General features: G+C 44.2%; 2 protein-coding genes across 6 annotated transcripts in view; one reads left to right on the forward strand and one right to left on the reverse strand.

Moving 5' to 3' along the window:
- Positions 1 to 23,543: 23,543 nt before the first annotated feature.
- Positions 23,544 to 49,985, forward strand: NAA35 (N-alpha-acetyltransferase 35, NatC auxiliary subunit). Of its 4 annotated transcripts, none has more exons than XM_075598994.1 (24): positions 23,544 to 23,655; positions 24,649 to 24,783; positions 26,857 to 26,890; positions 27,336 to 27,450; positions 28,226 to 28,300; positions 28,679 to 28,846; positions 30,120 to 30,186; positions 30,273 to 30,316; positions 30,698 to 30,748; positions 31,084 to 31,179; positions 31,657 to 31,740; positions 31,857 to 31,971; positions 33,649 to 33,827; positions 35,866 to 35,925; positions 37,311 to 37,417; positions 37,525 to 37,591; positions 37,699 to 37,797; positions 37,942 to 38,120; positions 39,446 to 39,582; positions 43,211 to 43,278; positions 44,172 to 44,312; positions 45,920 to 46,042; positions 47,007 to 47,087; positions 49,671 to 49,985. In XM_075598994.1, the coding sequence occupies exons 2-24, from the start codon at positions 24,660 to 24,662 to the stop codon at positions 49,728 to 49,730; spliced, it is 2,274 nt and encodes a 757-aa protein (XP_075455109.1). In that variant the 5' UTR covers positions 23,544 to 23,655; positions 24,649 to 24,659; the 3' UTR covers positions 49,731 to 49,985. The 4 variants fall into 4 exon arrangements, 3 of the variants coding, with proteins under 3 accessions (XP_075455109.1, XP_075455118.1, XP_075455115.1); XM_075599000.1 differs by lacking the exon at positions 23,544 to 23,655 and adding an exon at positions 24,427 to 24,558; XM_075599003.1 differs by lacking the exon at positions 31,084 to 31,179.
- A 21,111-nt stretch (positions 49,986 to 71,096) lies between these two features.
- GOLM1 (golgi membrane protein 1) overlaps positions 71,097 to 72,089 on the reverse strand; it is a 112,551-nt gene continuing 111,558 nt past the window's right edge. For both annotated transcript variants that reach the window (XM_075599012.1, XM_075599019.1), the window contains one exon: positions 71,097 to 72,089. This exon is cut by the window's right edge and continues 2,431 nt beyond it. The gene's annotated coding sequence lies outside the window, so the exon portion shown is untranslated.

The following is a 72,089-nucleotide window of genomic DNA, read 5'->3' on the forward strand; positions in this document are numbered from 1 at the left end:
CTGTAGATCCAATGCCATGGATAGGACATCCCTGCTTCGGCATGGTCTCGCGTCCTTCATTCTTCCCTCTTGGATTTAAACCCAGGCAGCCCCAGCAGGTTCCGCGACCAGCGAGCCTAGGGGACTGTATCATCCAGCTTCCCTTGCTGGGAGAATTTTCTCTTCCCCCCCCCCCCCCCTTCTCTGAGGAAAAACAGTCTCTCTCAATGGCAGCTCTCAGTCTGTCTTTTAAAACACTTCTGTTCACTCAGGAGTCGAGCCTGATTAGCTGTAGCTGAACTAGCTTCTCTAGGGGAAATTAACTCCCTGTAGGCTGGAAAGCATAATATCAGCAACACTCCAGCCTATACAGGGACAGTGATTGTATCACAATATATACAGCCATGTGAAAAAGAAAGTACACCCTCTTTGAATTCCATGGTTTTACATAGAACATAATAACACTGATCTGTTCTTTAGCAGGTCTAAAAATTAGGTAAATACAACCTCAGATGAACAACAACACATGCCATATTACACTGTGGCACGGTGACGACGTCACTGCGCGAGTGAAGCCTGGATGCGGGACCAGTGGGAATGGCATTTAGTGCCGAGTGTGGTCCACGCGCCCCTAGAAGGAACGCTGGCATTCGCCGGTCCGCGAGATGCGCTGCAGGAGGCAGAAGTGGCAGGAATCCCGATCGCAGGTCTAGGCAGGTAGGGAATGCGCCGGGGAGGTCGCGAATGACGGATCATTACAGGTGGGAATTGTTCTGCGGACACCGGGGTTCTAGGTGCCCGGGGCACTCTCAGTACTTTGGCTGAACACACGGGTGTTGTGGTACTGTGTTATTTGCCATACTGTGGGACCACAGTAAAGACGAGTTATATAATATCTGGTGTGATATTGCTTATTGTTGAGTATATTGTTTCATATGAGGAGTAATCCTGCCTATGCAGGGATCCTCATAGGTGGAGGAGGCTCTGCACCGCGAAATATAGCACCCCAGGCTCCCCAGAAGTGGTGGCTTTGGCCTCCTGTGAGTCTCACAGGTAATAGTACCACGCGTAATCGCCCTCTGTTTTCCTTAGGCATAGGGAAAGGGGGTTACATTTTGAGGCGAAGCTGAGATTCAGACCTGGGGTACCAGAGAAAATAGAGCCAAATTATAGGAAACCATGTTTGTACTGTCAACACAGGAGGTCCGTCAGTGGGCCGTAGAGCTCCAAGAGTCTCCCCGCCACGTGGTCGCCGTTGGGAACGTACCGGCTACAATTCCCCCACACCAAGTCTGTCCCTCCCTGGGTTAGCCACGGCCCAATCCCTAGGCCGAAAATTGGATCCTGCATACAGATGGAGCGTAGTTCTAGTTACTGCTGGCAACGAATTAAGTGAATATGATGACCCTCGGGCTCTGCATTTTCCTGTAACCCCGCCTGAGGGTGTTGGTCGCTTGTCCCATCCCCGAAAACTTCTGGCTCGCTAAACTCGAAGACCTACAGTATACACAAAAGGGTTCCCTGACCTCAAACAAACACACTAGGGTCTGGGATTCTAGAGTGGTCACCCCTTATTCGAGTTTGGTTGTACTGTAATTGAACATCTTGGGTGATTTCTGCAGTGGTATATCTTCCAGATCAATATTGTCTTTGTTGTACATTACCATTGTGGGTATAACCTCAGATCCAGCCTTCTTACAGAGACCCTTACAGCACGGGATAACACAGAAGACCACTACTGCCAGAACCAAAAGTATAACCAGGAGAAATATTGCCAGTTGTGTCAACCATTGTCGCCAGCCAGACAGCCACGAGAAATACTTGTCCCATGGGTCTGTTATACCAGAATTTCTTTTAAGTTCATCAGACAAATCTTTCAGTTTATTAATAGCTGTGGTAACCTTACCGTCCGGGCCTGTGTTCCCGGGAATATATGTACAGCACGCATCTCCAATCATATGGCAAACCCCCCCTTTTTCTGCTAATATCATATCTAAAGCCATTCTATTTTGGAACGTCATAGTGGAAGTGGGTCCAAGTTGGTCAGCTAGGCCTTGTAGCGCATCACGGGTGTAATTCACAAACCTTTGTTGATTATAATAGATATAGTTAATCCAATCTACATTTTTATTAACCGTGACTAGGGGCATAAAAAATGACTCAAACCCAGCTTTTACCTGATCTCTGGCCTTAAACTCATCAGGAACCCCTCTCGGTACCCCGATGGCATCTATATATACATGTGGGTATAAACTTCCTGCAGGGGCTTCTCGCTTACTGACTTTAATTGGTGATGATAATACCTTAGATTTTTCTGTACCAACAGGGATTATATGCATTGGCATTAGAATTTTGGTCAGTGCACACTGACCTGTCCAGTTACCTTCAAGTCTGGTTCTTAATTTTAGATCCCCACATATCCAGTATATATCTCCTAACGATTGGACCTGATTCTGTAACTTAATACTGGAAATATTAGAGAAAGTGTCACAATATCCTTGGGAGAAATTACCTAAAAACCTGTTGCCCTGTAGAGACTCATAGCAGGTATAGTTTCCCTTGTATACAGTGATTCCTTCCCCTGGTTTTGGGGTTTTTGTTGTGAGTGGATATTTTTGTTTCCAATCTTCACACTGGGAGTGATTGGTACTTGTATTGGTATATAGACTAATGAAACATTCTTCTGCATTGATGGGTATATTTAAAGGCACTGTGCCGAGATGGGGCCTAGCTGCAGCACAAACATAGCAGTTACTTTTGTTATATTTTTGAGTAGTGTATTTTATCCATTCCAACCAAAGGTTGGTGTCTGAAAAACCTGTTCCTATGGCCATTGTGTCTTGGAAAGAGGGATCTGCTGTGGCTATCATACCTTGAAATGTCTGAATCCGGGGGGCCACGGGGTTTTTCTCTATCTTGGGGTTTTTTTTGGGACATCTGCCAATCTTTAGAGTTATACATATCCTGAATTCTGAACTTCCCGTAAGCTCCTCTTATACCCCCTTTCATCCAATTTCCTAGAACATATACACCAGCGTCCCCGGGGCTAGGGTTTTCTATGGTTAATGTGAGTTTCATTATTTTACCCGTCTTACCACTGACTAGACATGTACCAGTTTTCCGCAAGATCATTCGACTGATTAGAGACTTGCCATTTCTGTCTTTTCGTGCTAGGCCATTTTGTGGTCGGTATCCCCAATCTATTCCCGTGTTCCATCCTACTGCTCCCCAGTAATCACATTCCTGTCCCCAATAACTGTCTGTAACACATATATATATGGCTCTAGAGTTCGGAGTGTCTCGGTACATATTACACTGCCAATTGGTTGAGGAACAGCTGACAATATTACAGTAATCGAAGGAGAAGGTAGCTACATGAGTATTGGATGAATTATACCTAAACGTGACAGCCCCTTCATGTTGGGTGATAGCAATCTCTTGTGCCTCCCCCAAACCTAACAAACAAAGGATATATAGAATCATTTTTTCTCCGAAAGAGGTGTCGCTGTTCTCTTGCAATGAGATGCGTGGATCCAGGTAATTTTTCCTTGAATCTTGACTGAGGTGGGTGTGACTAGAGTTACCAGATGAGGGCCTGTGTATCTGGGATCCAGTGCGTGTTTCCTCACGTGCTTCTTTACATATACCCAATCACCTGGCTTTATTTCATGGGTTGTGTCATTCGTGCTGGAATCTGGAAGAGAAAGTGACACTGCAGAATGGAGATTAGATAACTCTTCACTTAATTTGATAACATAATATACCTGCCTATCATGCATTTCAGTGAGATTTACATTCCCTTTATTATCCTTAATTCTGACTGCACTTCCAAATAATACTTCGAAGGGAGACAACCCAGATCTAACCTGTGGGGTGGTCCTAACATGGAACAAAACTATAGGTAGAAGGTCGGGCCAGGGGAGTTGACTCTCTTGGGTCATTTTTAGTAGAGCTGTTTTAAGGGTCTGATTCATCCGTTCAACCTTCCCGCTACTTTGGGGGTGATATGGGGTATGGAGGGCTTGTTTCATGCCCAGGGCCTCCAATATTTCCTTGAAAATATTGGCGGTGAAGGCTGGTCCTTGGTCGCTCTCTATTACTTCAGGGAATCCAAATCTGCAACAAAGTTCAGTGATTAGCTTCTTAGCAGTGATTTTCGCTGTCATATTGGGTACTGGGTAGACTTCGGGCCATCCTGAGAACATATCCACTACCACAAGTGCATACTCATATCGTCCTGACTTCGGCATCTGGATATGATCAATTTGTATTCTCTGAAAGGGAAAGTCTGGCTTCACAAGATGTTTTGGAGGTGTAGGTTCAGTTTTTCCTGGATTGCAGGTTTGACAGATGACACAAGCTTTATTCAGTTCCACCAAAATCCTTCTTATACCAGGTGCAAAGTACAACTTGTTTATTACTGCTAATGCTTGGTTATGTCCTCTGTGAGTAGGTCCATGTGCCCAGGTGGCGATTGCATGGTACATGTGTCGGGGCACACAAATCTGGTCTTTAATTTTCCATAGTCCAGTTTGTTTTTCTTGTGCTGCCCCTGTCTTCTCCCAGCTCTCTTTTTCTTCTTTGGGTACTGTTCCTTGTTCCTTCTTCATCTGTTCTTGGTAAGGATCTATATCATCCATGGGAGAATTCTTCTTGGCACTTCTTGTAATTACTGGTGCAACAACTGTGGCTTCCTGCAACGCTGATGACGGTGGATTTTTTCGAGTCTTATCTTCTTGAAGGGCAGCTTGCTTGGCTGCTTGGTCCGCAAAGAAATTTCCCTGTGTCTCAGGTGTATTCACCTTTCCATGTGCTTTGATTTTTACTACCGCCACTTCCTTGGGTAGTTGTAGAGAGTCCAATAGTCTTCTTATGGCATCTGCGTGCTTGACCGGCGTTCCATTTGCTGTGATAAATCCACGATTAGCCCAGATGGTTTCAAAATCATGAGTGACTCCAAAAGCATAGGCACTGTCTGTGTAAATGTTGACCTTTTGACCATCTGCGAGGTTACAGGCTCTTTCGACAGCAATTATCTCCGCTTCTTGTGCCGATATATGGCTGGGGAGAGCTTCTGCTTGGATCACTTGGTCGACTGTGGTGACGGCGTATCCGGTATGGAAACGTCCATATTCATCAGCAAATCTGGAACCATCAGTAAAGAAGGATAGATCAGGGTTTTCGAAAGGCGTCTGTTGAGCCCGGGATGGGGTACCTTGCCGCTGTAGTTCTATTATACAGTCATGGTCTTCAGACTCATGGATACCCCCTTCCACCGTAATCAGAGTTGCAGGGTTGAGTACTGTACATTTCTTCAGAGTGACATTGTCCGGTATTAGCAGTGCAGACTGTAGCCTCAGTAAACGTTGTATGGTTAGGTATTTCGGCCTAGACAGGTTCAGGATAGCATGGATGTCATGCGGTGCTTGGATAACAAGAGGGTGACCCAGAACAATGTCCGCTGCCCTGTTGAAAATTTCAAATGTTGCTTGTACTGCTCTGAAGCAGGATGGGTGCCCTTGTGATACTGAGTCCAATTTAGCAGAGTAGTAAGCCAGAGGTCTCATTCGGTTACCGTGTGGTTGTGCGAGGACACCGGCGGCGAATCCATCATTTTCATCCACGAAAAGAGTGAAAGACTGGTCATAGTCTGGGATGCCCAATGCAGGGGCGCGCGTAACTAGGTCTTTTAGCGTTTGAAAGGAGTCTTGTAATTCTGTTCTGTGGGCTGCATCGTGGAGTAGCTCTGTATTTTTCACAGCTTCATACAGAGGTTGCATATATTGTGATGCATTAGGAATCCATTGGCGGCAAAAGGTGATGAGTCCCAAGACCTGTTGTAGACCGCGCACAGTTGTGGGCATTTTTAATCCAGCGACTGTCTCGATACGGTCGGGAGTGAGATGTTTTTCGCCTTTAGATACACAGTGACCAAGAAAAACAACTTTCGGGCTACACCACTGTACTTTGGCTTCCGAGACCTTTGAGTTGATAGATGCGAGATGGACCAGTAGGGACACTGAGGCCTGTTCACACACTGGAACAGAAGGGGCACATATAAGAAGATCATCCACATATTGAAGTAACGTGATTTCCGGATGGGCTTGTACCCAGGGTTCAAGGCAGAACTTCATGGCCTGTGTGAACTGGTTAGGGCTATTCTGGGCACCTTGTGGCATGACAGTCCAGGTACGTTGAGTTCCTCTGAAGGTGAAGGCGAAAAGATACTGAGAGTCTGGGTGAAGAGGCACGGAGAAAAAGGCATTTGCCAAATCCAGGACCGTATAGGCCTCACAGTTAGGCGGGATTTGGCTAAGAAGAGTATGTGGGTTAGGCACAACTGGAGTTTCCAGAATGGTGGCGGCATTGATTGCCCTGAGATCTTGAACCAGTCTGAACTTCGCTGGTTCTCCTTTTGCTGTTTTCTTTTGGACTGGAAACAGAGGCGTGTTACATGGTGAAGAACATCTTATCAGGGCTCCTTTTTCTTCAAGCATCGCAATTTGCTGTTGAAGACTCTGTTCTGTTATAGACTTCAGTGGGTATTGTGGTACTCTTGGAGGTATAACGTTAGGCTTAAGTTCCACCCTTACAGGAGGGACTGGCAGACGACCAATATCATCCGGGCCTTGGGACCACACACTGGTAGATACCTTGTCTTTCACCCACTGTGGGACAGGAGATGGAGGGTTCATGGTTAATATCTGCTGGAGAAGTATTGGGAGAGCGTGGAGACAACATGATGCTTCTTGTTCTTCCGGGTAGTTGGGATCATGCAATTGTACCCGTAATCCTGAGTCGTCATATTGCAGGGTGGCTCTCATATGGGATAGTAAATCTGCTCCCAATAAATTAACAGGACAGGATCCAGAGACTAAAAATCGGGACATAACTTCTGGGAAAGGTCCTACATGGACTGGTACAGTGAGAGGAGTTTCGACTGATTGTCCTGTGATTCCAATACGTCATAAAGTCAGGGGAGAGGTCTATTCCTCTGGGTAGATCTTTGGCTGATATGACGGACCTGGCCGCTCCCGTGTCCACCATAAAGGATACTGGTTCACCAGCAACTTGTAGAGTGACAGCTGAACCATTAGGGTAGGTGTGTTTGGATATAGCAGCCATGGTGGAGATGGGTTGGCCCTGGCTTCATTGCGGGGGTGGATCTTGCGGAGGAGGGTAAGTATCATGAGGATATGGTCTTGGAGACGGCAGTCTTTGTTGGATCTGTGCTTGCTGGGGCTGTAACGGCTGTTGGGGCTGTGGCCAGTTGGAAGGTGGCTGACTACGCCAGGAAGGTGGCTGCTGGGCCTGTAATGGTTGTACGGGTGGGATTCCTCTCACATAATCTCTACAGTCCCTCTTGATATGTCCGATACGGCCACAGTGGTAGCATGGTCCTCTAGGCCTTTGTTGATTTACTGCACGACCATTCTGATATCCCTGGTTTCCCTGGTACGGAGGTGTTGCTGTATAATTATCCTGGTACTCCTGGTACCCTTGGTTCCCTTGATACTCCTGGTACTGAGGGGCTGGTGGGTATAATTGGCGTGGTGGCCGCATTGGTACTTGAGGTGAGGCGGTATACAAAACACCAATTCGATCATCCTCCTTTTCTTCTGGGATAGCTACCGCCGTCTTCTTCACGGAGGACTGTTTCTTCTGAAAAGCTTTGGCTATTGTGAGGGCTTCTGTGTACCCTAATGAGGTCATCCAGGGACACCCTTCTTGGACCGCAGCCCGTAGCTTGGGAGTAAGTCCATCCATAAATGCTGCTGCTAGCAGATTGGCTTGTAATTTATTGCTGGTGGAGAACCCCATATCTCTAAACATTTGGAGTAGTCTAGTATGATATTTCTCGACTGATTCAGTAGCTTCTTGGGTGACATCCTTTAGTGATTGAGTCTGCTCTGTGAGTCTATCCTTGGCCCATAGTTTTATTTGTTCTAGGAAGTCTTCTCCAGATTTATAGTCTGTGACGTCAACTATCCTAGCATCATTGAGGGATTTCTCAACAAGGGGCCAAAATGAGTCTCCCGCTTTTAACATGGTGAGAGATTTTAAATCAGCCCATGTTGCGGAGTAGTTCTGCTGAATCTGACGTAACATTCTATAAAAGGGCATGGGCTTGTCTTCCGGATCGGGGAGTTGCTGTAGGAGGGTGGAGCTTTGTTGGGGCGTGAATTTGATGTACCTAACTGCTCCTTCCGGAACGTCTTCACTCCACGGTTGGGAGACGGGAGGAGCATTTCCGTGTTCTGCTTTTACAATAGGAAAAGAGCGGACCGTGTCTGAGGTAGCACAGGCGGCTTGAAAAAGCAGTGGCCTGACAGAGTCATTGGCAACAAGCAGAATACTTTCAAGATTGAGGGGTGATTCTCTGATCGTACTGAGTACTGCTTGGACTATATGTTTGATACATTCTTTTATGGGATACCCGAAAAGACCACCAGAAATGGGAGGGAACGCTATAGTGCGTCTGGGCATGGCCGCACTATTGAGGCTGGAAGCATAGATTAGGGATGTATGGACAACGGCTTGGAGGAGTTGTTTGGCTCTTTCTGGAGCATAGTCCCTATACACTGGCCCTGCTGCATGGATGATTAAATTACAGGGTAAATCTCCGGGCCTGGTGGCAGCTATACCCCCGACTGATACCTCTCCATGTTTCTGAATATAAATATTAGAGTCACGCTGTATGGCCTCACCCCCTTTCTCACAAATTAATTTAGCAAGGCCCCCATTATGTTGGAGCCTCCCATTTGCTGGATTAACTATTGCGCCAACCGACAAGCTAGTAATGTCTGCCTGCATCACTTTTACAATAATTTGACGGGTTGGGCCGCTAAATATACGTTCAAACAGTGATTCGGGTTCATCATAGGTAACAAAAGAGTCAGAATATGGTAGTGCCTGATAAGCTGGGGTCCCGGCGGAGGTTGCATCTTCCTCAGCAGGAGCCCCATTATCCATCTGAACCAGACAATCTTGCGGTATACTGGGATACATTTTAACAGGGCCGGCTGGTTTGGCTTTGGGATTAAAATACTGGCCAGTGGGCGTGACTAAGGGGCACACAAGAGCCTCACCAGTTTTAATATCGGGGGACATGGACGGTCGGGCGGCCCCACAATAATAACAATTCTCCCGTGTTTTGGGATTTTGACACTGGCAAACAGAACATACCCAATAAGGGGCCGGTACAGGGGCTGAGGGAGAGGGTCTACCGGTCGTCTGCGGGTATGGGGGTGGATTTCCCTGTAACATTTGGTCTTTTTCTGCCACTACCGAACCAGGGGTCACATTTTCTGGTTTCACATAACAATAACATTTCTTATTTCTCTCTCCACACTCTACTTCTTCATAACCTTCTTTCTGAAGATCTATGGCAACACTCAGAAATTTCTCTGCATTTTCCCACAGGCCTTCATCTTTCAGTTTCCCCTTACACATTTGCATATTCGTTCTTAACAACTTCGGTTGCAATCTTCCCGTAGGGGGTAAATCTAACAGTTTGAACAACAATTTACATTTCTTGGTATACTTCTTTCCCTCCCGTTCTGTCACAAGAGTTACGGAATCCCACGCACCAGAAGGCAAATCCTTCTTTAAAAACTGCGAGAACATTGTCTATTTTAAAAACAACCTCGGACACGTGCGCCAATTACCGGCGGTACCTGGACTCTTGAGCTTCAGCGATAAATTGACCTAGACGGGGAGGCGCGCAGGCAGTCCCCGGACCGTCACCTGTATGGACGATCCTCCTATTATCTAACAATAGATATCCTTACACACTCGTCCCCTAAATAACCTCGAGAACATTGTCTATCTTCCAAAACAACCTCGTATGAACCTGCGCCACTAACGGCGGTACCGGGATTCTTGAGTCTCAGTGATAAATTGACCTAGACGGGGAGGCGCGCAGGCAGTCCCCGGACCGTCACCTGTATGGACGATCCTCCGATTATCTAACAATAGATATCACTAGACTCTTCCCCTTGTTTCTATTTTCTACATTTGATTCCGTAACCCCTATGACTACAAGCATACATATAAATCACACATCTGGCAGTCACAAGACCTTACTAACTATATAAATCCTTGGCGGGAACCACCGGACTCTATGGTCTTGTATAGATTAACAATACTGTTACCGTCAACCAAGAGATCGCCAACCTGAACAGACTGACAGGAGTTCGGTAAAAATATATTCTGAATATATCTTACCTTGTCCTTAGAGGTTGATCAGGCCTCAATCAGTCCGGTCAGGGGACGGTCGTCCGTGGATAGAGACGGGTCCAGGATTGTTCCGGTGTCCCTTCACAAGGATCCTGCCGACTACGCCAAATGTTGAGGTTCCCTTCTCATGTCAGGGTCTCTGCTCAGATGTGGATTGCCAAATTAGTATAACACAAGCCTGGGTGCACCCCGGATCCCAATAAATGACACAGAGTCATGTATCAGTTCCCTCAGGCTCCGTAGTTCAGACTGACGTGCCGAGTATATGTATTACAGAATATATATAGGCAGACAATAAGTTTCAGTTTCGATTCTCTGTAAACCATAAGTTTCAGTTTCGATTCTCTGTAAACCATAAGCTTCAGTTTCGATTCTCTGTAGACCAGCTGAATTCACAGGAAACCGAGAGTTAGCAGAAAAAGGCTCCTGGTTGAGTTTCGATTCACCTCAAAAAGAGAGAGAGAGAGAAAGAGAGAGACTTATTAGCTTATATAAAAACCTACTGCGTTATTTCCAAGCCTTGCAATTAAAGCAGATTCAATATGGCGGAATGCATACAAAATGGACGAATAGTTTCTTATAATACTTTATTACCTTCACAATACTAGGGACCAATGCGGATGTGGTGTGATCCTTGATCCGGGCTTACCTTAAAGAAGCCGGGGAATTACGTTTGTCATCCTTGTGGATTCATCCTGCCTTCAAAGAAAAGTGTTACCGAATCTCTGCCCAAGAAGGGTTCGGACAGTTCTTCATTCTTGAGAAGGGGTTGACAGAGTTTCCACCAGGGGGAGTGAGACACATGGCAGCTGTACCTAACTACCCTGCCCGTGATGAACAGGACTGGTATTTCTCACTGGAAACCGCACCTGAAGAGGACATGAAGTGAGGGTTCAGGGTGGTACTAGAGATGATGGAGTGGAAATCCTCGCTTCCTCATCGGTTCACAGTGTCCATTCAAAATATCTCACCTCACCCTATTCGGTTTGATGTCAGTCAAGTACTGGGCCGAATATACCCAGTTGCTCAAGTAAAACCCCTGGTTCATGTGAAAGCTGCTGCCGTGCAGAAAGCTCCTCCCGGATTGCAATTCGACTTTGGGGAATCGTCCTTGCCACCAGAGTGGAAGAAGCGACTTATTGACAAGCTGGCTGAGCGCAAAGAGGTGTTCTCCACCAGTGAAATGGATGTAGGTTGTAGCAAAAGTGCTCAACATACGATCCGATTGAACAATGCCACCCCGTTCCGAGAGCGCTGCAGACGCATAGCTCTCAGAGATGTGCAAGATGTGCAAGATGGGACGTCCTGAAAGAGATGGAGGCTGGTGGCAAAGTGACTGAGTCCCGCAGCCCCTATTGTGGTGGTATGGAAGAAGAATGGCTCCATGCGCCTATGTGTGGACTATCGCACTATGAATCGCCGTATGGTTCTGGATCAATACACTTTACCTCGGATTGAAGAAATCTTCAGCACCTTATCCGGCAGTCAGTGGTTCAGCGTGCTGGATCTGCGGTCTGGGTACTACCAGGTCCACATGAGCCCTGAAGACCAAGTGAAGACAGCGTTTTTCTGCCCCCTTGGGTTTTATCAGTTCACCCAGATGCCCCAAGGCATCTGTGGGGCACCAGCCACTTTGCAGAGACTGATGGTCTTTTCCATCGGAGACATGAATCCCTGAGAGTGTCTGGTCTATCTAGACGATATCATCTTTGGAAGGAAGCTAGAGCATGAAGAATGCCTCCTGAAGGTCTTGGATAGACTACGGACGGAAAGTTTGAAGTTGTCCCTTGACAAATGCCGCACCTCGGTCACCTATGTGGGCCATATCGTATCCGTGGAACGAGTGGCCACTGACCCAGCCAAAGTGGAAGCGGTAGTGAACTGGCCTAGACCAGAGAACGTGATGGAGCTCCTATCCTTCCTGGAATTCTGCGGATACTACTGGAGATTCATGGAGGGATATTCAAGTAAGACCAACGTTCTCAATAATCTGTTGAGAATCTATCCGGAAAACCCTCGGCAAAAAGCAGTGACCCCCCGAACACCATTCAGTGACAAGTGGACTTCCACCTGTGAGAAGGTATTCCTGGAGCTAAAGAAGAGTCTTACCGAAGCCCCTGTCCTGGTCTATGCAGATCCAAATCAACCGTACATCCTGCACGTGGATGCCAGCTTCAAAGGGCTTGGAGTGGCACTACATCAAAAATACCCTGCGGGCCTCCAGCCTATGTGAGCCGCAGTCTGACGCCAAGCGAGCAGAACTATCCAGTTCATAAACTGGAATTCCTAGCGCTCAAGTGGGCTGTTGTAGATAATCATATAGCTTATGTCTATGGGTGATGAATACAACAAGAAAAAAAAAACATAAAAAGTATAAAAGCGCCGAATGGGTTGGTATTTGAATATGGGCACTGGAGCAAAAGAAAAAAGAAAAAATCACAAAAACAAAAACAAAAAAGGCATGTGACATGAACCAGTCCGGTGCAAATGAGTGTTTGCTGATGTTAACATCCCTGACGAAGCCTTTTGGTGAAACGCGTAGGAGGAGGAGCAAATAGAGTGTTTGCTGGCTAAACAGTGCGTTTGAAGGAAGCGGTTAATACCACTTGCTGCGCTGTCTGTGTGGTCACTGTACCATCAGGAGGTGGAGCGCTGAAGGACGGAGCCCAGAGACTACCGGGAAGGGTCTGTGCGTCACAGCCGGAAGTGACATCAGACCCGGACACCCGGAGGGCTGCGTGGTATCGCGAGTAACAGCACATCCATGCTGTGTCTACCGGAGCGGTTTCCGTGAATTGAGGGACAGCAGGACCGCCAAGGATCTGCAGTATTTAAAGGGTGAGCTATTCCAACACTGTCTCAACCCTGGGGTACCCCTCTTCACCATTACCTGCCCGGGCAGTGCACTATCTAAAGGACCAAGACTGTCTATCGGGTAATTCCCGTTTTCAATCCCCTGGAGACTGATAAACTGGTACCGCATATCCATTCCATCAGCACTACTTTTAAATGACTATTTATGTATTGATTTCACATTGTTGTCCTAGAGGGGTTTTCCTAGGACTAGTTTATTTAATAAAGAATTCTAGTTTAATCACAACCCCCATTGTCTGCGCTTCTCACTTTTTTCTTTCTTGTTGTTATGTCTATGGGGTCTCCTTCGAGGTACGGACTGACAACAATCCGTTGACCTACATCCTGACGTCCGCCAAATTGGAAGCCTGAATGTAAGTTGCGGCGGCCATCTTGGGAATCACGGAACTACAACTGCTAGAAGCCTCGGGTGGGAATAGGTCACATGGGCAGTCCCAGCAAATGAGGAGCAAGCAGCTATTTTGTGGATCTGGATCTCCTCCGCGGGTTCTAGGTGCCAGGGCACCCTCAGTACTTTGGGTGAATACACAGCGCTACTGTGTTATTTGCCATACTGTGGGACCACAGTAAAGATGAGTTATATAATATCTGATATTGAAATGTGATATTGTTTATTGTTGAGTATATTGTTTCCTATGAGGAGTAATCCCGCCTATGCAGGGATCCTCATAGGTGGAGGTGCTGAACCGCGAGATATAGCACCACAGTCTCCCCAAAAGAGGCATTTGGCTCCTGTGAGCCTCACAGGTAATAGCAGCACGTAATCGCCAGCGGTTTCCCTTAGGCATAGGGAAAGGGGGTTACATGTATGTATAGATGCAACCCCCTGTGTCTGCTATCAGCACAGGACATGGCCCCTTTAAGAATTACATTCCACTGGACCATGTGACTGTGCTTAGCCAGTGGAATGGCAGTTGGTGACAGTTGGAAAGGGAACTGACGGAGTGAGGGTGTACAGGCCCATCCTGGACAGAGAGTCCATGCAGGACCCCTAAGGGCTGTTATATAGTGTGTGCTGTCGTGCGCGCGCTTGCCTGTTCGAAGGCGCGTGCACGTGCCGCATGCTTATACTGTGAGCTGTGATGGTACTGTGTGTTTGTGTGTATATGTGTGTGTGTGTGTGTGTGTGTGTGTGTGTGTGTGTGTGTGTGTGTGTGTGTGTGTGTGTGTGTGTGTGTGTGTGTGTGTGTGTGTGTGTGTGTGTGTGTGTGTGTGTGTGTGTGTGATTTATTATTTATTAAAAAAAAACACATTGGTAAAAATAAAATATTTATTCAATTTGTGCAGACACACAAATACACACACACACACACACACACACACACACACACACACACACACACACACACACACACACACACACACACACACACACACACATATACATACATTCAGCGCCGGTAGCGGCGTGAAAAGATTATTTTCCCGTCTTCACCGCTGTTTGTCGGCTCCACGCTCCCTGCCGTGCACGCGCGCGGCCCTTGTATAGAAGGGCTGACTAACCTCAGCCATCTATAACTCGCCCCGCCTCTATAGAACCAGCCTAAGCGAGAGGGAACTGCAGAGAGAGTTGTCCCACTGTACCAGTGCTTGCAGCAGGGCCCAGCAGAGACCAGGACCTGACAGTGCAGAGGGAAGCAGGCAGACAGAGCCTACTATATAGAGAGATTAGGGAGCCCAGCTGTGCAGGAATTACACCAGGTTGTAGTGGGTGAGCTAACCCACAAAGGATATAAGCTGCAGTTATATTGCCATCACAGTGATGATGAAATAACAAAGGAATAGCCCACACCTGTCCATGAAACAGCTTTTGAGTCAATTGTCCAATTACTTTTGGTCCCTTGAAAAAGGGGGGGCTACATATTAAAGAGATGTAATTCCTAAACCCTGCCTCCAATTTGGATGTGAATACCCTCAAATTAAAGCTGATAGACTGCACTTTAAGCCCATATTCATTATTTAACTGTAACTTGAATTTATTTTGGTACACAGCCGAAATAAGAAAACTTGTATCAGTGTCCAATTATTTCCGGACCTAACTGTGCAACTAGCTTCACTTTTCCATCCTTGGGGGCTAGTTTACACCGTTGTGTACCCTTCCGGTCACGATTTTCCATCATAACCGGCATCCACAGACGCCTACAGGGGGCTTTCCTTCCACACATGCGCACTAGCTTTGGATACCACGCCACTACCTGCATACATGCGGAGGCGATTACTGCAGCAAGTGCCATAGAGTGAGCCCCAGCACGCGGGATCTCCACATAAACGGAACTGAAATTGCCCCCGTCTGACTGATGATGATGCCGATCTGTTGAACATTTTGTAGACCCAGATACTCATTTATCCTTACTTACATGTAAGTTATTTTATTGTCTTATTGTTTAATACATTTACAATTTTTCCTTACCTTGGTGCGCTCCTGTGCTTCTTTTCTTGGTTATTCTGTTCGCCGGCGGGGTCTTCCACCGGAGTTCGTTTTTTGTAGTGAGGTGATACACTTCAAGCCATAGGAGCAGCAAGAGGAGGGAGAAGAATTAATTTCTGCACCACTAGGAAGCAATAGCGCGGACTGAACTTTCTTTGATATATATATATATATACATATATATAAAAAAATATATATAAAATAAAAAATGAATAGACGATACCGTTCTGTGGCTAACGAAATGCTTTTATTTGTGCGAGCTTTCGAGATACACTGATCTTTTCTTCCGGCGGTGTTACAATGAATAAAGCGAAGGTTTTACTTAAAAACAGTGACTCTTGGAATGTTATCTGTGTATATATATCATCAATTTCAATACATTTATGCCAATTAAATATGTGATTAATTATATTATTTAGGCATTTTCTGGCAACCCCCCTTGATGTGGCCCTTGCACTTTCCGCTGCTAGTTTGATACGAGCGGTTTAGGCAGCTGCAGTTTTTCACATGGAAACTCTATTCCTGTAAAGTAAGCTAATGTGACAAGATATGGCACAGATGGTACTGATGCCCGCAAGCTGTTGAAGTAGAATAATGTTTCGACCTTTACATGTAACTAGAGTAATATTATAATAAGCTTGTACTGAATGTTTTCTCATTTGGACAATAGCGCTTGCCCATTGTATTCCCGGGACTGCAAAGTGTTGCAAACACCCTGGTACAGTGTCTCCCTGCAATGACGGGGTTAGTGACTGTCACAGGAACTTGTGAGAGGCCTATATTATACACCAAAATACTTGGGTTGAACTGAACACGACTAGATATGATAAAATATAATTTATTCCTTGAAAAAGGTGAACACACGAGATATACAAATAACAGGGAAAATATACACTTACTTAAATGGTTTGGACAAGAAAGCCATCAGGATACAGGATTGGCAATTTCTTCCATAATACATGTTCAGATGTAGTTATCACGAAAAGCACAAAAGACCCAGAGTATAGGCTGGACACTGGTTTATATGCAAATCTCCAGTCTATACCTTACTATTGAGTGTAGGCCATTGGAGAACAATTACCTGCACCCAATCTCTGTCATAAATCAGTGGTGAGGTTGACAGTCTTACCCCAGAGTAAAACTCCTCCCACCCCAGGACGTTTAAAAACTGCTTTTCCTATCTAAATAACTTCATAACTTCAGTTCAGTATTACTTACTGGCACGCAAGACATATGAATACATTCCGGCACGCATGACGCTCCCAATGAGACCAAATATTACCGTGTAATACTAAAATGAAGAGAGATATTAATATCTGTCTCTTAGTACCTGCTAGACATAATGTGTCTGTAATCATTATGTGCGAATCGGTCCCACGAATACACACATGTAGCTTTTAGCACGTTCAGCCGAGGACATCTCATAATATTCTTATATTTAATAAGGTCACTCATTCTGATATCTCCTTCTGTAGCCACACCCATGGCCCCCATAAACCCCTTGTCAAGAAATGCTTTGAAGCTGGGCCTCCTGTGTAGAGAACGTTTGTCACAGGTGCTATATTTCACACCCAATGCTCCAGACCTGGGTCCTAGCTGTCTCTGCCAGCAATATACCCTTGGCCTGCAAATTAGGTATTAACATACACCAACCCCCTCTGTACTTTTCACACCCAACTTCAATCAAGCCTTTTGAAGCCCAGATATTTCTGAAAAGACACCACACATATTTGTATTTTCCTAAAACTGTAGCTCATTAACCCCTTAAGCCTCCCGCATCAACCCCAGTGTATGTGTTGGTAAAAACACTTACATGGTGATAATACATTGTAACAGGGGAACACATATTTTCATGTTGCAGCAAGGTAAAAAACACATTACCGGACCACAGACCAGTTAACCCCTTGCTTCCCAAGTGAGAGCAGGGGGTGGCCAAATGGGGTGTAACCCCTTTAATATCGGGCCAAACCCCCTCTCCCATGACACCTCCCCTGCTCAATGGGTGCCTTGTGACCCAGCTGCCCACCCTGGCACTGGGACACCACTGGCATCCTTGAAGCACTCAATAAGTCCTGAGGGGTTGGCTTGGCAAAATTGTCCTCCGGCATTGTCCAGTACATTGTCCTGGCCACATTGGATGGTGAAGTCCAGATCCTGCTGAGCAGGGCTCCAACGTGGCCGCCGGGCATTCTCCTTTGCCACCCTCTGCCCCCACCCAGTGCCTGGTAAACCAAGCCCATAGTGAAGGGGCACCTCTGCAGACCAGGCTGCATACTGCCCAGAGACTGGCATGTCTCTGTACCAGTGAGAGACCAGCTATCAAGCACAGACCGTCGCTTTCCTGTCAACCAAGTCTGGGAAAGAGCTATGTCACTATCCTGTAGGGACCCTACCTGCCCTGGCCCTGTGCCCACCTGTAGCTGCTCTGCTATACCCTTGCCTCTCCTCCCTGGCTCTAGGGCAGTCCCCACCCCGAGTGGCATCACTTCTGGATTCCGGAAACCACCTGGGGTGCTGACTCCTATCCCCTACTGTGCCCCCTGGGACAAGGCAATCCCCCAGTATCCTGTACTGGGAGCCCTGGTACCCAGGTGCTTTGCCCCTGCCCTCTCAAAACTGAAGGCCAGGAAACAAGCACCTGCTACCACCACTGCTGCTAGTTCCAGCATCACTCCACTCCGCTGTGCTGCCCTTCCTCCCTGGAGCTACCCTTGGCTGCCCCGGGGACAGAACCCTCTGCTGTACCCCCCTAGCCCTGGCTACTGCTCCTGGCTGAATAAACCTCCCCGCAGCCCTACCTCTGGGACCCTGGGGAATCTGTCAGGGGGGTCACTCTTGGTAAGTCAGAACAAGGGACCTCCTGCCTACCTAGCCTATCCCTAGCTTCTGCCAGCTGCCTGACACCCCACTGACCTCCTATCTCCCCCTGCTCCAGTGTCTCCCTGCCTAGCCTCCCCTAGGCCCAGAACCTCAGCCCCTGCTGATGACTCCTGCTGCTTACCTCCCTGCAGCCCACCTGCACTCCGCTCCCCCCTAGGCAATCCTAACCCAGACACTGGAACTACCTGAGTGCACCTACCTCTCTGACCTTGTCTCCCCCTTACCAGGGATGAGCTCAGGGGCACCTCTCCAGATGCAACCGCCTTAGCTCTTGGCTGGCAGGTATCCCTGGGGTGGCACAACCCTACCACTGCCCATGATACCCCCAGCCCATAGCCAGGCTGCAACAGGGGGTTGCTGATCTGAGACCCCCTGAGGCTCCGCCAGGGCAATGAGGAACTCTAGCTGCCATACCTGCTGCTTTCCCTCCCCGGCTACCAGTAGCCCTTCTTCTCCCACTGAGACCTGGTGCTGGCTACCTACCTGCAGCCTTCCCTCACTCCGCTTCTCCCTAGCTATTCCTAACCTGGACCCTATGGACACCTGAGTGAGGCCATCTCCCTGACACTGCTTCCCCATTACCGGAGAGGAGCCCAGGGGCACTGGTGCTGAAGCACCTGCCTTGGCTCCAGGCTGGCAGGTAATCTGGGGGTGGGCTAACTGTGCCACTGCCCCTGATACCTCCAGCCCATAGCCAGGCAACAACAGTGGGGCTCTAAACTGAGAAACCCCCTGAGGCTCTGCCAGGGTAATGGGGAAATCTGGATGGCTCACTTGCTGCCTTCCCTCCCCGGTTCCCACTGGCCCACCCAACCCTCTCCCAGGCAATCCTACCCTAGAGCTGGGTGCTAACGGGGCTAGCCCCTCTCCCTGAAGCTGTGCCCCCATTACCGGAGGTGAGCTCAGGGTTGCTGGTGCAGATGTACCCACCTTAGCTCCTGGCCGGTAGGTAACCCTGGGGTGGTATAACTGTGCCACAACCCCTGATACCTCCAGCCCATAGCAAGGCTGCAACAGTGGGGCTCTTAACTGAGAGTCCCATTGATGCTCCGCCAGGGTAATGGGGAAGCCTAGCTGCCCTACAAGCTGCCCTTCCTTCCCCTCCCCTGGTGCCCCTATCTCCTGCCACCCATCGGTCACCCCTACAAGGGAACAACAGGGTACAGTCAAGGGAAAAAATAAGTCAGGGTCAGTCTGCGACTTGGTCTGGCTTACCTCGCTGGTCCCCGCAGAGACCACCGCCTTCGTTGGTCCCGATTGCAGGGGGACTAGAGTGGCCCTGCCGGCATCAGCTTAGCCGGGAAGCAACAGGCAACTGCCGCAACAGCTCCCGGGTTTGGCACAGGTAAAACGGTGCAGGACAAGGGTCCCAGGTCCTCGTGGAGAAACACGGCTCCATTCCAACCCGGTAAAATAACCCCCTCCCGCAATCCCTGTCCCTCCCCCCACTCAGAAAGGGCTCTGGCACTTTGCCGGAATTGCGGCTCTTCCGCCGCCGCCACGGGCGAGCCCCGGATAGCTGCCGCAACAGCACCCGGCTCTGGTACAGGGTCGCCGGTGTAGATCGTGGGGCTCCGGTCATCGCTGGGGATCGTCGACTCCGCCAAACAATGTGAATCACCCACCTCCCCCGCACACCCCAACCCTCCCCCAAATAAAATTGACGCCGGCAGGATGCCGGAATGGCTGCCTCTTCTCCGCCGCCGCCGGTTCTCTGCCGGGATCCGATGGATGGCCGTCGCTCTTGCCGATGCAGCCCGGCCAGGTTCTCCAGGGGACGTCCCGCGAAGTGTTGTCGCCCCGACTGGGCGGGAGCCATCAGAGGATGCCGCTAACTGGGTCATCTTTTCCGCAGCTCGTGAGCGCTGGCCCTGAGGGGCTTCTTCGCCCGACCGCGCACGGTCCGGGCACCGGGCATTATTGTGGCCCGCTGATTGGCAGTGATAGCGTTGCGGCGCCTGCCGGAGCTTCTCCGCCGTCGGTGGACTACCCCCCGCAAGGGGCTGCTGACTCCAGAGCGGAGGAGCTCGATCGCCGGGCTCATTCCGGAGCTTCTCCGCCGCCGATGGACTACCCCCCCAAGGGGCTGCTGAGTCCAGAGCGGAGTTGCTTGAGTGCCGGGCTCATGCCGGAGCTTCTCCGCCTGTGGACTACCCCCCGCAAGGGGCTGCTGAGTCCAGAGCGGAGTTGCTCGAGCGCCGGGTTCTGGGAGGGGATAAGCGGGTCGGTGCGGCACCAACGCCATTAACTGGGTCCACTTCGCCGGGAACCACGTCTCGCCCAACGCACACAACAGTGCTAGCTCTTTCAGGGAAAATGGACGGGCCGCCGCAATGGCTGTTACCTCTCCTGGTGCAAGACTTTTGTGGTCTCCGAGACCACCCGCTCCCTCCCCAACTCTCTGCCGTCCCGGAGCTGGGTCCATTCCCTGCTCTCCGGGCGGTTTGATGGTTACGGCGGCTGCAGCGGTGGTTCTTTGCTCAGCCGGCCGGGTTTCATGCTCACCGATCGCCGCCTCTCTCTCAGCCTTGCCGGCTGCAGGTTCCTGCGCCAACTTGATGCACTCCTCCGGTCTCGGTGCCCGGCTCCAGTCACACGGATGGCCGGCACTTTGGTTCTGGAGGCCATGCTTCTCACAAGTAGGGGAACAGTGAGGTGGTGCCATATCTTGCGTTGTATGTTGTACACTGTGTGTCCAATATCTTTAGCCTTAGGAACTCGCAATTCACCTGAGTTCCCACTGTATTACAGAGTCCCGCAGTAAACTGTGATACAGGTTCAGTTCAGTCCCGCCGCTGCCACCAGTTTAATACAAGCCTGTCACGGGAACTTGTGAGAGGCCTATATTATACACCAAAATACCTGGGTTGAACTGAACACGACTAGATATGATAAAATATCATTTATTCCTTGAAAAAGGTGAACACACGAGATATACAAATAGCAGGCAAAATATACACTTACTTAAAGGGTTTGGACAAGAAAGCCATCAGAATACAGGATTGGCAATTTCTTCCATAATACATGTTCAGATGTAGTCATCACGAAAAGCACAAAAGACCCAGAGTATAGGCTGGGCACTGGTTTATATGCAAATCTCCAGTCTATACATTACTATTGAGTGTAGGCCATTGGAGAACAATTACCTGCACCCAATCTCTGTCATAAATCAGTGGTGAGGTTGACAGTCTTACCCCGGAGTAAAACTCCTCCCACCCCAGGACGTTTAAAAACTGCTTTTCCTATCTAAATAACTTCATAACTTCAGTTCAGTATTACTTACTGGCATGCAAGACATATGAATACATTCCGGCACGCATGACGCTCCCAATGAGACTAAATATTAGTGTAATACTAAAATTAAGATATTAATATCTGTCTCTTAGTACCTGCTAGACATCATGTGTCTGTAATCATTATGTGCGAATCGGTCCCACGAATACACACATGTAGCTTTTAGCACGTTCAGACGAGGACATCTCATAATATTCTTATATTTAATAAGGTCACTCATTCTGATATCTCCTTCTGTAGCCACACCCCTGGCCCCCATAAACCCCTTGTCAAGAAATGCTTTGAACCTGGGCCTCCTGTGTAGAGAATGTTTGTCACAGGTGCTATATTTCACACCCAATGCTCCAGACCTGGGTCCTAGCTGTCTCTACCAGCAATATACCCTTGGCCTGCAAATTAGGTATTAACATACACCAACCCCCTCTGTACTTTTCACACCCAACTTCAATCAAGCCTTTTGAAGCACAGATATTTCTGAAAAGACACCACACATAATTGTATTTTCCTAAAACTATAGCTCATTAACCCCTTAAGCCTCCCGCATCAACCCCAGTGTATGTGTTGGTAAAAACACTTACATGGTGATAATACATTGTAACAGGTGAACACATATTTTCATGTTGCAGCAAGGTAAAAAACACATTACTGGACCACAGTCCAGTTAACCCCTTGCTTCCCAAGTGAGAGCAGGGGGTGGCCAAATGGGGTGTAACCCCTTTAATACCAGGCCAAACCCCCTCTCCCATGACAGTGACAGGGCTGCCCCTGGTACAGAGTCTCCCTGCAGCACGGGGTCAGTGACAGGGCTGCCCCTGGTACAGTGTCAGTGACAGGGCTGCCTCTGGTACAGTGTCTCCCTGCAGCACGGGGTCAGTGACAGGGATGCCCCTAATACAGTGTCTCCCTACAGCACAGGGTCAGTGACAGGTCTGCCCCTGGTACAGTGTCTCCCTGCAGTGACGGGGTCAGTGACAGGGCTGCCCCTGGTAGTGTCTCCCTGCAGTGAGGGGTTCGGTGACAGGGCTGCCCCTGGTACAGGGTCAGTGACAGGGCTGCCCCTGGTACAGTGTCTCCCTGCAGTGAGGGGTTCAGTGACAGGGCTGCCCCTGGTTCAGTGTCTCCCTGCAGCAGAGGGTCAGTGACAGGGCTGCCCCTGGTACAGTGTCTCCCTGCAGTGAGGGGGTCAGTGACAGGGCTGCCCCTGGTACAATGTCTCCCTGCAGCACGGGGTCAGTGACAGGGCTGCCCCTGGTAGTGTCTCCCTGCAACACGGGGTCAGTGACAGGGCGGCCCCTGATACACTGGCTCCCTGCAGCACAGGGTCAGTGACAGGGCTGCCCCTGGTACAGTGTCTCCCTGCAGTGAGGGGTTCAGTGACAGGGCTGCCCCTGGTTCAGTGTCTCCCTGCAGCACAGGGTCAGTGACAGGGCTGCCCCTGGTACAGGGTCAGTGACAGGGCTGCCCCTGGTACAGTGTCTCCCTGCAGTGAGGGGTTCAGTGACAGGGCTGCCCCTGGTACAGTGTCTCCCTGCAGTGAGGGGTTCAGTGACAGGGCTGCCCCTGGTTCAGTGTCTCCCTGCAGCACAGGGTCAGTGACAGGGCTGCCCCTGGTTCAGTGTCTCACTGCAGTGAGGGGTTCAGTGACAGGGCTGCCCCTGGTTCAGTGTCTCCCTGCGCACGGTGGGGTGAGTCCTCCAGGACAGGGAGCAGCTGCAAGCGTACGAGTGACGTCAGACAGAAAACATCGCGAGGCAGCTGAGCACTAGTGGTACACAGAACTCTCGCGAGAAGCGCGTGTGTTTTTTCCCCGCTGTTCTCGCGATGCTTCCCGCAGCTCTCGTTCTTCTTTATTGGTTCTGGAACGCACAGATTTTAGCATAGGCAAGCCACGCCCCCTATTTAACGTCGTTGCGCATGTCAGTTGTACGCAGCGTGACAGGGGTTCGAAACCGGTGGAGAAGGTGAGGGGGGTACAGAGAAGTGGGAAGGGGGGCACAGAGAAGTGGGGAGGGGGGCACAGAGAAGTGGGGAGGGGGGCACAGAGAAGTGGGGAGGGGGGCACAGAGAAGTGGGGAGGGGGGCGAGGTGGTGATGAGGGGGGCACAGAGAGGGGGCGAGGGGGGCGAGGTGGTGGTGAGGGGGCACAGAGAGTGGTGGTGAGGGGGGCACAGAGAGGTGAGGGGCACAGAGATGGTGGTGAGGGGGGCACAGAGAGTGGTGGTGAGGGGGCACAGAGAGATGATGGTGAGGGGGCACAGAGAGATGGAGGTGAGGGGGCACAGAGAGATGATGGTGATGGGGTACAGAGGTGATGGAGAGGGGGGAACTGAGAGATGGTGAGGGTGGCACAGAAAGGTGGTGAGTGGAGTACAGAAAGTGGTGGTGAGGGGTCACAGAGAAATGGTGAGGGAGGCACGGGTGGTAATGGGAGGCAGAGGATAGGAAGTGGTGGTGAGAGGGGCAAAGGGTGAGGAGGAGATGGTGAAGAAGGGCAGAGGGTAGGAGGAGATGGTGTGAAGAAGGGCAGAGGGTAGGAGGAGGTGATGTGAAGAATGGCATAAGGTAGGAGGAGATGGTGGTGAAGAAGGACAGAGGGTAGGAGGTGGTGGTTAAGAAGGGTAGGAGGAGGTGGTGGCGAGGGGAGCAGTGGGTATGCGGTGGCGAGAGTGGGGTAGAGATGTGGAGGAGGGGGGCAGAGGATAGGTTGGGGGACAGGGATGAGGTGGCGGTGTTGGTGGCAGCGGCATCAATGTTAAAAGCTGTTTCAGATACAGCAAGTGCCCTTCTGGTTATTCAGTGTGTATTCTCGCTGGTACCACTTGAGTACAAAGATGGAAGATGCACACATTACCAAGCCTGAAAATGTATTATTATGGAATATCTAATTGAAGAAGGATGTACAGTATACAGGAGAGTATTTGTAGCCATTCTGCTGACTTCCTGTATCATTTCAGTGTCGGTTACCATGGTTATGAAAGCGTCTATGGAAGATGATGACTCGGGATGGGAACTTTCCATAGCAGACAAGATGGGAAAGAACAATGCCAGCTGGATAGACATAACCCAGGAATTCAAAGATGCTTGTAGTGGTAATTATAATCACGTTGGCATAAAAATAAATATATATACGACTATGGATTTATCCAGTAAATGGCTTTGCTCTGTGCTTGTGTCACATTATTTGTACCTGGGCTCTTCAATTCGTTTTCCAAATGCGCTGGATCAGAAAATAATTTAGGAGTAAAAGGGCCATGAGTATTGTAATTGTGTATACATTTAAAAATGACCAATACTAAAAGGGAGATAAGAGTGAGTAGAAATATCACAATTCGCCCCAAAGAGTTGCATCGTTGGTGCACACCAACAATTATGACTTAAGGAGGTATTAACCCGTTAACTGACAGATCGGACACCAAGGCCAAGCTCATGGTGGCGGCGTCGCTATGTGCAAGTGCACTTCCGGGACTCTTACCCGATTTCCTATTGTAGTTCTTCAAGGACCCACGGCGCTGTAGCGTGTCGACGCTGATACATTTTGACCCTACAAGTAAATCTGTGATTTCGGTCTGCAGTCGCGTGACATCAGCATCACGTTAGCTGGTTCAGCCAGTGAGGGCGAACCAGCTTAGTGACGCGTTCACCACACCCCCGATTGCATCCCCAATTTCCTGCAGCCTAGTGCACACCTAGTGCACACATTGCTGCGGCTGCCAGGGCGCGCAGATGCGCTGCCACCATGAGCTCGGCCTAAATCATGCCTGCTACTATTTAGCCTTTTCAAGGTACACGACACACCTTGGCATCTTCCTGGCTTTTAACTTATTTAGCCACCTTTATTTTTTGGTTCTCTGCACTGGCACAGCGTCGTATTCTATTGCCATTCATTTTAATTTTGATCATTAAAAGTTAAATTCAAATTTTTGGTGTGCACCAACGACGCAACTCTTTGGGGCGAATTGTGATATTCTCACATATCTCCCTTTTAGTATTGGTCAATACTTACCTTGCGCAGGTAGCGCCCATATTTCACATTACAAAGTTATATACCATAATGTATTACTGTTCAGCAGTGCAAGCACTTTTTTCTGTGATTTACATTTAAAAATGTACACATTTTTATAATGGAACACCTTTCAAGGAATTAAAAACAGTTGCACCACATGTAGTTACATATCTTAAGAGTAAGATTTAGTTTGAACATTTGTATTTAGCTGCCGCCTCGGGCATGGTCCGCGCTTAGGCGCTGAGGCGCGCTGGTGCTTACCAGTGAGCCCCTGCAGCCGCAATGAGAGCGTGCGGAAGCGTAGGTCTTATCAAAATTTTAGATTTCGCGCTCATGGGAGCGCAGGGACGGTCACGTGAGCGGTTCGCCCAATGAGGGCAAACCAGCTTTGTGACGTCACTGGCCCGCCCCCCGACACGCCCACGGATGGCGCGCTAATCAAGGCCAGGGAAAGCACCGCTTTCCCTCAGCGCGCCTCTGTACGGCGGCTGCAACCCTGGACGCAGCCTAAGCAGGCTGTCAGATGAAAAACCCTGATTAATTGATATATTTCTATATTGTATAAGTAGACATGCCTAAATGGAAACGTTTAGTTTGAATGGATACTTTTGCTGGATTCTGTTCGATTACGAAAAGACTACAAACTGTTTTGTTTTTTTGCACTACAGTACTGTATTTTGAAATTCTGTATTTAGTAGTAAATGGCAATGCAAAACAACAAATTAACAGAAAGAATTAACTCATGCGGTAGATTTTCAACCGTTAATTATGTTTGCGTATTTTAGCACATTTTTACATATTCTGAATTAGGATAGAGGAAGGTTCAGATGGGGAGAGGGGGGGGGGGGATAGCTTGCTTCTATTAAATGTCGCTACCTGTTCCCATAAAATATATAGGGTCAGTTACTGCTGCTAATGGTCTAGTATTAATGTAATAGACTGATATATACATGGACTACATTGATTAGTAATTCACTTTCACAATCTTAGAAAGTATTGCGGCACAATTGCAGCTCAAGTCACAGCACCTTCTTTTCAGTTGTTTTGTTTTCCCATTTTTTTTTCTTCCTTGGGATCAATTGTAGAACTATTTTAATACCCGAAGGAAAACTTGCTGAGGCAGCCAGTAACAAGACTGTATCTTTTGTTGTTGTTACAGAATTGAAGTTGGGAGAGCTTCTCCATGATAAGCTGTGAGTACGGGTTGTGTTTTCAGTACTTTGTTTCAGTATAAATTCTGCACACTCTGTTTTCATATGGAGGTACAGTATTTAAGGGTGTGTATAATGAAATAATACTGCAAATGGCACGGTAGCAATAAAGAGCAAAAATATCACAATCGTGAAACACGATGGAAGCCACAGATCAGTGTTGTGAATAGACTCAAATATTGAAGTGCATTACTGTACTGGAGGGTATATACCCTGCTATTATCTCCTCTATTGTTAAAGTGATATTTTATGGAATATGCAGAGACATTGCAATTCATTGCTAGCAAGTCACATTTATGTTTAATGTGCCATGTAAAATAAGAGATGAAATCCTGCTATTTTCGAAGTGACCTTTTGACTAATCACAAATTGTCTTCAGGCTTAATATGCTGTGTCTGTTTATTCATTGTTGACCTCTTCTCATCAGCTTTGGTCTGTTTGAAGCCATGTCTGCTATTGAAATGATGGATCCCAAAATGGATGCTGGTATGATTGGAAATCAGGTTAATCGAAAAGTTCTTAACTTCGAACAAGCAATAAAGGTTGGTTTTTACTGTCCACACTTTATCTGCAGGTGTCTTGATGTATGTGCCAGTGGGGCTTAGGTATCGTCTTATCAAGGCAAATGAGCTAGGACCTTGATATTACCCTATTAGTCCTATTTTAGCTTGCATCATATTTTCAAACACGTTTTGGTGTTTTATCAAAGGAATTTGCTTTAATTACATTTTGCCATTTTATGCATCACACAGACTAACTTGATAAGTATGTACTATATGAAAATTGTCATTTTGGCAATGACCAAGAGCAGGAAGTGTAACATCACAATAATTAGGTTCTATTAGAATACAGACCAATTAAACTACAGTACCTACTGTATTTCGATCTAACCAAGCGTTATTTTATCTTTAGCCTAACAATATTCAACTGCAGAAGCAATTTGCTTTTTTTCCCCACCTCTAGGATGTGGTAAGAGGTCTTTAACACCAATATACTGTACTACTAGCTCACCCAGGTATCCTATCTAGGAAAGTTGAACTATGGTGGCTTTCGGTTTTCTTTTATCTGTACTAATAATTGTATGTACATTTTTAATTGTGTGCATATCTATTTCACAAATACTGCATGATTACTGGGTTTTTTTTAATCACATGTCCTTTATATATTAGTAAATGGGCTATTGCCATAAAGGATTTGAGTGCTGCTCAATATATTTAGCATAAATAAAGCCCATTGGGAATAGACATTCTACATTTAATGTATTTGGGTACTAAAACATTAAGTTTGTTTGTTTGTTTGTTTGTTTTTACATGAAAGGATTGCACCATTCAAATTAAGGATTTGACATTGCCAGACCTAATAGGAATTATGGATACCTGCTTTTGCTGTCTGGTAAGGATTTTATTGGGGGGTGAAGTCAACTGTTTAATAGTGTCCTCAGCTAGAATAGCTGTTTTGTTTTGTTTTTGGACAGTGGTCACAGTAGCTACCCTCACTAATCCATTCTAGCCTCGAATATCCAAAATATGATCCATTTCTATTAACAAGTAGGCCCCTGAACACAAACATTCTATGCGCTGCGTACACTGTCGGTACTATACAACAAAAAACAATATTATATTCACATAACAGGCCTCTCCATAGGCAAATCTGGTAGTTTTGCCTATTTTATGATAACTAATTATGTTGTGATAGAGTTAATCCTTCATAGTAATATATACATGTCAAATATAATTTCTGCTACAATGCTTTTTTTTTTTGTTGCTCTAGATAACCTGGTTAGAAGGCCACTCCTTAGCACAAACCGTTTTCACTTGCCTTTATGTCCATAATCCTGACTTCATAGAAGACCCGGCTATGAAGGCATTTGCATTGGGGATTCTTAAAATCTGTGACATTGCTAGAGAAAAAGTTAACAAAGCTGCTGTTTTTGAAGAGGTAAGATCATTTGATGTGGTGTTTTGTGTTTGTCTAAAAATAAAATCGCTGACTTGCGCAATAAGTATGTTTTGCATTATGTCTTCAGTTGCTAAGCTAAAATCTGTTGAGCCATTTTTTTTTTTTCACGCTTGGGCCGATTTTAGATGTTTTTGCTAAGAAAATCTGAAGCATTCAAATTTGAGTGCTACGCCATTGTTATATCTGGAATAAGGAGCCAATTTAGAGTTCGGTGCTACAGAGTATTTAGTCGCCGATATTAAAATATGACAATGAGGTCTTTAATTGGTGCCATTGGCCATTCATAATATGTAAAAAAAATTGCAATCATACGTCATGAGTGCAACTATGGTTTTTACTAACACAAAAGAGCTGGGCATTTATGAAATGGAAGAATTTCTGGTTTCTGTACATAGCTCAATCACAAAGTGCCTAAAAGAGGGATGAAGCTCACTGGTACATTTTTGTCTGTTGTTTGTAATAGCCTGTTGATCCTGAAGGAGTTTGATGAGAGCAATGCCCTCAATATCGGCTTAAAAATATTGGAAAACGCAGGTTGGAAAATATTTGCAGAAAAAGCTACTGCACCCTGAACATAACCCTTAAGCGCAAAAATGCAGTACGGCCAGTAGTTTGGTCATAGGAGGGGATAGCTGTTCTAATGTTTATGATAGGCTCTAAATCAGCCAGAATAAACTCCATCATTTCCATGTGAGGTGTTGGGCGGTATCTGGAGTGCCTTATCATGGGCCATGCCAAATACATTACGGTAACTCTCCAACCCTATAAATGATTTCCCTTGTCGGGGTCTTGGTCTATTCTCAGGAATATCATGCATTGATATAGCCATGGCTCCAGAAAATGTATGTGGCTAATGCTGGGGTTTTTATAGTGTCGTCTGATTACCGGCTGGTCTCTGCATGCACATAATTAAGAAGGGATGTGAAAGTAATAACATCTGTTAATCCAACTCTAAATTGTTATTTGTGTGCAGGCAGGTGCTATTTTAACTTGTGTACACCCATGTTAAACTCATTTAAATAAATTAGATAGACACACCTCCGCTCTACATGTCGAATTATTCTATATTAGGACCGCCACGTAGACTGTCTTGTGTCTAATTTTGTCCAACTCTAATTGGGGTCTTTTTTTGTTTGTTTTTTTACGAATCGCACAGCACCAGTTTGCGCGCACAGTCAGTTTACACTCCGGCTCCACTATCTTTAGTCGGCTCTAACACGCCCCCTCTCCCTATTGGCCTTCTTTGTTACAGGAGGATTTTCAGTCCATGACGTATGGATTTAAAATGGCTAACAGTGTGACAGATCTCCGAGTTACAGGTAACATTCCCTGGCAGGGGTATACATTGGAATACCTGGTCATTTTGTTTCCTGCACTTGTTACAATTCTGGCATTGGCTTCACAGGTATGTTAAAAGACGTGGAAGACGACCTGCAAAGAAGAGTAAAGGTACATTTCTCCCCCCTCCTCCCTCCTTTTGGCTCCGATATTTTGTCCTGCATATTTGGTAAAAATATAACTGATGTAGGGGAAGGTGAGGGAATATGTTTTGGATGTGAAAAGAAGGGTTATTCATGGGTGTGTTAAGACTGTTGCATATTTTCAGGATGTTAAAAGTTTGAAATGTATGTTAGGAAGGTGGGAAAGATTTCACTCGCAGGAGGCCGTAGTTGTACATCTCAGGGCTGAGGCGTGATTGATGGTATTACATGGGTTCTGTCAGTGACTTCAAGTAGCCACATCCCAAATTATTACTTGTTACAGCTTGCGAGATCTCATCAGAGTAATCTTTATTAATTATTTGCACATTTTCTCTTTCTTTTTTGCTAGAGCACCAGAAGTCGCCAGGGAGAAGCAAGAGATCCTGAAGTAGAACTTGAAGTAATAGTTTTTTTGTTTGTTTTTGTTTTTGAAAGAGATGTATTGTTGTGATGGATCTGCAAAAAAAGATGTCTCTTCTTAATGGTTTGACATTCATGTAGTGTTTTGGCCCTATTAAAGGAACTTAATTGTAATTTAAAGCAGCATTTCATGCAATATCCTATGTGTTTTTTTTTAATAAACCAGTTGTGTAGTATTAGATAATACTTATTGCATTTAAAAAATATTCTTTTCACTCTTTATGCCCTATATAATGATTTCTAATGTATTACGCTTCCTTGGGTTGCTGTGGCAACCATTTTAAGAAGCCCACACCACTTCCTCTTTTGAAATAGGCAGACATATTGGGTGCCCAGGGAAGCAGCATCTTCGCTGACCGAACACGGGAGAACAGATCAATCGGCAATTTAGATAATTGCATTGCCGTAAATGTAAGGAACTGCTGCATTTATTAAAACAAAACAAAAAAAAAACTGGCAAAAGGGAAATGCTGCTTTAATATACCATTTACAACCTCAATTTTATCATTTACTTCAGGAACAGGACTGATGAAACACACTCACATCATCTCATTTATTTCCTACTTATTAAGCCACTATATACACACTAAAAACGCCAAGAATTTAAGTTAATAGCCCATGCAGTTGAGCGCTGCTTGATGAATATAGCTCTATATCTTTATGAAGTTGCTTGTATGCTATCAGAAAACAAAATACTGACACTTGTGTGGTGTTAAATTCAAGTGTCGGAGGGGGGGAGGGGGAAAGGGAGGCGGAGTACAATTTCTAAACCTTTCTGGACATACATTTATGAAATGTTAAGTGTTATGGCTACGTGTGTGTGGGGCTGGAGGGGGACTCTATTATTGAATGAATAATGGACATGCCTCCTTTCTTTTTATTTCTTAGCACCAGCAGTGTTTAGCCGTGTTTAGCAGAGTGAAGTTCACTCGTGTGCTCCTGACTGTTTTAATAGCTTTCACAAAGAAGGAGGTAAGGACACTTTATTGTTATACTGTTAACTCTACTCCACATCAATACCTGCATTCACGATTACGTTTACTAATAATGCTACTGTAATATTTTGTTACATTTTCTGTGTTGTTTAGACAAGTGCTGTAATAGAAGCTCAAAAGCTAATAAGCCAATCAGGCGACCTACTCTCTGCTATTCACAACTCACTTCAGCATGGCATTCAGGCCCAAAACGATACCACAAAAGGAGGTAAGAATTCATGGTTATTTCTGGTTTTGGATCTATTTGTACCTTGGATTTTATGAGCCGAGCAGCTGTCTTGCTGAATGTTTTAGATCAATGTACACCTGATATAACATGCAATAGATTTCTGTTACCATGAGTGATCTCTCTCCTTTAAATACGTCTGGTGGGCTGTGCTGTGGTATGGGCTCAGGGGTCATATTCAGCCACCTATATATATCTTCTATCAATTTGTTTTTTTATATATTTTTTTTGAACAAAGTCATAGAGAATATAAAGGAACAAAGTCCCAGAATACCCCAGTGTGGCGTCAACCAGTCTTTGCAGGAAAGGTGCTTGTCCCTTTAAGTGCGGTCAGACTTCCAAGTACATATACAAAATAGAGAAGAAGAGGGCACTCAATCCCAAATAAACGTAACATTCACAATTCGTAGAAGAGTATCCGGATTCGTATCAAGCAGCACACATGGCTAGTGATGAAAAATGTTATCTTTATTTAGAAAGGAACATAGCACACAGCAAAGCGACGTTTCAGGCCCGTACACGGCCTTCCATCAGACCTACCTGATGTGTGCTGCTTGTTCATGCAATGTCTTTATGCATAATGTATATCTCTGTTCCCCTAATGTAACCATGTATTTGTAACCATGTATCCGTCATCAAAGCCGTGCTCAGGACATACTTGAAAACGAGAGGTAACGCGCATTGTATTACTTACTGGTAAAACACTTTATAAATAAATAATACAAATCCAGATACTCTTCTACAAATTGTGAATGTTACGTTTATTTGGGATAGAATGCCCGCCTCTTCTCTTTTTATTTTGAACAAGGCCCACAGCATCAGTAGGGAAATACAGAACAACTTACATTTACAGAAAAGCTGACATCAGGAGACAAGAAAACGAGTGACGTTTCGGGTCATGCTGACTCTTTCTCAAGCTATCAGCACGAGTAAGCTATCCGCTTTAGAAAGAGGCAGTGTTGCCTGAAACATTGCTTGTTTTCTTGTCTCCTGCTTTTCAATAAATGTATGTTCTTCTGTATTTCCCTACTGGTGCTGAACCCTTTGTTAATGTTTAGGATTTGTACCATTTGGGGAGTGAGATGGCTGTTCCCAGTCCTACTATACTGTACGTGCAACTGATGTTCTGAATTATGCTTCCAACTAATGCCTGTGGCACTTGTATTTTTGCTTTATTTCTCCTATATTTTAAAGAAGCCGTTTCAAATTTTGATTTTGCATATAATATATTTCTTCGATACACGACACGTTATTCTCGTGTGTGGGTGTTCTTTTGTACTTTTTGGTTTGTTTGTTTGTTTGTTTTTATCGTCACCAAGTGCCGTTTTTTGTGTACTGTGTAGGTCTTGTAGATTTGTGTAGATAGACATGATAGTGTTCACAGCGCTTTCTAAACCTCACAATTCTATCACAGCTTACTAAGAATCTAATATGTATGTATTTATATCTTATAAACCCAGGAAATGTATTCAAACGGTATGAACAACAATGTAGCAAAGTTTGATTCATGCATGAAAACATAAGCTTAAAAAAAAGAGGAAATATTAATCGACTGTTGGGATTGATTTTGTTTGTTTTTTCTTCAGATTTTTAACAATCGTGCATTACATGAGACAAATAAGTTTATTTGGAACATAACTTTATTGGTTTATTTTTTAGATCATCCAATCATGATGGGATTTGAGCCTCTTGTTAACCAGCGGTTGCTTCCTCCTACCTTTCCGCGTTATGCAAAAATAATTAAGAAAGAGGAAATGGTCAACTATTTTTACAAACTAATAGATCGAATAAAAAGTGTTTGTGAAGTTGTCAATTTAACAAACCTTCACAGTATATTGGTAAGTTTAGAACGAACGTGCTGCGTACCAGTAGTGTATAAGCTTTCGCTGAACATTTTCTTTGCAACAATGTGACTTGGATTTACTGTAGCTGATAGGGCAGGTACAAAATACTGTACATAGTGAAGTTTATTTATTTGAATTTGACCATGCACATGGGCGTTAAGTTTAGGTAACATCTGGAACCCATGTGCGTTAATCAGAACTCATGTTTCCCAGAGTGCCTGTGCAGTGTATTGGTTAGCGCGTCCCTGTGCTACGACCATCCCCACTACTACAGATATGGTTATGATGTTACTTTGGTGAACAGGCGTTGATTTCGCATATCATTAGCTTTGTGGATGTCCGTTAAACTCAGGGAAGCTAACGACCGTCACCTATTTGAGCTCTGTGAATCTGCCCCAAAGTATCCATCAGACTCTATAGTCTTTTGCACCAGACAAATAAGTATGCACATACAATGCTTCATCTGCATTCTCCGTGTGTACAAATATCTGTAGATATAGATATTCACATTTCATATAGCAATTAAGGAATCTCGTATACTTTTTTTGAGGACTTCTAAAAATAGTTGAATATGCAATTGGCCGTTGCTCATAATTTTAAACTACATTATCAAGTCATCCTGGGTATACTGTATTACTGTATTTTAACAGATCTTGGCTTGAAAACATGTTTTGCCCTGTTTCATGACACTAAGCTTTGTGTTGAGCATTTTTTTTTAATTAGGTTAAAATCAAGCAGTGCTGGACGATATTTTATTTTTTGTATTTAAAACCTGTACTGGTTTCCATGGGCTTATCAGTCTCATGATACCACACTATGCTTTGCAAGAAAGAAAGTGTGGGTTATATACTTTTGTGTTGGCTTTCGTATTTACCAACGTAGGTATTTGTATAAATACAAAAAAGAGCCAACATAATGTGTTAACAATGTGAATAGCGATAGAATGGTGATTAAAATGTGAAATAAGTATTTGTACAATGAGAACTATCTATATATATATATATATATATATATATATATATATATATATGTTAATTCTTGATAATATAAAGTATAGAAAGTGAATATAAATTAATCAAACCAGTCCCAATGAAAAATGTGTGATGAAATGTCCAGATCCAGAAGGCAGTCCGTTATGGCGTAGGTTGTAGCTTCTTAAGTAATCTAGCCTGATCACATGGATAACGACAAATCAAAGACAAAAAGAAGTGCCAGCTCCATGGCATAATACGGTATACAACATTTATTTAGAACAGAAAGTAGTCACCAGGACTTGCACTCATATAGGGGGTTTAAAAAACTTTCGATTGAGACAAGCTGACGTAACAGCTGAAGGGCGGATCTGGTAATGATCCACAGGCAATGAATGCCGATCATGCTCAGGCTTCAGGGTATACCCATTAGGGGTAATGGAGATCCACAGCAATGCTCCTAATTCTCCCCAATAGCAACGATATTGTTCTTGCCTAACCGGCGTCTCAGATGTACTGTGGTTGGTATGTAGAAGCAGAGTAACCTCTCAGCACTTGGTCCGCACCTCCGCGCTGTACGTCACGTGAGTGACTTCCTCAGGCGTTTACGTCAGCTTACAGCTTGTCTCATTCAATATTGGACAAAAGCACTGGATGGCGCTCAACACTATTAAGTGAATGTGAAAAATTTTGTTTAAAACAGATAATCTGTGTAATATAGTTAATAAACGTGAATAAATAGTGATAAGTGATTAAAGGCAAATAATCTTGCTACTACCCTTAAGAAGCTTGTTCCCAGAGCTAAGCAGACGATAGTTTCAAAGATTAGGGGAGCCAGATGCGTTGCCATAGAATAAAGAAAAATAACATGGTGCAATACAGTAATAATAATGAAACAAGTGAATCAAATAATCTATGAGTGTTCTACTCACAACATTCTCTTCTATACAGTATATACACTGTACACGCATGTAATTAAAAAAAATATTGATTTGTCAGATTTTTTTCTAACAGTTTTCATTTGGCATGAATATTAACAGTAACTTTATCTTTTTAAATAGGATTTTTTCTGTGAATTTAGTGAACAGTCCCCATGTGTTCTCTCAAGATCTCTCTTGCAGGTAAATATTATTTTATTTCTTACAACCTTATTTTCCTTATTTTGTCATATTCTTATTGTTTGTCATTTATTTACCTTGCACTGTAATTTTGTAAAGGGCTGCGTACATTGTTGACACTATATAAAGAAAATTATATATATAAAAAATCAATAGCTAGCCCCCCCCCCCGCACTTCTTACTTTTGCTCTGGCGGCGACGTCATTTGACGCCGCGTTGCCATGGCGATGTGTGTAAGAAGCCGCCGGAGCCAAGGTAAGTGAGATTTAAAGAGGCCTTCGCCGCTTCTCCTGCACTTAATTTAAGTGCCTTCGGGAAGCGCGTGGGGCGCCTCTGTAAACCCCGCGCCCCCCGCAGACAGTCTTGCGTGTCCCGCAGTTTGCGCATCGCTGCCATAGAATATTCACTGCACTTTTCTTTGTAGCTTTTAAGTAAATATTGCATCCTAAAATCTTTAATGCACACGTATTTTAAGTGAAACTTCTTTGTCTTTTGTTACAGAAATTGTATTTGTGATGGTGATGTTTTTACTTAAAAATCAAAACAAAATTTCAGTGACAAAACGCAAAGAAGCTTCACTTAGAAAGCGCGTGTGGGGTACACACCCCTGTTTTAACTATTTGCACTTCTATATTTGTACTAAGTGTGAATTCCTCGTGTGAAAGACTGTGACAGTGTGTGACTGGTCTGGGTGGGTTGGTGGGTGCGTGACTGACTGGGTGCATGAGCTGACTGACTGGGTGGGTGCCTGACCCGCTCTGCTCTGATGCTTCCTCCTCTGACATGGCAACGTGGCGTCATTTGACGCCGAGCTGCCATTTTAAATGCAGAGGAGAATGCCGGTAGAACCTGAACAACGCCACCGCAGCACCTCGCCAGCAGGTAAAATGCATTCACCCTGGCATGCGGGCGAGTGCATTTGTCGAGCTCTCTCTTTTAAACTCCACCTACTTTCTGAATTATAGTATAATATACATATTTTTATATATTGCCAAAAACTCCCTTCCATGCTTGAATCATTAGGTAATGTAGGTAATTTGTTTTTATCACTGTTTAAAACTAATTTGTCCTTCCGAAACCTTCTGTGGGGATTCCCTTGTGAAACTGCTTTTTGGTGTGTGCGTAAAACAACCTTTACTATCAATTTACACTGCTAATGTTTTTGATTTTATATGATGATACATTAAAGGTGTACATTGTATCTGGGGATCTGAATTGAGGCCTCCTTTGGTACAGTAATTATCGATTAGGTGACACTGGGAAACCCCTCCTTTTTATATTAGAGAAAAAAACAAAACCTAATAAACCATTTTTATGTCCTGTAATAATTTTGCTTGTAAATGGCTACACATTGTGAAATTGATTAATTTATTTTCTTTTATGTAAAGACTACTTTCCTAGTGGATAATAAGAAAGTGTTTGGAACACATCTGATGCAGGACATGGTGAAAGATGCGTTGCGATCTTTTGTTAGCCCTCCTGTCCTTTCCTCAAAGTAAGTAATTTTACAATGCCTTTTAAGAATGCATCACAGTCTACACTGGTCTGCAAGGACACATTGTTCTTATAGCTGTTGACAATACTGTATGTGTTTCTTTTTAGATGTTGCCTTTATAATAACCACCAGGCAAAAGATTACATTGATTCCTTTGTGACCCACTGTGTACGGGTGAGTAACTGCTCTACCACTACTAAAAAAAAAGTTATTCATTTATTATTTTTTTAAGAACAGCCAAGGAACTAAAGTAATAACTTACTGACATTTGTCTTTTCAAGCCATTCTGCAGCTTGATTCAGATCCATGGTCACAACAGGGCACGCCAGAGAGATAAGCTAGGGCATATTCTGGAAGATTTTGCTACGTTACAAGATGAGGTATTCTTTGTTACCCTCCTGTTTTACTTGCTGTATTCTCTACTGGAGTCCATATAGTTTTTATCTGCAATGCTTTACTTGTATCTCAACCAATGAAATGTTTATTATTTCTATTAGGCATGACCTTTCCTTGTTTCCTGTTAGGCAGAGAAGGTAGATGCTGCTCTCCACAGCATGCTCCTAAAACAGGAGCCACAGAGGCAACATTTGGCTTGCCTGGGAACCTGGGTTCTTTACCATAATCTGCGGATCATGATCCAGTATCTATTGAGTGGCTTTGAGCTGGAACTTTACAGCATGCATGAATATTACTACATCTATTGGTGAGTTGTAGAGATACATGGGGAAAAAAAATAGGACAAACTTCTCCCAACATAATAAAATTGGTCAGGTCACGGTAGATAAATACACAACATTGGCATAGGGATTTTAAAAGTGAAACTACTTTGGTGGGACCCAGTGAATTTTGATGGGACAAATCTCATTGATGAGGACGACAATGCATTACGGAAGTGACGTAATTGCCTGGCGCTGGTCGCGTATGTGCAGAAGTGGCCGTTGCCGAGTGGACATGCGCAGAAGCGGCAGTCGCCGAATGCGCAGAAGCGGCAGTCGCCGAATGCGCAGAAGCGGCAGTCGCCGAATGCGCAGAAGCGGCAGTCGCCGAATGCGCAGAAGCGGCAGTCGCCGAATGCGCAGAAGCGGCAGTCGCCGAATGCGCAGAAGCGGCAGTCGCCGAATACACAGAGGCGGGTGTGTGCATGCACAGAGGCAGGCAACACCGCCGGCGCATGGGCAGAGGCGGACACACACAACCCCTCGTGGTCTGTGTACACATACACAAACAAAAGGAACACTGTTATTAGAGGAATTCCCAGTGAGCACAAATATAAAAGTGCAAAAAGTAAAAATCTTAGAAATTTATCATAAGAAACCCAGAAGTGGAAAAGATGAAATGTGTTTAAACATAAAACACATGAATTGTATATAGATTAATATATATATATATGTTAATATAGTAACTGTATTGATGATAAAAAAAAACCAGGGAGTGTGTGCCGAGCATGCGCGTTCTAAGTCAAACTTCTTTGCGGTTGGTCACTGAAATTGTGTTTTGATTTTTATGATTTACATTGAATTAAAGACTTTTGAGAGTGACGGCATTTTAGATAGTTTACAATCCAAAATATATGTATCTTACTTTAGTTATCATAAGTCAATTGGATCATGTATTCCAAGTGATCGTATGAAAATTTCGACACAAAAATAAATAAAATAAATTATACTCTCAAATCTTTCATTGAATTAAAAACATCACCATCACAAATACAATTTCTGTGACAAAACACAAAGAAGTTTCACTTGCAATACGTTTGCTCAGCACACACAACTTTTTTTTTTTCTTCCGGCGCGCCTTTTATTAAACAAGACATGTCTGTAATATAACACTCTTCAAAAATGCAATACCATATATGGTGTATCTTTCACAATCGACATGCCGATTGTGTAAGATGTACCTTTTTTTTTGTAATAAATGTTTTTTTTGTTTTTGAATGAGTGTTGGAACTTACTGACCTATTTGTCATGCTGCAGTAAGTGGTTGTTGGTCCTACAGTACCCCTGTAAAATGTCTGCCCTTTTTATGCAGGTACCTGTCCGAGTTCCTTTATGCCTGGCTGATGTCCACGCTAAGTCGAGCAGATAGCTCGCAAATAGCAGAAGAGCGCATATTGGAAGAGCAACAGAAGGGCCGTAGCAGTAAAAAAACAAAGAAAAAAAAGAAAGGTAATGCACACGTGATTTTTTTACGTGCGAACGAGAGCTTCTTGTCAGTTTTTCACCACCCCTTCTGGGTATCAGCTACGTTTTGGATAATTTGACAAAGTAGATGTTCTTCAGGGTGCCCATGTAATCCATGTTGTGTATTTGCTGGATGTGGTTCTAGTCTCTAATGTAGCAGTCGCCTGTCACAGAACCATAACTAGAGGGGATGGCTATATATTGTAGTAAATCCAGAAGTTTAATCCTGGATTACTTAATCCATATGCACTACTCATTATGTTCCCACTTTTGAAACAACTCCATGTTTAAATGTATTTTCTGTTTAGTTAGAATTAGAAATTAGAATATTTATTTGTATTCACCCAGATATTTTCAGTATCCCAGTATCTCAACTTCTACATGAACTAAAATTACATCCCTGTGAGGTATTAATTTCTGTGGAAGTAATGTGGATTTACTCCCTCAACACAGTGTGGTTTGTATTTGGTCCTCAGATGGAGTAGCTACTATAGTGTGGAATAGGTATTATATGAAGGTGCAGCAGGCATCATTTTGAAAGCAACTTAAAGGAGGAACCCAAGCCGGAGATACTTATTTCCTAAGGGGGGTGCCGGTATCTCTGCAGTTTTCAACTTCCTAGTGGCATGGGCCAATAGGAAGACGAAAATGATGATGTCACAGCTTCCTATTGGCCCGCAGGTCCTGGGAGCTTTTCCAAATGTTTTTATTAGGCAGAAGTTATTAAACAGCAGTACATAATGTATACGAAGCCTAATATGGGTATATTTTCAAAGATATAGGACAGATAAGGTAGAACTTCGCCAGTTACGGCGAGGCCTCTTGACCACTTTGTGGTCCTCGACAGAAGGGGGGGGGGGGAGGAGGGTATCCTTCTATTGTTTGTCATCTGGTCCTGAAAGGATCAATGAGGAAGGAGGGGAGTGGCCTGGGGATCAGTCGAGAGAGAGGCAAGAAGGAAGAGAAGAGGGGAGACAGAGCTGGGAGCGGGGGAGGGGTAGGGAAGGAAGGGGGAAGGGAGAGGGGGCGTAGTAGGATCCCCCTCTCACCCGCCACCGGGAGCCGACTCCATCATGCTACCAGTCAAAATCACCGGGACCAGCTGGTCCCATTGGGAGGGTAGCTTTTAAACCAAATCCGTGCTGTAACCAGGGGTCCCAGGTTTTGTAGAACTCACATGTGGACTGCTTTAGGAAAAAAGTCAGCTTCTCCATTAATATTAACAGTTTCTTTGGAGGACGGGGGGGTACTTTCTTCCAGGAGGCAGCAACAGCGCACCTCGCAGCTGTGAAAATGAAGGTAATTTCCTTACTGGCCGGTCAATTTCCTCAATTGGTTTAGCCAGAAGGTAGGTCTGTGGGTCAATGGGGATGGTGAGGTCCGTTAACTCTTTTATAAGAGATTGTATGGTGATCCAATATTTCTAAATTACTGGGCATGTCCACCATATGTGGGCCATGTCCCCCTTTTGCCCACAGCCTCTCCAACATATATCCGTAGCCAGGGGGTAGATTTGTCTTAGTCTCACTGGGGTGAGATACCAGTGGAATAATATTTTGTAGATGTTCTCTTTTGTCGTGGTACATATGGAAGTCCTTGCCACTGATTCCCATATATCTTCCCAATCCTCTCTATGTTCAAATCTGCTGCCCATTTGAGCATATACTCATGATCAGGCAAGTCTGCTGATATCTCCATTCCAGCGTATATTTTGGTGATTAGACCTTTTTGATACGTGTTGTTCTCACACATCATTTCAAAACTCTTGAGAGGGGGGAATTCCAATTTTGGGGAATTTTTTGTAGAAAGTGTCTGATCTGGAGATATTTGAACATATCCGATTCCGGAGCTGCATGTTTGGTTCGCAAATCCTGAAAGCTCAAGAACTTCCCGTCGCTTGTGAGGTCAGCAAGTGTCTTAATGCCCCTTAATTTAAATTGATCAAATTGCTGATGTTCACATCCAGAGGGGAATTTGGGGTTGTTGAAAAGTGGTGTGAGCAGTGATACGGCAGATGAGTTTAAATTTGGGCCTGGATTTCGTCCACACTTCCCAGGTGAGCTTCATTGCTCTCAGATCAAACTGTTTTATTTGCATGTTTCCCTTATCAGAGCCCCAAAGACGAGCTGGCAGGGGGGGCGTTTTTGCGTAATAAGATTCTTTAGCTGACCAACAGTGTTGAGTTGGTTCAGCGTTCCAGACCACCAAATGTCTCAAGTGAGCAGCCTGGTAATATTTTGATACATCTGGGACGCCCATACCCCCCCTTGCTCTTGATGACATCAGAACCAATCTAGCCACCCTCGTTTTTTTGCCTTGCCAAATGAATCGAAAAACATCTTGTATTTTGGATATGTTTCAGTTCGGAGCTAGGGACATGGACCGGGAGTGTCTGGAAGAAGTATAATAATCTGGGGAGTATATTCATTTTTTACAGAAATCATTCCCCTGATCCATGAGATCTGGTAGCCTTCCCATTTATCCAGATCTTTTTTTAATTTTCCCAAATAAGGCCAGGTAATTGTTTTGATATAATGAATGGTAGTTCCTGGATAAATTTACTCCCAGATATTTGATGTGTGAGGAGGTCCTGGGAGCTTTAAAAAGCGTACATATAGTCAACCCTGGAGTGGCTACCGGCACCCAGTATGGAGGTATTTCTGGAAACGGGGTCCCTGAGCTGAAATTAATGGGGTTCAGCTCGGAGACCCCCTACTTCAAACCTGTATTAAAAAAATGAAGAAAAGAAAGCTTGGATTCCTCCTTTTAAGTTGCTTTCCAAATGATGTGAGCTGCATCTTGCCTCTTTAAAGGAATTACATTATTTACAAAAATGTAATCACACGTTGAACAAATTTTTGATTTTTTTTTTTTTTTTAATAAATAAATAGTTTTTGTTTGAAGGGGAACCTGACAAGCATGATGCAAACACATTTCACGTTTCATCTTAATAAATGTGCTGACTAGTTGAACGTACCTGATGGACGCCTTTAAAAAAAATAAAGGAGATGCATTTTAAAATCATTTTTAAACTTAACATTTCAATAGTAAACAAATGGTTTTATGATGTTTGGCAAATGATCTCATCACTAAAAGACAGTGTATAATCCTTAACATTGTTATCTTAGCTTTATTCTTTTGTTTACAAAATAATTATGGTGCCATCATTTGTCATGCAGATAGACCCAAGTAACTGATTGGTTTCAGTGTTTCCGAAACAAGCGATTCATATTCATTTTTCACCCGATAGAAATAAACAAGGGAGTTGATTGAATGTTTTTAAGGTAGCTAATTGCCCATGTAAGTTTATTTTGAAGAAAAAATAAATTGAGCCACAAAGTTTGAATGCCCCTTTAAAACAAAAAAAGTGTCCATGACCCATTTTTAACCCCGTAAACATGCCCCACTATTGGTCCCAGAAAGTTGACACCTTTCATTTCTTTAGTACAAGAGGATCTCAAAGTGTTGTCTGTTGGGATAACAGCTGAATGTATCTGCTGTTAAATATCTAAAAAAAAATGTACTTGCAATTTTCTGGATTGTATTCTGAAATTAGCATTGTGAAATGTTCATTTTGATTTATTTCTTAAACAGCTATGAAATGTTTTTACAGTTCGGCCTCTGAGTAGAGAAATCACACTAAGCCAAGCGTATCAGAACATGTGTGCTGGCATGTACAAGGTAATTGTAGCAGATTGGCATTTTTACAGTAATTTGTCTGCAAAACCCAATCCTCTATTTGGTCAGAGCTATAACATTGCATTATTATTTTTTGTGAAGTAGCGTAGCACATAGAAAAATACTTGACTTTTGATCATTTAAGTTCAATTGTTAAATTTGTTGCTTCCACCAATCCCTGGAAAATTCTCCCTATTAATAATTGTTTTTTTGTTAAAGTTGCAGTTGGCCTCAATCGCAAAAACAAATTGCATGTTTTTTTGTTTGTTTTTTTTATGAACCCAAACTTGGAGCTTCCTTTGTTCCTAAAATATATTTTTTAAATCTCCCCCCTAAAATAAAAAATAAGAATCTGTATGTTGTTCAATGGAAAGCAACTACTCCTATTGACTGGCACTGAGTTTGAAACAGGGGAACCTGGATCAATGCCTGGTGTTGACTCCTTGTGACCTAGAGCAAGTCACTTTATCTCCCTGTGCCTCAGGCACAAAAAAACAGATTGTAAGCTCTGCGGGGCAGGGACTGTGTCTGCAAAAAAAAGTGTCTCTGTAAAGCGCTACGGAGAACTAGCAGCGCTATACAAGAACAAACTATTATTATGTCATGTGTGGCTTTCAATTGTCTGCGAAGGTGAGGCTAACTCCAGCTGTGATATTGTTTCTCATATGGCTTTCAGATTGAGCCTAGCATGCTGTTATTTTGGGAACTGGGAGTTCGAAGAGCTGAAAATAGCTGATATTAACTCAAATAAAAATGAGCAACAGGGATTGCTGCTTCAAGTGTGCATGTACTATATTTAAAATGAGTGTACTAAAATACATATCGTATAGTTAGATATATTGTATTTTTTCCTTCCACATTATATAAAGCATGGATTTTAATTATGTTTCATTTAGACTATGATCGCATTTGATATGGATGGCAAAGTAAGGAAACCCAAGTTTGAGCTGGATAGTGAACAAGTTCGGTATGAGCACAGGTTTGCGCCATTCAACAGTGTTATCACACCACCACCCGTGCATTATTTGCAGTTCAAGGTACTTTTCTAACCTTCAATAAGCTGGAGTACAACACCTATGTTCTTGTTATATCATGACTATTTCTTAGCCAAGATCTCCCAATTTCAAACCTGAAGGTACCTGCAGAGTGAGGAACTGTCTGTCAGATGTGCTACTTTGTGGACATGCTGCAGCAGATGTGACTTCCTAGCTTCCTGTACTGTCTTGGTGCTTTTGATCATAGTGATAGTCCAGTTATTATAGTGGAAGAAGTAGAAGAGGCTGCATTTAAACATCTTCGTTCCCATGCACAAGTTAACAAATATGCTGAAGAGCATTTCACTTTGGAGCAGATTTAATGTAATATAAATAAATAAAAAATATTACTTGTGAGCACATTCACATGTCTTAGACAGGTCTGCAACCCTGCTTTTCACCATTATCACCAAGCAAGGGATTCTGGGAAATGACATGCAAATGAGCACATTTTGCCTTAAATCCATGACTACATGGAACCCTTAAGCCAATGCTAGCTGTTTTAAACACAGCCTGGGATATAGATAGAGCGAGAGATAGAGAGATATAGAGAGATATCTATATAGATAGAGAGAGAGATGTCTATATAGATAGAGAGATATCTATATAGATAGAGAGAGAGATATCTATATAGATAGAGAGAGAGATATCTATATAGATAGAGAGAGAGATATCTATATAGATAGAGAGATAGATATCTCTCTATCTATATAGATATCTATCTATATAGATAGAGAGATAGATATCTATATAGATAGAGATATCTATAGATATAGATAGATATCTATAGATATAGATATCTATAGAGATATAGATAGATATCTATAGAGATATAGATAGATATCTATAGAGATATAGATAGATATCTATAGAGATATAGATAGATATCTATAGAGATATATATATATAGCTGAACCCTGTTATAACGCGGTCCCCGGGGTCCACAGAATGAGACCGCGTTAAAACTGGGATCTCGTTATAAAATTTTGCCGCATGAGGACTTACTGGCATCTGTAGTTGTCTCCTCTCTGCAGCTCTCCCTGCTTCATCAGGCTGCGTCCACATGCGCGGCCCTTACGTAGACTTACAGTCCACTGCACTGTGCTGTAGATGTTAAGTATATTTATAGAGTCTGTTTTATCACACCAATCCTGTGGCGTAGCTTAACTATATGTTAAGTTTGTTTTTAGAGTCTGTGACATAACACAAACCCTCTGGCGTAGCCGGTAGGGAATTGGTACTAGCATATGGTCCTGGGTTCGATTCCTGCATGTGTATTATATAAAAATGTATTCATGTTCAATTCCCACATGGTGTAGAGGTGTGTATGTGTCCGTTAGCAATAAAGCATTGAATGTTTTAAAAACATCTCCATTTTTTAATATCTGGAGCCACGCTCAAACCGTGTTATAAGCGGATCCGCGTTGTAGTGGATCGCGCTATAACGGGGTTGAGCTGTGTGTGTGTGTGTGTGTGTGTGTGTGTGTGTCCACACACCAATGGTATCTGCGTCATTGTTTATTGCTTTTTTACATTCAGTTCGTTTTTGTTTTAATACTATCGTTTTTACATCTTACAGCAATGTTTTGTTTTCCCTACTTACTTTTAAGGAAATGTCTGATTTGAACAAATACAGCCCTCCTCCTCAGTCTTCAGATTTGTATATGGCGGCCAGCAAACATTTCCAACAAACAAAAATGATTCTAGAAAATATTCCCAGTCAAGATCAGGAGGTGAGATTCTTTCACTCTGGTCAGTTATAATATTTAATTCACTGCATATAGCATTATTTGGTTACTCATAGACTTCAGTAAAAAGAAAATCTGAATGTGATGGCCATGTACATTAAAAAAAAATATTCTGCGGTATAAAGTATTGAGAGGAATAGAATTTATGGTACAGGAATAAAAACAAAAAGATAATTTTTGTATCCATGTTTTAGTGAATACATCGCATAAAACGTATTTTCACAATATTTGGCAATGGTTTCTGTATATTCTAAGAATTAAATATGAACTCTATTAAATCAAATATTTTATTTCAAAATAAAAGTTATGGCTAGGTAGATTATAAATTTCTTGCAAGAAACACGTACAGGGTAATCACAAGTATACTCTAATCGTCAGAAAGCAAATATTTAAACATTGTAAAACAATATTTCAATTCCCAAGTGGGGTCTTTATTGTTGTGCCAGAATTGGTATATTTTATTAAGACTATGCTTTTGATATTGTAAGCTTGGTGTACCTCCGAATACAGGAAGACACAAATAATGATTTTTTTTTTTAAAATGGTATGTTTCACATTATGCAATACTGTACAGGCATACCCCGCATTAACGTACGCAATGGGACCGGAGCATGTATGTAAAGCGAAAATGTACTTAAAGTGAAGCACTACCTTTTTCCCACTTATCAATGCATGTACTGTACTGCAATCGTCATATACGTGCATAACTGATGTAAATAACACATGTGCACAGCTTCGGTACAGGTAGGGAGCCGGTATTGCTGTTCAGAACGTGCTGACAGGGGCATGCGCGAACTGCCGTTTGCCTACTGGGCGATATGTACTTACTCGTGAGTGTACTTAAAGTGAGTGTCCTTAAACCGGGGTATGCCTGTATTGAGTAAACTTCTATGAATGTATTAAAAATGTTGTGTTGTTTTTGCTAAAGTATCTACTATCACTTGTTTAGGTCAATGAGATTTTGAAAGTTGCCAAAAACAATATTGTAGTCATGAAGTTGCTCGCAGGGGGCCACAAGAAGGACTCCAAGGTAAGCTTAAGGAATGAACAACATTATGATTAGAACGTCCTAAATACTTTGCCAATTGACAAACTATGGAATTGGTTCACTGGTTTGAAACTTGCCTACTTTTTAGTAGAGAGAGCAGTGATCTATTGATGATATGAGTCATTTCAGTCCGGTATATCATTTAATACATTGAAAAGGGCATAAAAAGTGAAATTTAAAATAACAAAAATGCAGTAAGTCTTATCTAATACTACATAACTTATTTATTTTAAAATCATATAGGGTTTTGAATTAAATACTGCTTTAAAGCTCATAAAAATAACTTTTGTGAGCACATTCACATATTTCAGACAGGTCTATAACCCTGTTTTCACCATTATCTCGTGACATAGAATGTTTCCACTACAGCAGGGATTCTGGGTAATGACATGCAAATGAGAACTCGTGTCAACTTTTGCTTCTAATCCATTTTAACATGGACCCCTATAAGATTATGCCTGCCATTTTACACAGCTTTTCAGCATAACCTGGGTTAAAGTAGTATGTGTTAAAATGGATTTAAAGCAAAAGGTGACACTGCTCATTTACATATAATTTCACAGAATCCCTAGCTGCAGTGGAAGCATTGTGATAATGTTGAAAAGCAGTGTTGCTGTATGTTATACAGTGGAGGATCTGTGTCACTTTTTTTGTCACCATAACTTATTTCAAGAGTATTTTAAAACAGCGGTGCGTGAATGTATGTATGTATGTCTTTATTTGTATAGCGCCATAAAATGTACATAGCGCTTCACAGTAGTAATACATGTCATATAAATAACAAATATAAATAACACATCATGGGAATAAGTGCTTCAGACATACTGTAAAAGTAACATTAAGGAAGGAGTCCCTGCTCCGAGGAGCTTACAATCTAATTGGTAGGTAGGGAGAACATACAGAGACAGTAGGAGGGAATACTAGTAAGTGCGTCTGCAGGAGGCCAAGCTTTGTGTCATGTGTCCATGATTATCCAGTGCTACTCATATGCTTCTTTAAGCAGATGTTTGTGAATTTGGGGGTGCCAAATTTGCTGGGGGGGCGGTTACAGAGGCCCCACACCCTTCCCCAAGGCATTTAAATTAAATACCGTGGGAGGCGTAAGGCCTCTGTGTAATATCCCTTACCTGCTGCCAGCCGGGTCTTCAGTGACACATCGCCATGGCAATGCAGCGTCAAATGATGCCGTGAGGTCATGTGACGCGTCGCAATGACAACGCGCGTCGAATGACACTGCAGGGTCATGTGACGTCACATGGCTCGCAACGTCATTTGACACCGGGTTCCAAGCCAGGGGGGTGCGAACGCTGGGGCTCCCAGGCAGGGGGGCGCACTCCAAAAACTTGCTTTCTGTCTAGGCAAACATGCGCTTAGAAACACTAGTCAATGAGATATATAGGTGTGGGGGAAATGGATAGAGAAAATGTGGGGGAGAGGGCGCGTAAGGGGGGAGAGACACGCGAGAGTGGGGCGAGGGTTGGGGTTCCCCAGAATTTCACAATCGATTTCTGGGGTTCCCTAACCAAAAAAAGGTTGAAAACCACTGTTCTAAATACACTGTTGGGCTGTTTTCACAGTTTTAAATGAAACGGTCATTAGACGCTAGCATAGCTGTGCAGAAGTGCATAGAAATGTTGTACGAAATGTTCTCAAGAATACAACTACAGAATTTTATATGGTTCACACCACTGAACAGCTGGACTCCACAATAGAAATGAAATATTTTTTTGAAAGGATCAGAGCTCGCAAGCCTGTTGAATAGGTGTGTGTGTGTGTGCTTTTTTTAAAAGATGAATGTGACACATCCTGGGAGGGCATGGGTTTGTTCATTGTCCACTGGAACCTTCCCTAGAATATGGAATTGTGAACACTACGGTTAGTACAGGAAAGGTATTTTTTGCACCAAAAGAATAAACTGGCGTTAGGAATATTGGATATTTGGATTCTTCTAAACTATGTAATTAAATGTGCAGTTCAATTTGGACCAAAGTGAAGTAATGGCCGTAATTTAATGGGTTAAACCATCGTAATGTCTCTAAGATGGACAAGTATAAAAATGTTAGTTGGTGTTTAGAGTTCCCCTGTCTCCAAATAGTTGGAGAAGTTGTGCATAAATCTAATTACTGTATGTCATGAGTGGAGGAAACGAGGTATAGTAAGCTTCCTCCCTTAGTGTCCCTGCTGTAAGTACAAACTTTTAAAATCCTTTTCTTTTAAAGAAAGCATGATTTAATCCAAAAAAAGTTACTGCCGTTTAGGACCAAAGTGAACGAATATCCAAAAATCAATAGGTTACAGGAAATCTACAGCACTTCTGAAAGAGTTCCTCCTGCAGTTATAGACACTCCAATTTAGTGGGACAGTTGATGAAACACAACGATAATGGTTAAAGATATATAGTTTACACGGCAGTCTGACATAGCACAGATCCAGTTATAATGCAGAAACTATGACAAAACTGCTAAAAGTACTGCAGGTGCCATTTTGGGCCTGCTAAGGAAAATATGTGAGCAGTTCTTGCAGTGTACATAACTTTGGAATTTTTATTGTTTGCTTTTAATCCAGGTTCCACCAGAATTTGACTTCTCGGCACACAAATATTTTCCTGCTGTCAAACTGGTTTAAACGATCTATAAAAAGACGTGTCTCATAAAAACATTACACTGATTAAAAGCATTGTGGGGTTTTTTTTGGTCCATTACACGTCTACCAACTGCAGAGACGGAAAGCAGCTAAGTTAATTCATGTGCATTTGTAACTTTCGTAACAGGCGGAAGAGTTTTGTGAAGCAAACAACTCTACTGTACCACAGTTTACACATTTGTGTTATGTTTATTTTTGAATATGTATTAAATATGTAATAAAAGTAACGTTATCTAAGTGTCTTCCATGTGCTTAATAGAATTAATTTCCTTTTCTATTTTCAAGGATAATTGTTCTTCACTTCAAAGGAAAGTATTGCAGGTCTTTTGGGCAGGGCATGAGTTATGGTTGGGTACACAGAGTAACCCATGTTTATGAATAAACAAATAAATGACCACTGAGGAGTTGCAGAGATGAGGAAGGCTCAGAAGGCATAATGTGAACAAACTTCTACTGCAGTTAGGTTTTTTCCCCATATTGCAATTGGGAGAGTTTTTCCAACTCAGACACTCCAGTTTTCACTGTTTTTCCTGTTTTGAAACAGGCAAAAATACAGAACTATACTGACTGATGAATTAGGGGGTTGAAGCTACGGCTCCTTATCTAAGCCTGAGGGACAATGTGGCAGAAGAACTAGTGCTGCTTTATTGCACACCTATTACACCTCCCTTTTTTAATTGCTCGAAACAGGTTTACGAAGTTATTAGTTATACTGAAGTTGAACATTTAATTGAGGTTTCTGGTCTTAACAGCAATATTCAAAACAACATTTTCAAGTTTAAATACTCTAGAAGAAACTCCAGTGTCGGGCTGGATCATCTAGGGCCCACATGGAAAGTTCACTGTAGGACCGAGGGGGGAGGATGGCTGTGGGTGCATAACTTGGGGCTGCGGTGCTGCCTGCTGGAGCCTATGTGGGAGGTGAAGGTGGTGAGCGAGAGCCTGGGAGAAGTGGGGGGAAGGGTGGCCGGGCTGTCTATGTTCCTGTCCTGTCGAGGCCCACCAGGGATAACCGTGATGACCCAGTCCTACCCTGACGAGGACAGCAGTTTCCTTGCAACACCGTTAAATGTCAAAAATGTATGTAAGTTATGGCTTTTTACCTTTTGTGTTTCATATAATTAAACAACCCCTAAGTTTAAAATATACAACAGCAGCCTATGTGAACTAAACCAAGTAGTGAATCATTAAAAAAAAAAATAGTCATTATCTACATTGTACCGTTCATTCCTTTTTGTGACCTGATAACAATTCAAGAGCAAATGTCTGGAAACATTATATGTTTGAACAAATAATGTATCAAATACAAAAACAACAACGGCCTTGTGTTCAATAATTGGAAGAGGTTAAACAGCAGAGACTGGCATTTTAAGTGAATATGTAAAGTGCATATTCAAAGAATCAAGGTGAATTAACAATAATAAAGGCTACAGGGTTTTAAAGAAGCAATACTACTTTCTAACGTTGTCACATGCTTTACATATAAAAATAATTGTAACAATCTACAATTCTATATTCTTACCCAAGTTGGCAATCATTTGATGCTCCTGTTTTAAATCTGTAAATTTGTTTTAACACTGGGAGAATTTTGCTGTGAGGGAGTCGGGAAGTACCGTAGTCCCACTTTGTGGTGATTATGGAAATGGGCCTGTAGAAGGGGTAAGTGACCCCGAAACGTTGCCCCCTGTGTCTCACTGCACACACTTCCTTCCTTGTTTTTGAGTGATGTCACATTTCCCCCCCCCCCCCCTCCTGTTCATTTTATGTGATTTACGTTTTTTTGTACATTGTCAATTCATGTTTTTCACTTTTGCTCATTAATACATATCAGCATTTCAAGTATCATTGATTCTTTCGTATTCATTCGGAGTGCGGGAACACTTTTTGTGTTCTATATGTCAGGAGAGATTAGGGGTCTCTTTAGTGCTCCCCAGCACCCACCACATACTTATATTCGTAATATATTTAATACATGAGGTAGTGCGGCTTATACAACATACTTTACTTTTCTGAGAAAAAAAACTTGTAGCATTAAAAAAAAAACACAACAACTCTGAATGACATTTTTAATATATTATAATGTAAGAAACATTTTTGTTTCTATAGCAACCATTTACAAAGTCACATCCCCTACCACTTCTTTAACAGGTTGTGGCACACCGCTTTTTGAACTTTACCCTCTCTAGCAGTACACCAATTGTATCTAGTGACTGCCTGGTCACATGATCTTCCCCCACAGAACGTTGTATCTTTGTTCCTCTTCTGCTGCACTGAAAGCAATTTAGTGAATCCCCAAGCCGAATCTTCGCCCATCGATCACAGGAGAACGGATCGATTGGCAAGTTAGCTAATTACTTATTGTGTGGATTGTATTTATGCATATATTAAAAAGAGGGGGACACTTCAACTTGGACTACTGCTTTAACATAATGGCTGCTTCACTCAGTGAAGCTCAGCAGCTACAATGTATCCTTATATTACGAAGGTAACATCTAGTGTTAATGTTCCCAGCAGTTTGAGCTGCAAACTGTAACAAATTATCACAAACAGGAATGTGTTTCAAAAATTGTGAAACAATTTTCTATTTTCCGTAGCATATCCAATGCAGTGGGCACATATAGAAAAAAAAAATCCATATAAAAGCCCCCCAAATAGTGTATGTATGTGTATATATGTGTATATATATATATATATATTTGACAAATCACCAAAAAATCTACTCGCCACACAAAAAAAATCTACTCGCCACCTAGTACCAAACGTGTGCTGCTTGGGCCAATATTTACTCGGCCGGGGGTTAAATCCACTCGCCCGGGGCGAGCAAATGTATAGGTTTGTCGAACACTGTATATATATATATGTACGTATGTACGTATATATATATATATATATATATATATATATATATATATATATATATATATATATATATATATATACATATATATACAGTGTTCGACAAACCTATACATATAACACCCCCATACATATACAAACCCCAAATACATAGGGGGAAAAAAAAAAAAAACAATTACACTCACCAGACGTAAGCTTGGCTGAGCTTCCGGCGCACACCTGCATGAGATTAAGGCCCGGTGGTGCGTTGATGTCTGAAGCGAGGGACAGTGTGGAGGGAGGACCAGATCTGGGGAGAGCCAGGGCCCAGTGGTAACAAGGGGTCGGGCCCCACTGCCTTGTCCGGCCGCCGGGCCCACTGCAGCCACTGGGCCCGGGACACTTGTCCCAGCTGTCCCCCGCCGTCGGCAGCCCTGCCTACAGGTGCAAGTCTTTAATCTATCCTATCCCAGTTGGAAGGTGGAACTTAACCCTTTGGTGCCCACTGCCATGGATATGCTCAGGTATTCATACAAAGCCATTTCCACCTTTAAAAAAAATAATGAAAAAAATGTAGTGATCTTTTTCTTTATTCAATGTTTTATGTGAGATATTTAAGGGACGTTTTACTTTCTGTATTGCGTCTCACTAATACCCGACTGTCGTTTTTAAATCCCCTTCCCCATGTGACATTTTGTTTTCCTTTTACTTAAAGAACTATACCTCCTAGGAATAAAGTGTACTAATTGCAGTGACATGTTTAAGGGGTGACATCTGGATGATTGATGCATTTTTTACCAAAATCTGACACCTGCAGGTATTTTAAATCATGTTTAAGTTAAGTTAAACATGATGGGCTTAGACTTGGGAGGGGTTTCATTACCACTGGCTGCTCCCTTTTGTGTGATGTCACTGTGTGTTCAGCAAGAGCTTGTACAGGCAAAATTCCCACCTCCCCCTTTTCCCGTATCTTTTGTGGCCCTTTCACAAGTGCAGGATTAGTTAACCATAAAGTAAGTGCTTCAGAGGTCCCCAAAATATGTGGTTTGTAATTCATTTCCAAATAAACAAAAGCAGTCACATTCTTGCTTTTAGGATGGTTACATTTTAAGGAAGCTACTTAGGACCAGATTGATTCCTTAAATAAGGGAAAATAACGTGAAGTTACCTAAATTGATAACGGATGTTATTTCTCTGAGTTGAATGTGTTCCGACAAAGCTAATGATATCCAAAAATAGCATGTGTCCGTCACCCAAAGTAGTATTGCAGTGATGTATGCACTAGCAGGTTAATACTAGCCGGGTGTATGTTAATAGCGCAGGGACACAATAACGAATACAATGCACATTGGGAAAAATCTAACGTATGTTACAATTAACGCACATGCACACATTAAAATTCACAAATATTCAGTACAAAGGGAAAATTTTAAGCCATATCACCCTGATCCTACAGGTGTGAACATGACCCAGGAAGCTTCCACCTCTGCTGATGGCAGAATGAGCATAAGGTTTACGGACGCAGAATTGGAGATAGTGGATCACCACTGTAAATATTTAGGTTGAACTGTGCCCCAAAACGAGCAAAGCAGAGAAGACCAGGATTGGGACTGCAATACTCCCAGGCAATACTGTAAGAACAGTTGTTATGCTCAAGACCAGATGGGCAGACCACAAGAAGAAATGAAAAAATCCACTTGCTAATAATGCTGCGCAGCTGAGCTGCACAGGAGGGGGACCTCAACAAAGTTTAATCTCTTCACCTATGAGAGAAGAATGATGGAAGTGATCTCACCTTCCCAGGTACGAGGACTTCCATCACTGGTGGGCACAGGATCTTGCAAAGGAGTAACCTATAAGTGATATACTTAGATGTGTGACCTCATAGTCTTCAAGTATACTACAGGCATTACCTTACACATTAATCATGTAACAATAATTATAAAGTCATTCTTTTCCTATTTTATTCCCATAGTACTGTTACCAATTCCCTATTACTAGGGTGACCAGATTTTGAAAATTTAAAACCAGGACATTTTTTTTTTTTTACATAACAGTTTATTTATTGTAGTACACTTATACTTTACTACCATTAGTCCTTTTTACATAGGTGTGTGTGTGTGTGTGTGTGTGTGTGTGTGTGTGTGTGTGTGTGTGTGTGTGCCTCACTAATCGAACAAAAAAAACCCAGATGTGAATGATTCTGAACCCCTTAACCAGTGTCAGGATGCCCCCTCTTCACAATTACTAAAGCAGCAATCCCGCCTGGGATCTTACCTGATCCGCAGTCCCTCAAGGTACTATACTGGAGGGGAGGTGTTCCCCACCTGTCTTCCAAGGTCTCCTGTGTGAAACTTGAGTCAGATCTGGAAGAAAGAAGGGTAGATTACTTCGGTGTATACGGCAGTTAAGATAAGACAAGGAGGGTGAGAGAGCCAGAGAAAGAGAGAGAGACAGCGAAAGAGAGGGTGAGAGAGAGAGGGTGAGAGAAACGGAGAGAGAGAGGGTGAGAGAAATGGAGAGAGAGAGGGTGAGAGACGGAGAGAGAGGGTGAGAGACAGGGAAAGAGAGAGGGTGAGAGAGTAAGAGAGAGAGAGGGTGAGAGAGAGAGGGTGAGAGAGACAGGGAGAGAGACAGGGAGAGAGACGGAGGGTGAGAGAGAGGGTGAGAGACGGAGAGAGAGAGGGTGAGAGCCAGAGAGAGAGAGGGTGAGACAGGGAGAGAGAGGGTGAGAGAGACGGAGAGAGAGAGAGGGTGAGAGATGGAGAGAGAGGGTGAGAGAGTGAGAGAGACAGAGAGAGAGGGTGAGAGAGAGGGAGAGAGAGGGTGAGAGAGAGGGTGAGAGAGAGGGAGAGAGAGAGGGTGAGAAAGATAGGGAGAGAGGGTGAGAGATAGGGAGAGAGAGGGAGAGAGAGAGGGTGGGAGACAGAGAGGGTGAGAGAGAGGGTGAGAGACAGAGTGAGAGACAGAGAGGGAGAGAGAGAGGGTGAGAGAGAGAGGGTGAGAGAGAGACAGAGGGGGAGGGAGAGAGAGGGTGAGAGAGAGACAGACAGAGGGTGAGAGAGAGGGGGAGGGAGAGAGACGGAGGGAGAGGGTGAGAGACAGGGAGAGAGAGGGTGAGACAGGGAGAGAGAGGGTGAGACAAGGAGAGAGGGTGAGACAGGGAGAGAGAGAGGGTGAGAGACAGAGAGAGAGAGGGTGAGAGAGATAGGGAGAGAGAGAGGGTGAGAGACAGGGAGAGAGAGGGTGAGAGAGACAGGGAGAGGGTGAGAGACAGAGAGAGAGGGTGAGAGAGACGGAGAAGGTGAGAGACAGAGAGGGATAGAGAGAGGGTCAGAGAGAGAGAGACAGAGGGTGAGAGAGACAGACAGAGGGGGAGAGAGAGACAGACAGAGGGTGAGAGAGAGACAGAGGGGGAGAGAGAGAGACAGAGGGGGAGGGAGAGAGGGAGGGGGAGGGGGGGACAGAGGGGGGGAGGGGGGGACAGAGGGGGGAGGGAGAGAGGGGGAGAGGGAGAGGGGGAGGGAGAGAGGGAGGGGAGAGAGGAGGGGGGAGACGGGGAGGGAGAGAGGGGGAGACACAGGTACACACACAGGTACACACACAGGTACACACACAGGTACACACACAGGTACACACACAGGTACACACACACACACTGGTACGCACACACACACTGGTACGCACACACACACTGGTACACACACACACACTGGTACACACACACACACACACACACACTGGTACACACACACACACACACACACTGGTACACACACACACACACACACACTGGTACACACACACACACTGACTGGTACACACACACACACACACACACAGACTGGTACACACACACACACAGACTGGTACACACACACACTGGTACACACACACACACACACACTGGTACACACACACACACACACACACACACACACACAGTGGTACACACACACACACACACACACACACACTGGTACACACACACACACACACACACTGGTACACACACACACACACACTGGTACACACACACACACACACTGGTACACACACACACACACTGGTACACACACACACACACACTGGTACACACACACACACACACACACACACACTGGTACACACACACACACACACACTGGTACACACACACACACACACACACTGGTACACACACACACACACACACACTGGTACACACACACACACACACACACACTGGTACACACACACACACACACACTGGTACACACACACACACACACACACACACACACACTGGTACACACACACACACACACTGGTACACACACACACACACACTGGTACACACACTGGTACACACACTGGTACACACACACACACACACTGGTACACACACACACAGGTACACACACACACACACACACTGGTACACACACACACACACACACACACACACATACACTGGTACACACACACACACACACACACACACACGTACACACACACACACACACTGGAGTTCAGACAGAGGCAGCCACGAGCATACGGCTCCCCGCCTCCCCCTGCACCCTCCCCACTCCCATCTCCCGCACCAAGGGGGGGGGTGGATAGGAGCGCCGGGACGCAAAGGTACAAACTGCCGCCCCCCCTCCCCCGGCGTGCAGCCACGGGTTCCCGGGGCAGAATGGGGGGACACCGCGCAGCCACCACTTCCCGCCCCCGTGCCCATCTCCCGAACCAAGGGGACCGTAGGGGAAGAGAGCGCCAGGACAGGAGGCAACGGATCACCTCATATCACCTCAGGCGGGCAGAGGGGGGGGAAAACACTGCGCAGAGGAGCCAGGGGCGGGCAGAGACACACACCACGTGTGCTCTGCCGCAGGAAGCGGAAGCCCCGCCCCCAGGCACCCTGGCCCTGCCACCCACCCCAGGTCCTGCCCCCTGCCCCCAGGCACCCTGGTCCTGACCCCCCCAGGCACGCTGGTCCTGCACCCGCCCCCAGGCACGCTGGTCCTGCACCCCGCGGCCTGCCCCAAGGCACCCTAGTCCTGCCCTCTGCCCCCAGGCACCCTGGCCCTGCCCCAAGGTCCTGCCCCCCGCCCCCAGGCACCCTGGTCCTGACCCCCCAGGCACGCTGGTCCTGCACCCGACGGCCTGCCCCCAGGCACCCTGGTCCTGCCCCCTCCCCCCCCCACAGCACCCCTCCTTCCATCCATTCCCACATGCCGGGCCTTGGTGAAGGATGATGCCGGGGTGGGGCTTAATGCCGGGACGCAGGGGATTGGCCAACAAGGTAGGAAACTGCCGGGGGGGGGAGGGGGCGAGACTTTGTACAATGCTGGGCCGCATCCAATCAGCAAGACCCATTTTCCACGTAACACAAGCCCAACCCCTGGCATTAAAAAAAAATACTTACCAGCCGGGCTGCTGCAGTCTCCTCCTCCGCGCCGCCGCAGACTCGCGCACCGCAGGCGATAAAAAAAAAAACGGGGATACATTGAGGAAAACCCGGGACATTTCTGGGACACACAGGAAACCGGGACAGCTCTCGAAAAACCGGGACTGTACCGGCAAAAGGGGGACGGGTGGTCACCCTGCCTATTACTACACATTAATAAACTGACATTTTTAGAAAGGAAAGGTATACAGGGATCTACCAAAAGAGTAAACATTGGAAGGATGTTGATCTAGGGAGTAATCTGATTCCAATATTGGCAGTCAGGAAGGAATTCATTTTTTCCCCATATGAGATATCAGATGATATTTCACTGGGGTTTTTGTTTGCCTTCCTCTGGAGCAATATACTTTAAGTACAAACGTAGGATAAAGTATCTCATCTAAATTTAGCATAGGATGGACGTTTGTCTTTTTTCAACATCGTCAACTATGTAACTATGTTTAAACCATGCATAACAATATGTTAAATAATTATTATAGGCTAAAGCTGGTAAATTCCGGGCATTATTGAAATCACTGCTCTCTGATTGGATAATGCCCGGAATTTTAACCAATCAGTAATGGCCTGGAACTTTTGGCAGCATGCCAAGTTTTTCAGCCAATCAGCTTTCAGGTTTCATTCACAAAGAGTGAAATTTGCACTTAGACAGGGGAGGTGATTGGACAGAAGGCACCAGCAAGGCACCGACTCCTCCCCCACCCTGTCTGCAGAGAGTTCCGCACAGGAGAGTGAGGGGAAAGGTTTGTGTGTCTGCTGAGTGTTTTGTGAGTGTAAAGGGGGCAGCAGAGTGTTTTATTAGTGTGTCTTCTGTTGGTGTGTTTTGTGGGTGTAGAGGGGGCAGCAGAGTCTTGTTGGTGTGTTTCTGCTGTGTGTGTTTTGTTCTTGTAGATGGGGAGCTGCAGTGTGTGTGGCTTCAGTGTGTGTTTTGTGGGTGGAGGAGGGGTGCAGAGTGTTTTGTTGGTGTGTGTCTGCAGTGTGTGGGTTTACAGGGGGCTGCAGTTGGTGAAGAGGGGGGGCTGCTTGTGTGTGTTTTGTGGGTGGAGGAGGGGTGCAGAGTGTTGTGTGTGTGTCTGCAGTGTGTAGGTTTACATGGGGGCTGCAGTGGGTGTAGAGGGGGGCTGCTGGTGTGTGTTTTATGCATGTAGAGGGGGCAGCAGTCTGTTTTGTTAGTGTGTGTGTCTGCAGTGTGTTTTGTGGGTGTAGAGGGGGGGGGGGGCTGCTGTGTGTTGTGTGTTGTGTGTGTGTTTTGTGAGTGTAGAGGGTGGAGGAGGGCTGCAGTGTTTTGTGGGTGTAGAGGAGGGGGCCTGCACAGTGTGTAGGGGAGTGTGTGTTTGTGTATATAGGAGGTGGCTGCAGTGTGTCTGTGTATATGTACAATTTACTTTTAATAAACTTGCAGTAAAAGCATACGAATGTAGACAATCATGCTGATAAAAATCAATATGACTACAAAAATTTATTTTTTATGAAAAATTAAAAATAAGCTTACATTTAGCCTATAATAGTAATAATCCCCTCAGAACAGGGCATTACTGGCCAATAATGCCCTGGCTGGGTTAAAATCACCCGGCTTCGCCTCGGACCTTCAACTCTTCCAGCCAGGGCATTATTGGCCAGTAATGCCCTGTTCAGGGATTATTACTTAATTATAAACATCCTATGAATGATTTTAACAAGTAAAGAAATAGCTGTTTATTCACACTAATACACACACACACACACACACACGCACACGCACACGCACACGCACACACATACTCTAAGCATATTATGTAACTTATTATGTAACTTTTTCTGAAGGACCATCGTGAAGACAGGCTTCTAAACATTTGGAAAGCTCTATTGCAGTAACGAGAAGACGACTGTCAAGAGGAGGACACAGTCACCTTAAAGTTCACAGAAGTTTCCGCCAGAGGAGTACTGTATGCAGCTCCACTTCCAGCTCCTTCACCAGGTGTGCATCCATCAGCTCATGAAGCTCACCGATCTATTGTTCAGTATAATCAGGCCATTCAACAATATCAGCATCAGCTGCTACGTATGCATCATTCTGCATATTGGCAGATGAATTTGTAATTGCATCTCAAAATAGTAGCCGCCATTAGAGTTGTAGCACAAACAAAAAACCACCAGTGATACATTGTACAATGATGTCTCGTAAGGGAAAAATATATTTTTTTCCCCCTGGATCATCATCTTTCCCATGTTTACTTATTTGGTATATCCCTGTATACCTTTAAAAAGAAATGTATCAATATGCTATTTTATTTGTTTTTTCGTTACGTTATCTTTCTTGGCTAGGCGTTTATGGTAACAATAATTTAGGTTAACGTTACAATCAGGTAACAGGTTGCCCCTAGGGCTCTGTCAGCCGCCTCCTTTCTGTTCCTTTGGAAATCCAGCATCAAATGACATTGCGGATATCATAAATGTGACGTCGCACGACAGCGTGTTGCCATGGAAACGTGACATTGTGACGTCACATTGCCATGGCGACAAGACTCCGTGTAACACCACGTTCGTTATGTCCACGGTGTCATTTGACGCTGGCATTTCAAAAGAGCAGGAGGGCGGCAGAAAGGAGGCGGCTGACTCAGGATTGCATTCCCATTATTTATTTATAAAATGTTTTACCAGGAAGTAATGCACTGAGAGTTACCGCTCGTTTTCAAATATGTCCTGGGCATAGAGTTATGAAGACAAATAATACATGATTACATATACAGTTACATAAGTGAACAGGGTATACATTATATACAAGACATAGCATGCACAGAGATAATATATATTATAGGCGTATGTAACAGTTACAGACCAGATTAAAATGTGAGACCGCTTTAGTTTTGAAAGAACTTAGACTGGTGGTGGAAGTGAGAGTCTTCGGTAGATTGTTACAGTTTTGGGGTGCACGGTAAGAGAAGGAGGAGCGGCCGGATACTTTGCTGAATCTTGGGACCATGAACAGTCTTCTGGAGTCTGATCTCAGATGATAAGTGCTGCATGTGGTAGGGGTGAGGAGCTTGTTCAGATAGACGGGTAGTTTGCCCAGAAAGTATTTGAAGGCAAGATAGTAAAGATGAACTTTGCGCCTAGACTCTAGTGATGACCGATCTAGTTCTTTGAGCATTTCGCAGTGATGTGTGTTGTAGTTGCATTGGAGAACAAAACGGCATATTGAATTGTAGCGGGTGTCCAGTTCGCTATGGTGAGTTTGGGGTGCCAAGCCGTATACTATCTACCCATAGTCGATAATTGGCATTAGCATCTGCTGTGCGATACGCTTTCTGACCATCAGACTTAGGGAGGATTTGTTCCTGTAAAGTACACCTTGTCATGGAACAGAAATATCCCTGTCTGCCTTTTCTGTTCAGCCCCCCTCTCCCTTGGCAGTTCTGCTTGCTAGCTGTACGTGGATTTACTTTCCTTGCAGTTTACCCCTAGTGCAGATGGAATGGATACATTAAGTAGCCTTTTTCCTTCCAAGCTGTCACGCCCCTGGTTGCTCTGGCAACATCTCCAGTCCTCCAGTTAATGGACCTTCCCATTTTCTCCCGTCTTTTTGCTGACAGTAGTGCAGTCTCACTCCATTTTAGTGTGACCCTTGCCCCTCACTTCCTTTTCCACCATTACCTCTGGATGAGTGAGCACTGCTGTAAACTCCTGTATGGTAGGATTATCTTTTCACCTGCCTTTAACTACCAAGCACCCACAGAGAGACATTATCCCAACACCTACATCTCTACACAAGTGCCTGTTTGTTACCTGCTTTCCACAAATAAAGTAAAGAAAAGAAACAGACTTGTTGTGCTTGGAAAAGAGGGCCGAGTTGACACTATCTGGGCTAAATCATCTCACATATGACCCTGGCTTTCAGAATACACCTAGTTTGGCATAGGTTTTGGAATTGGTTCACTGGTTTGAAACTTGCCTACTTTTTAGTAGAGAGAGCAGTGATCTATTGATGATACAAGTAATTTCAGTCCTGCCCAGTATAATATTGTCCGGTATATCACCGACTGCCTTCCAACAGGAAAAGCAGGTCTTGCATATTCAGTAAAGGGGCATTTCCTCTTGCCCGATTTTGTAGTTTATTTTATACATGCAGCAGTTCCCTGCCTTTACAGGAATTCAACTATCTAAGCTGCCGATTGTTCTCCTTTTATCGATCGGTGAAGATTTTGTTTCCCAGGGCACGCAATATAGTTGTGTAAGGAATCCGTTCCTGGTTTTGACTGAGGAAGCCCAGCAAAGGACGAAACGTGTTGCTCATCTTTTTGGACATATTCAGCCACCATAGAGGAGTAGGATGGTGGAGATACAAGGGACAACATAAAAGGACAAGATACCCTTATAGGAGGACACTCGCACTAGCCCGTGTGAGTGATTGCAGTTTTTCTGCTTATTATCAGTCGCCCTCCCTCTCCCCACTTCCAGCCACCACAGCCTCTTGATTACATATTTTGTGCTTTAATATTTCTTTGATCTAATTGATTTTTTTTCGGTGAGAGGGAGACCCCCTACAAGGAACAAGAAGGTACCGAGCCAAGAACCAGGAGGATTCCCCCAACCCAAGAGAAGCAGGAAGAATTCCACATCGTAATGAAGAAATAGAAGAAAAAGAAACCTTGTTGCACCAGCACTTGCACAAGGCCGTGTAAGTGATATTGTATTATTCTAATTGATCTTGACACTATTCGCTTTTCATCATCCTCCGGACAGGAGATCCATTTGGGTGCAATATATCCCACCAGACCCCTGTCAGGAGATATCACCATCCGCCTTTTGTACTGCATTATCCCTCACCCTGTGCTCCCCCTATCCTGTTGAGGTCAGTCACAGGAGGGCACCCTAAGGTTTAGGGGTATTACACCCCACAAAGGTTGTATTATACTCTCGATTTATTCCATTCACTTCCACATTGAGATAGCGCCCGGGTATTTTTGCTGTATTCTCTCCAACCCTGACCCTGCTAGGAATGACTACGAACTGCGCAATCCAGAACCGGCTTTGTGGTCTAAGGTCTGTGTATTCACATCCCCATCTCAGCCCCGCGGTCCGGTCCCGGTTTGTGGCGAGCACGTCCGTTACAAGTTGCCTATTTCAAAAGGGCTTCCTACATGGTAGCTATAAACAACCCAAGGACGCTTAATAGCTTTTTGGGACATAACAATTCAAGAGCAAATGTCTGAAAACATTTATAATGGATATGAACAAATAATGTATAAAATACAAAAAAACAACAACAACGGCCTTGTGTTCAATAATTGGAAGAGGTTAAACAGCAGAGACTGGCATTTTAAGTGAATATGTAAAGTGCATATTCAAAGAATCAAGGTGAATTAACAATAATAAAGGCTACAGTGTTTTGAAGAAGCAATACTACTTTCCAACTTTGTCCCATGCTTTACATATAAAAATAATTGTAACAATCTACAATTCTATATTCTTACCTAGGTTGGCAATCATTTGATGCTCCTGTTTTAAATCTGTAAATTTGTTTTAACACTGGGAGGATTTTGCTGTGAGGGAGTCGGGAAGTACCGTAGTCCCACTTTGTGGTGATTATGGAAATGGGCTTGTAGAAGGGGTAAGTGACCCCGAAACATTGTCCCCTGCATGTCACCGCACACACTTCCTTCCTTGTTAGGGATTTCTTTATCATATCCCTCACTTTTGAGTGATGTCACATTTCCCCCTTCCCTCACCCTCCTGTTCATTTTATGTGATTTACGTTTTTTTTGTACATTGTCAATTCATATTTTTCACTTTTGCTCATTAATACATATCAGCATTTCAAGTATCATTGATTCTTTCATATTCATTCGGAGTGCGGGAACACTTTTTGTGTTCTATATGTCCTTAGGAGAGATTAGGGGTCTCTTCATTGTTACCCAGCACCCACCACGTACTTATATTCGTAATATATTTAATACATTAGGTAGTGCGGCCTATACAACATACTTTATTTTTCTATGAGAAAAAACTTGTAGCATTTAAAAAAAAAAAAAAAAAAAAAAAACAACTCTGAATGACGTTTTTAATATATTATAATGTAAGAAACATTTTTGTTTCTATAGCACCCATTTACAAAGCCACACCCCCTCCCTCTTCTTTAACAGGCTCTGGCACACCCCTTTTTGAGCTTTACCCTCTCTAGCAGTGCACCAATTGTATCTAGTGACTGGCTGGTCGCATGATCTTCCCCACAGAACGTTGTATCTTTGTTCCTCTTCTGCTGCACTGACAGCAATTTAGTGAATCCCCGAGCCGAATCTTCGCCGATCGATCACAGGAGAACGGATCGATTGGCAAGTTAGCTAATTACTTATTGTGTGGATTGTATTGATGCATATATTAAAAAGAGGGGGACACTTCAACTTGGACTGCTGCTTTAACATAATGGCTGCTTCACTCAGTGAAGCTCAGCAGCTACAATGTATCCTTATATTACGAAGGTAACATCTATTGTTACAGTTTGCAGCTCAAACTGCTGGGAACATTAACAAATTATCACAAACAGGAATGAGTTTCAAAAATCTTGCACTGCTGGGGTGGTGTGATAAAGCCTGCTATTTTTTAAACCAAAAATGTTCACATTTTGCTGCATTAATTCAGTCCTTATTTCTGTGTGATAAACAATCTATGGACATGTATATGTTAGGAAGCATGACTCAATGTTGATTAATTATGCTGTGGGGGAATTATTTAGGCAAGAAAGTGGGTCGTGCATACATTCTAATGACTTTCAAACAGCATTGAGTTACTTTTGACCATTGCTGTATTACAAGTAGCGCTGCTTAAAAATGCATTAAAAAACAAATATTAATTGTTTCACAATCTTACCATAATTTTATTTTCCTGAGTAATGTTCCATGGCAGTGGGCACGAAAGGGATTAATCCCATCTGCCAGCTGGGATAGGACAGATTAAAGATTTGCACCTGTAGGAGGACCAACATAATATAAACCAATTCTCCAAAAAGAAAGTAGGACCTATACAGACACACTTCCTCACAGGTTGTTCTTAAGATTAAATATTTACATCAACGTTAATACCTCCCTAATTTTAGGGCCAGGAGATTGGTGTGCACTGCCATAGAACATTACTGAGGAAAAGAGGATTACGGTAAGATTGTGAAACAATTTTCTATTTACCTGAGCATATCCATGGCAGTGGGCACATATGAAAAAAACAAACAAAAAAAACCCAATCCATATAAAAGTCCCCTAAATACTGTAAATATAAAAAAAAAAAACAAGTACATAATAAACCCACCCAAATACATATACCCCAATACATATAGAAACCCCAAATACATATAGAAACCCCAAATACATATAGAAACCCCAAATACATACAAAAATAACCAAATACATACAAAAAAAAAAAAACAAAGAAAAACAATTACACTCACCAGACGTAAGCTTGGCTGAGCTTCCGGCGCACACCTGCATGAGATTAAGGCCCAGTGGCGCGCTGATGTCAGAAGCGAGGGACAGTGTGGAGGGAGGACCAGATCTGGGGAGAGCCAGGGCCCAGTGGTAACAAGGGGTCGGGCCCAACTGCCTTGTCCGGCCGCCGGGCCCACTGCAGCCACTGGGCCCGGGACACTTGTCCCAGCTGTCCCCCGCCGTCGGCAGCCCTGCCTACAGGTGCAAGTCTTTAATCTATCCTATCCCAGTTGGAAGGTGGGACTGAGCCCTTTGGTGCCCACTGCCATGGATATGCTCAGGTATTCATACAAAGCCATTTCCATCTTTAAAAAAAATAATTAAAAAAATGTAGTGATCTTTTTCTTTATTCAATGTTTTATGTGAGATATTTAAGGGACGTTTTACTTTCTGTATTGCGGCTCACTAATACCCGACTGTCGTTTTTAAATCCCCTTCCCCATGTGACATTTTGTTTTCCTTTTACTTAAAGAACTATACCTCCTTGGAATAAAGTGTACTAATTGCAGTGACATGTTTAAGGGGTGACATCTGGATGATTGATGCATTTTTTTACCAAAATCTGACACCTGTAGGTATTTTAAATCATGTTTAAGTTAAGTTAAACATGATGGGCTTAGACTTGGGAGGGGTTTCATTACCACTGGCTGCTCCCTTTTGTGTGATGTCACTGTGTGTTCAGCAAGAGCTTGTACAGGCAAAATTCCCACCTCCCCCTTTTCCCGTATCTTTTGTGGCCCTTTCACAAGTGCAGGATTAGTTAACCATAAAATAAGTGCTTCAGAGGTCCCCAAAATATGTGGTTTGTAATTCATTTCCAAATAAACAAAAGCAGTCACATTCTTGCTTTTAGGATGGTTACATTTTAAGGAAGCTACTTAGGGCCAGATGGATTCCTTAAATCAGCGAAAATAACAGGAAGTTACCTAAATTGGTAACGAGGATATAGATATTCTATCACTTATATATTGCCATTCCTCTGTAGTCCACTCTGTAGTGACCCGATCCTGATGTTCTGTTCGCTTGCCCCATGTCCTGCTGTTCAATTCCACTAGGATTCTCATTTTGTCTAATAAGTTAAATAGGCTCTAGATAAGCTTTAGCAGATATACTTTTAAGAATTTACCCACTATTGTAGTCGATTGATGCAAGGTTCAATGATACATATATATTCTGTGTTCTTCCGGCGATGTTACAATGAATGTAGCGAAAAAGGGGTTCCGGGGCACCATGGAGGCGGACAGGTGCCACTGAAGGAGGGTTATCCTCAGCACTTTGTCTCATTAGGCTTCTGGATCAAAGCCCCTTTTATCTCTCCCTTGCGGGAGTCTTTGTTTCTTGGGTGTATGTAACTGTATATGGCCTTTCACCAGGCCCAATAGCTCCTCAAACATAATAGGTCTTCCTTGTAGCAGGGAACACCAGATCATGATGGCTATATGATAGGTGGGTATAGATCCCCCGTAAGAATGGTTTTCTGCTATATTCGTCCACTTCAGAGGATGGAATTATATTGTGGGAACGTAGAGTCCATAAAACAAACTGTATCCGTTGAATAAACTCAAACAGCTCTTCCCCTTCTGTCGAAGACTATAGAACTTAGACCAGAGTTCGCTTTCGTCCTCTTCTAGGCCGTAGACCCGAGTTAAGAGGTCCACTAACCTCTCTGCCGTAGCGTCTGAACTCTGTTCTCTGTGCTTTCACACCATCGTAGAGGCGAGGGGCTTTTAGGCACTCCATTATCCGCTGCCTCTTAATAGCTTCGGTGTAAGACCATTCCTCCAGTACTTGCAAGGTATGGTCCTTCCAGGCTTTGAATGCCTCTTCTCCGACGGGCATGGGCAATACCCCTGAAAAAGCTTTCAACTTACGATAATGCTGTGCCTGAGATGACTCGCCCGTTCCTAGCCAACTGCTGTATGGCTTCTGCAGCATCTGAACTCCATCCGAGCTGCGGGCACTGCGGCTGCTCCGACTAGATCGTCAGGTGATGCCAAATGTGGCACTGCCCTCGCTCCTGCTAGGACTTCCTGGGGAAAGTGATGACACAACCATTGGAAGCTCCTGCATGAGAGAGGCAAAACTAGAGGGCTCCATCTTCACGGGTATTTCCAGATAGATTATAGGGCACCCGCTATCTAGTGCTCCATGGAACCGTAAGGTGGGAGGACCTCCTTCTTCCGTTTGTCATACCCGCCTGTAACTAGCACTGCGCACCATACCTTTTCTGGGTCTGTTCAGCGGGCTAGGATATGCGCGGCCTGTAGGCCCAGGAACTGCCGTAGTACTATACAGATGTCGTAAGAGGTGTCGGCAGGGACTTGCCTAATGGTGAGCACTTGTTGGGGTGGTGCATAGCTTCTCAAGGCCCAGTCATAGACCTCCCGCTGGGACGGTAATGACATGATTATCGACATATTTTGGTTGTACTAAATTTGGGCACCCCAGGTCTGAAATCTCAGCAGGGCCTCCAAATGTAACCACCTTTCCCTATGCATAAGGGAAACCGCGGGCGATTACACATGCTGCTGTTAACTGTACGCTCACGGGAAGCCTGAGCCTCCGCTTCTGGAAGCCTGGGGTGAGCTCTCCCTCTCAGTGCAGCGCCTCCACCTATGAGGGATCCCAGCGTTGGTGGGATGACTCCTCATAGGACCCTATACAATCGGTAATAACATCACACTATCTATATATATATCAAAAAATAAATAGATGATACCGTTCTGTGGCTAACGAAATGCTTTTATTTGTGCGAGCTTTCGAGATACACTGATCTCTTCTTCCGGCGATGTTACAATGAATGAAGCAAGCAAAAGCTATACTATAAACAGTGTCTATTGGAATGTTATCTGTGCTGGTCCTTCCCCCGGTGTGGATGTGTTTTATGGCTGGAGGTGTCAAAAGGTTCCTGACAACCGGGACCGCTATGGGTACTCGAATGGCACCACAGTATGCCAATCTGATTGGCGCAAAACTGGAAAGTGACTTTCTCTCCTGTCACTTGAAACCCCTTACATACCTTTGCTACATCGATGACATCCTCCTGATTTGGACCTCTGGCGAACAGGACCTCCTACAGTTCTATGACAACTTCAATACGTTCCACCCGACCATCAACCTCAAACTCACCCATTCCCCGGATGAAGTACATTTCCTAGACACCACCATTACTATAAAGAACAACCAACTACAGACCTCTGTATACCGCAAACCTACAGACAGAGCCAGCTATTTGAGGGACAACAGCTTCCACCCGACACACACCAAACATGCAACCATCTACAGTCAAGCCATACGATACAACCGGATATGCTCCGACACAGCAGACAGAGACCAGCGGATTAAAGCCTTGAGATCAGACTTTATAAACCGTGGATACAACCACAGAATTGTAGACCAGCAAATTCACAAAGCCACCAGAATACCAATAATTGATCTCCTTGAATACATACAGAAGGAGACAAGCGACAGGGTACCTTTGGTGGTCACATATAACCCACACCTAGGAGCCCTACGCAAGATCACCAGGAAACTACAACCCATCCTCCAGGAAGATACAAGACTGCAACAGGTCTTCCCTGAAGCACCCTTATTATCATACAGACAACCCCATAATCTCAAGAATATTATGGTGAGGAGTAAAGTATTCAGCAGTACAACTGAATGCGGGACAAAACCATGCCAGGACCCAAGATGCAAAACCTGCGCAATGCTCTACACAGCGGACACAATACAAATACCACACAGGAATCGGGAATACAAAATCAGAGGAAGGTTCACCTGTTCCTCCAGCAATGTCGTGTACCTCATCATGTGCATGAAATGCCCAGGGGGCTGCTACTACATAGGTGAGACAGGGCAGGGGCTAAACAAGACAATGAACCTGCACCGCCGCAGCATCACACGCGGAACAAGAGACAGTCCTGTTGGCGAACATTTCTCTGACTCTGGCCATAAGATGAACGATCTGAGTGTTGCCATACTCAAAGCTAATCTTAAAACCCCCGAAAGAGAGACGGTTGCATGAATACAAATTTATGCAACTGTTCGGGACACTTAGCAGTGGCCTAAACAGAGATCGAAATGTTATGAGTCATTACTGACACAAGTGAACTCTCTTCCCATGAGCGCTATAGGCCATGTCTGTACATACTGTGCTATATGTATGCACACACAGCTGTCTCTCACACATACTTATACTCCTGTTTTTCCATCCCTATACACCAATAGGGACCACATAGTATCCACACACACTTTTAGTTATGCTATTAACTCTCACATTTCCACACCCACCCACACCATTTATATCCGCTCCCACTCCACACACACACCTTTTGTAAAGCACTGTATATACTGTGGGCTCTCCATTCATGTTAATTCACACTGATACACATACATCACTTGCTTTCAGGAACCTTTTGACACCTCCAGCCATAAAACACATCCACACTGGGGGAAGGACCAGCACAGATAACATTCCAATAGACACTGTTTATAGTATAGCTTTTGCTTGCTTCATTCATTGTAACATCGCCGGAAGAAGAGATCAGTGTATCTCGAAAGCTCGCACAAATAAAAGCATTTTGTTAGCCACAGAACGGTATCATCTATTTATTTTTTGATTATTGAAGCTCGGCTAACACGGTACTGATACCTCTACATATATATATATATATATAAAACAAAAAAAACTCTGTTTTACTGTAACTGTAGCATATGCCACTCAATACAAGGCAGAAATAATACAATAGCACAATACCCTGAGTGGTTCCCCCAAAGTACTGAGGGTGCCTTGGGCACCTATAAACCCGGTATCCGCACAAGCAATCCTACCCAAGTGTGATGTTTAGGTGCACGTTGGTACCTTCATGGTCACAGGCCTGACCAGGGAATAATGAGAGGCAGATGCTGTATCAGGTCCCACTCAGCAGGGCCTCCAACAACTCCCGTCACACTTCATCCAGGGCACGGTCCAATCTCCAGCTGGAGGGTTCTACCTCTCTGCTGCCATGTGCAGCTCTTGTCCAAGGCTGCAGGTCGCCACGTGGACGTCCATCCGGCCCAGTAGTGTGGCTGTAGTTCCAAGGGGAAGGGTCCCCATCTGGGGCCTTCCCTACAATATTGAACTATAGCTGGCTCAGCGCCTAACTGGGGCCTAGGGGGCAAAGTCTGGCCTAGTCCAAGAAGCCGACTGCTCCCTGGACACTATTGTCCTATTTGCTGGTCTCGGTCAGGACTGAATATAGTTCCTGCCCCGCGGAGAACAACGCCAGCACCACAAAATAGCCGCGCACACCTTTATTCCCCCCCGAGGCTTCTGGGACTTGTAGTCTCTTCCGTTGCTTGCAGAGCCATTCCAAGATGGCCACCGCTTCTACCACAACTTCCCCATTTCTAAAATGGCCACAACCATTATCTCCCCGATCGCGCGGAGCTCTGCCGACCGGCTGGACAGCTGAGCAGTTCCCCCTCACCGGAGGTAAGGAGGGGGACTCTGCTACATACGCAACACTAAACACTTTTTCCCATGTGCTTAGTCCTACAAAAGTTACCAATTGTTGAGCAGACATCTGCTAACCGGGCAACATGCAAACAGAAAAGTATCGACATATGTTTTACATAAGCAAATATTTATTTTTTGTTTATGATTTGCTAGCACGCATGCAGCTTACACACACATTTTGTTTTCCCTATGTTTCAATGTCAGTTGGTCACATCAATGGCTGCTGGGCTGAGGTTAACCACGCCACAAACTAATAACTCTATTATTATTATAACAAACTAAAATATAGGTCTTGCAGCAGCAGCAGTTCAAGCTGCTGTTAAAAATTTAAAAAAAAAATTCAATATGTGCATCAATAGAATCCACACAATGATATGTAATTAGCAAAGTTGCCGAGCGATCCATTCTCCTGTGATCGATCGGGAAAGATTCGGTTCAGAGGTTCACTTAATGCCCGTCAGTGCAGCAGAAGAGTACCCAAGATGCAAAGTTGTGTGGAAGATCATGTGACCAGAATATTTTACACTCCAAACAATCATAATTTAAAAAAAAATATCTTCATGCTATAAGATGGTAATTGGAAAGGTGTCGATTTATTAGTGCTGTCGATTACATAAAACAGTCTTTCATTAGCTATGAGATTTATATCTCATTGTCAATGCAGAGAATATTCCCTTGGAAAAGTGGCAACTACCATACACACTGTTTAAATCATGTACAATTAACACAGAACACATCATTTAATATGTCAGCATTTGGCAAAACCTGATTTATGAAGCAGAAAACATTTATTATGTAACGTAAGAAACCCGTGGAAAATGTATGTGCATGATGCTGCATATTTAACTGAATTTCAACCTATTTTAAAACATACATGTTTAACACATCACAAATTAAGCAAAATAAGGTTTCATATATACAAGAAATGCAGGGTTTCATTTGACTGCAATTAATATTTTGATACAATGCAAATAAAAGTAACTAATCATCATAAATTAAATGAACAAAATACCCTAATGTAGAACTTCACCTATGTGGATAACTGTAGGGTACCAATTAAAAACTGTACTCATTTTGAATAATATTAAAATACCAAGTCTATT

The sequence above is a fragment of the Ascaphus truei genome, chromosome 1 (assembly GCF_040206685.1).
Source record: "Ascaphus truei isolate aAscTru1 chromosome 1, aAscTru1.hap1, whole genome shotgun sequence".
NCBI classification, from domain to species: Eukaryota; Metazoa; Chordata; class Amphibia; order Anura; family Ascaphidae; genus Ascaphus; species Ascaphus truei.

Excerpts from the sequence above, each read along its gene's own strand:
- NAA35 (XM_075598994.1), top strand. The coding sequence starts at position 24,660 with ATGGTTATGAAAGCGTCTATGGAAGATGATGACTCGGGATGGGAACTT. Across the intron at positions 33,828-35,865 it reads CAAACCTTCACAGTATATTG|GATTTTTTCTGTGAATTTAG; the intron begins GTAAGTTTAGAA and ends CTTTTTAAATAG. Across the intron at positions 37,592-37,698 it reads TTGTGACCCACTGTGTACGG|CCATTCTGCAGCTTGATTCA; the intron begins GTGAGTAACTGC and ends TGTCTTTTCAAG.